The sequence below is a fragment of the Sorex araneus genome, chromosome 11 (genome assembly GCF_027595985.1).
Source record: "Sorex araneus isolate mSorAra2 chromosome 11, mSorAra2.pri, whole genome shotgun sequence".
In the NCBI taxonomy this organism is placed as follows: Eukaryota; Metazoa; Chordata; class Mammalia; order Eulipotyphla; family Soricidae; genus Sorex; species Sorex araneus.
In genome coordinates this window covers 15,741,068-15,813,156 of record NC_073312.1, presented here as the reverse complement: position 1 = coordinate 15,813,156, position 72,089 = coordinate 15,741,068, and positions in this window count along the sequence as shown.

Sequence of the window (72,089 nt, the reverse complement as noted above, 5' to 3'; positions counted from 1 at the left end):
CTCATTTGTGGTGTATAGAATAACATCACATGAGGCTGACACCCAAGGACAGTAGAGACAAGGGCCAGGAGGATTGCCCCATAGCTGGAAGACTGTTTCATGAGCAGAGGGAGAAAGCAGATGGAATAGAGAAGGGATCCCTAAGAAAATGATGGCTGGAGGAATCAGTTGGTATGGGAGATGCATACTGAAAGTAGATAATGGACCAAAAGTGATGATCTCTCAGTGTCTGTGTTGCAAGCTATAATGCCCAAAAGTAGAGAGAGAGAGTATGGTGAATATTGTCTGCCATGGAGGCAGGGGGAGGGTGGGAAAGGGGGGTTTATCCAGGATATTGGTGGTGGGGAATGTGCACTGATGGAGGGATGGGTGTTTGATCATTGTGAGATTGTAACCCAAACATGAAAGCTTGTAACTATCTCACGGTGATTCAATAAAATTTTATATATATATATATATATATATATATATACACACATATATATATTTGTAAAAAAAAGAATCTGGAAGAAGACCACCAAAAGTTCAAAATTCTTTTACCTTGACAACACCCAAGCTCCAGACTCTACCTAGAAATCCCAAGTCAGGAAGTTTTGGTAAAGCCTAAAAAAACAACCAAAAAAAAAAAAGAAAAGAAAAACAATTTTGCGAAAGTAAGTAGCACTCTCTCTTGAGGAGAAGTTCACATTTCAACTTGGGATGTGTAATTACTTCCTTTTACTTCAGAATTTCTGCTTCTTTCTCTTCTCTCAAATTTTCTAAATTAAATGATCTCACCTCATCAGTTCAGAGACATAATACTTTCAACTTAACTTCTTCAGTTGATCTTCTTTGTACCTCCATTGAGAGTCACTCTATGGTTTGATGGGGTTAGATTGCCATAAAACACCCATAATGAAGAAGATTTCATCTCATTTTGCTTCCTGTTTCTTTATCAAAGGAAACAGACAGGAAGCAAGGTTTCAGTTGAGACAGAAAGGGTGAGATGCTGACACAGAGTCATGTAGACTCATTGTGTGTGTGTGTGTGTGTGTGTGTGTGTGTGTGTGTGTGTGAGAGAGAGAGAGAGAGAGACAGAGAGACAGAGAGACAGAGAGACAGAGAGACAGAGAGACAGAGAGACAGAGAGAGAGCAGTCTCATGAAAAAAGCTTGATGGAATTGATAACTGTTGATAACTGATAACTTTCTAATGAGCAGTAGGTTAACTGTGGATGATAAATTTAGTTTGGTTCATTCAATCAGCAAAAGGATCAGCCTTGCTCTAAATTTTTCCTTCCAAGAGAAAAGACAAACCCAGGTGAATCAAGAAGGGCAGACTTATTTCACAGGTCAATGCAATTCCTTTTAGGCAGTTTATTAGATAAAGAAGATTCCCAGAAATAGGGCCCTCACTTTGGTAGACAAAGGAGGCAGCCACCTCAGAGGAACAGGGTGATTTGCTGCAGGACACACAACAGAGACAGAAAAGAGTTTTGCACTAAACTTCAGGATTCCGGAAGTGTGGTGCTTTTCTTCTGGCATTGTGGAGTTCTAGGAAACTCATTTGGCATATAAACAAAGTGGGATGGTGGAGCTACAAAGGATCCATATGTACTCATGAAGCTGTTTTCTTTTCAATAATTTCGGGGTTGCTGCAGAAGAGCTGGTAAATAAAGCTGTGGGAAATTGGAACTTTCTCACCTTGCATGATTATTATCACCATTAATCAAGTTAAAACTTTATTATACGCTGACAGTGCAGCAAGCAACTGTGCCAAACACCGACAGGAATGCAGTGTTCACTGTAAAATAAAAAGGAGACAGTAATCTTTAAAACAGCAGGAGAAGACAGATCACCGAAGAGAGGAATGGAGAGTTGGCTCTTGGTTTCGTTTTGTCTCTCTTTAAGATTCTCTCACATCTGAGAAGCAAGCACCCTAATTGCAGTGACTCCCAGCTCCTGTGATCTGCAGGAGTTCATCTTTTAAGAACATGATGTTTTTGCTTAAAAAAATTCATTCCAGATATAATCATATTCTTCCTATTTGGTGTCATCTCCCTATTAGATCAGGAATAAAACCAGTAGTCATGCTTTGCAAAACTTTCATTATAAGAACTGAGAAGAAAAGTAATAAAGGAGGGAATGCTCTCAAGAGAAGAACTTGGAAGAGAGCACAATCTATCAGCCAAAGAGGAGGAGGAATGCAAGGAAACTGCTTTGAGCTTACGACTGCAGTAGACATGGGAAAAAAAGAATAAGCCAGGTTGATTAAAACAACTTATCACCTTTAAAATAAATTCAACACGATGAGGTCTAAACTTATAAATTATACTTCCACACATCCAGCAAGAATAACGGACTGCCAGTCTGTTTGGATGAAATTCTCCAGGATATTGCTCTCACCTTCCTACCCATTTATCTCTTACCTTTTTCCTGTAGTTGATATTTGTTTACTTTGATAGAGTTCCCCACTCTCCTTTCTATATCCCCAGCCCTGAAAGCTGACCTTACAAATGGGTTTCCTAGGCTTCATCTAATGAGGAAACCATAGAAACCTCTGTTGTTGGTCTTAAGGTGAGAATCCTTCGTTACTTGGACACTACCAGTCATCATTGGTCATCTTGTTGATAGCTGTGTGCGAATGGAATTCTGATTTATAAACAGTCTTAGGCACTTACAAGGTGCTAGGCATCAGGAATGCTGTGATTAAAAAGGAATTGATTCCTGCCTTCACCTTCCTCATCACCTAGTGAGGAAAGCACTAGGCTAACAACAGCAAGTTTTCATAGGGCACATGGCTGGGTCCATGATAGGCAGTGGGTGGCTGGGGGCAGGGTTGCAGGATATAGGATCCCTTCCTGAGGACTGGAACCAAGTGGGGGGAGTCACTTTTTACCTGGGAAAGCGTCATTTCTGGACTGATGCTGAACCAAACAGAAAAAGGCCAGATGGGTGTGGTGAAAAGGCCTTTTGGGCAGAAGGAGAACAATGACAAAGCACATGGGTGGGCCGTATGGTGTTAATGGGAGGCAGAAGGTTGGCCTGTGAGGAATGGAAGCTGGTCAGGCAGGCAGTAGGGTGAGAAAAGGCAGCACCTCATCAAAGGGAACTGGGTTGTCATCTTCCAATAACTAGGCACCTTCTAGCCACTTAGGGATGGAATGGAATCTGTCTCTATGTTTCCCAACTTGATTATGAGTCTGCAGGTGGGAATGAGTTCCCAGCAGCAGAGCGTGCTGGCTGGTGGTGAGGATGCATTTGCCCCATTCTGCGAGGAGCAACCCAGGATCTGGGATATGACCAGCGTTGCGGTGGGCATGGGCCCCTTTCATTCCTAAGAGCACCAGAGCTATTTGCAATCCAGGCCAGAGTCCCCAGCAACCGTGCTCTTCATTCTGAACTCTTCTGCTGAGACGGTAGGGAACCACTGTGTCACCAACAGTGACTATGAAGCAATCTTGAATTTATGAGTGAATTTGATGAGGCCTTCAGGGGTTGAGTGACAGGGAGTGCCATCTCATTTTAAGGGAGAAAGTTTGTGTAATACCAAGCAAGTGACAACTTGAGGAGTACTTACAGCTCCATGGAAGATGATAGGAAATGTGAATCAGTGTGGATCAGTCACAAGATAGGGTTCTGGGTGAGCTGAGCCTTGTTTATAAGGAGTGGCAGCCCCCATTGGCTCCAGAAGCCACCAGCAGGCTGCTGTTACTGTTACCTTTTGTTTACTTGAACCTGCAGGAGTCTCATTTCTTCTTCTTCTTTTTTTTTGTCACACCTGTTGATGTTCAAGGTTTACTCCTGACTCCGTACTCAAGAGTCACTCCTAGCAGTGCTCAGGGGACCAAAAGCAGTTCCTGGGATAGACCTGGGTTTGGGCATGTTCTAGGGAAAAGACTTAAATTATGTACTATCTCTCTGACACAAGAATCTCACTTTTGTCACTACTTCCACTGTGTTTCCTTCTGCTCATTTAACCCTAACTGTGTTTAGGAAGAGAGAGAAGAAGAGAGGGAGAGAGAAGGGAAGAAACCCTCTTTTGCCCACACTCAGGTCATTCAGCAAGCTCTTCGTGGAGATATGGATTTTGACTCTCATCAAGTGCTGTTTCTACAGTGCTCTCTGTGTAGATTAATTTCAGATGAGGTGAGATATGAATACAGGAATGTGTATAGCCTTGTTGGGGGAAAAAGCTGCATCTTAAGAAAATGTGGTAATTCTCACAGCAGTCACTTGTTGAGTACCTGGTCGGTGCTAGATGCCTAACCATGTTTTTGTTAATTATTAACTGAGCACATGAAAAAGTTAATACTACTCTCACTCTGCTGATGAGGAAACTGAAGCACAAAGAATCGAAACTGATCCAAGGTCCATACAAGTTCCAGATTGGACAGAACAAGGAGCTGGTCTGATATGTGCTCACTGTTGAGACTCCAGAGTCGGGTCACATGGTAGGTGCTCAGTAAAAATTTGGTGAGTAAATGAGCAGGCAATGACAGAGCTAGAAAGGGATCTCTTACCACAATCCAATCTCTGTATAAAAACAATGGCAATAAAGGTCACAACCAGAACTGGTGTGGTATCAGCAAAGGGTGATGAAATCTAGAGACAGGATTTCCCATGGTCTCATTATAGTCAGAGGAGGGATCATAATGCTAGTGAAATGAGAACAGGCATTTTAGCTGGAGGGGAAGGGTTGGCTTGTCCCAGAGAATTTAGAGGGCAAAGTGACATCAGAATAAAGAACTGAGTGTCAGAGTCAGGCTTCAGAGCTGACTCCACCAGTAGGAGGCCATAGGATGCCGGGCAAACCTTGGTGCGTTATCATTATCTTCTATGCATGGAATTGTTCAAGAGGATCCTGATCAATGATTTGTCACATGGCCAGGGCCCGCAGGCACCAATCAGCTGCTGTGAGATCAGAGCTGTGAGCTCCTTTCAGATTAGTAGGGACCAGAGTTGGAAGTGAGGAGGCATTCTGAATGCTCTTCACCTGAAAAGTAGTATAAAGAAGCTGACATTTACTTTCATTTAAAATGTTTACCAACATAATCCTGGTTGTCAAGAACTAAATCAAGTCAAGAACTGATGGCTTGGTATTTTTTATTTTATCGTGAATTGAAAAGTTGGCTCCTTCTAAAAGTAACTTGAGTGATACAAGCTCCAGACTGACCTTGCTATTCTTCTTTTTTTTTTTTTTTTTGGCTTTATTTTGGGTCACACCCAGCAATGCACAGGGTTTACTCTTGGCTCATGCACTCAGAAATTACCCCTGGCAGTGCTCAGGGAATCGTATGGGATGTTGGGAATCAAACCCGGGTCGGCCGCGTGCAAGGCAAATGCCCTACCCGCTGTGCTATTGCTTCAGCCTGATTTTGCTATTCTTGGTCTTATGACCAGGAGTATATGATTTTTCTGGGGGACTTAGATCAGGACCTTTGATGAGGCCCAGTGAGTGAAGACTGCATTTCAAATACAAGCAAAATCCAACAGCCCAATAAAAGAACGCTAGACCGATCAATCAACCCAGGACCTAGAGAAAGATCAAGTCCTTGAAAGAATTTGAAAATGGAGAAAACCCTGCACTGAGCTCTGATGTTGTCACCATAACCATGGCACTGAGAGATGGTTGCAATATTCTCAGCCTCTTTGCACTTAATGCCTGAGAAAGACAATAATCGAGTTTGCAGATGTGAAATTTACTTAGAAGCTACCCTATTTGCTATGATTGGCTTGGGAGGCTAGCACTTGGGAAAATTTTGCAAGTGGATAAAGATGCCAGCCTTCATCCCGAAAGATAGACGAGCAGGGTATTATGATATTCAGTGGGTTTTCTTCTTCATTCATTTCTTTAGAGCATTTTATAAGATAGAGTCCCATTTTTTCCACTACATGTTGATATATCATGTTTAATTATTTCAGACCATTTATCTGTATTGTTCTGTCCATCTTTCCTCTATCACTCCTCTACTCCTTCCTTCAAAAGACTGAAACCCAGAAGATAATTGCCAGAATAAATTTATCCAGAAGTCTGCATGAGGCATCCCAAAGGCCACGCACTTGGCATGTTGTAGTGTTGAAAGGCATAAATTTGAAAAGCCCTGTTAGTCTTATTAAGACAATATTTTCCATTTAGGGCTCTACTGAGAAAGATGGAAAGGTTATGATGGTTCAGAATGAAATGGTAGTGAAAGAATGGAAACATATATAATGCAGAGGGAATGTTTAAAGAAGGTATGGGAATTTAAAGAAATGAGGAGAAACTTGAAAACAAAACTAGGCTGTGGAAAAGTTAATAACTCTAAGAGGTAAGATCAACGCAATCTCTGGTACTAGGCTGACAGTAGAGAGTGGTGGGAAGGTCTACCGGGTTTGGTGAAATCAGGAAGAGATGGGTTCTAATCTTGGATCTATCACATGTACCTAAAATATCTGCCATACTACAAAGTTCCATAGATCCTCAGTCTTATAATTTCTGAAGCATTGATTTTTGTAGAGCTGTACTGGAGACTGAGTGTTATAATGCATGTTTAGGACTATTCTTGGCATCGCCTACGTAATCAAAAATTTGTTACTAAATAGTTACTAATAGTGGGTGTGTATAAACTTCCTTCTCAAGAAAGCCTGGAGTGAGATAAAGCATCCTCTCTTCGTAACCTGCTAAGGGTAATATCTTGTTTGGAGGCAGACACACAGCTTGATAGAATCTGGAATTTGTGGGCGTGTGCTCAGGAAGCAAAACCATGAGTGTTATACTGAATTATCTCAGTAGTTCTCCGGAATCCAGGTCTGGGAAGAGAAAATTTGTTCTGAGGAAGGCACCTGGCAGGGAGTTGCCTTTAGTTTCTGTAGGGGCTATGAAGCCTAATAACCTTGGCCCAAACCTGAATGACCGTTGCCATGGAAACCAGCGTGTGTCCACAGAGGGAGTTCATTTCTCGGAGCTTCGGGCCCATGCCAGCGGATCCTGCTTCCAGAGGGGAGAGAAAGGTTCTTTCTTCTGGATGGCAGATCCTCCTGCTTTCTAGCCCGGGATTTGAATCAGCTCAGTCTGTGAAACGCCAAGAGCCTTGTTTCAGAGAGAAGCTGAGCCAAGAACCTCCCCACAACAGCATCGGCATGTGCTGAACGCAGCCTCACCAGGCGGACCAGAGCTAGCTGTAAAGAAGACCAGCATTTCTAAAAATAGCCAAGGGCATGCCTTCCCGCCCCCCCACACACACCCTGCATACCCTGATACCCTGCATTGGTTTGCCACTCAATCTTATTTTTTTTTTAGTCTTCATTTTCTTCTTTTCTAGGAACTGTCTATACTTCTTTGGGAACACCCTGATCTGTTGGTGCCTTTTGGCTCCTGTCTTCTTACAGAGGACCCGGGAGACCAGCAGAGCTCCTCTTGCAAAGAGAAAGTGCCTTTTCACTTTGCAATGTGATAAAAATTGCATGAAACTTGATTTTTTTTTACCCTTTCCACAAATGATTTTTAAAAAACTGTGTATATCTACACTTGGTCAAGTCTCATCTCCCTGGGCACTGGGTGTTTAGGTCACATTTTTTAACCTGGGGAATAGTTAGGAAGCTGAACCTTTACAGACTTCTGATAAGGAGGGAAGTGAAGTGAGAGAAATACTTTTGGCTAAAGTGCTTTCTGCTCAGGTTTGGCCTCTGCTGGACCAATGGCTGGCTAGATGGCAGGAATTGAATTCATTGAACCAATGAGAGGAGGGGGGAATAGTAGAAAGTTGAAAAAATTCTGGAGCTTGTGCTCAAGGAGGTTATGCTCTGTGGCTCATGCTCAAGGCTACTCCTAGCTTTGTACTCTGGGAATCACGCCTTGCAGGTCTCAGGGGAACACATGCCGGGAATCAAACTAGTGTTGGCTGCACCCAAAGACAAGTGCCTTAACCCTGCAGCATCTCTCTGGCCCTTAGAGAACTAAACTTTTGAATTAAAAATTTTGACTTCTTAGGCTATCCCGTGATAGGCTATCATTTCAGTGGTGCAGTCACAGAATAAAGCACATGTTCCCTCTCCGGGCTAATGCACAGACTCTATGATTCACTGAGAAACTTCTTTTTGGAAGACCTGAGACGGGTGACCTGAAAGTTGAAGTATTGACACTTTTTCTTTGACCAGTGAATGACCCTCTATTGCCTTTGTAGCAAGATGAAGGGCTAGAGAAGAGTTCACTCTAGACAATTCTGTTTATGATATCCTTCTAGTTTCAGACGAAACTGGCTCCCTTTATAGAGCCTCTGGTTCCAACATCAGGAGCCTGGAATTGGCAGGGACATGTGCTTCTTTGGTGGCTCTGGCTTTGTTCAAGGTTAGCTCAGTGTCCTCTGATGAGGAAGACTGGTCACAGTCAGTCACAGTCATCCTGTTGCTCATCGATTTGCTCGAGCGGGCACCACTAACAGTTTCATTGTGAGACTTATTGTTACTGTTTTGGGCATATCGAATACACCACGGGTAGCTTGCCAGGCTCTGCCATGCAGGCGCGATACTCTCGGTAGCTTGCTGGGCTCTCCGAGAGGGGCAGAGGAATCGAACACAGTAGGCCGCATGCAAGGCGAATGCCCTACTCTGTGCTATTGCTCCAGCCCAGGAAGACTTGTATAGATGGTTTTTCTAAGCCTTCTGCCCTGCCCTAGTTGTTCTGCAGCATCTGGAAGCCTCCCCCTCTGTAGGCCTGCTCTCTGTCCAAGACAGTGGGACCACCCTTTGAAAGGATCATCAGATCTCTGGAGGAAGAGCACATGTCCACAATGCAGATTTACGGGTCCAGAAGATTTAGGTGCAGTTGATCTGGGCTCTGCACTAGAACCATCCTAGGCACTCACCTATGCTCAGGGCTCGCTCCTGGCTCTGTGCTCAGGGATCACTCCTGATGGTGTTCAGGAGAGTGCCCTATGCCCCACCTCCCTGCCATACTATCTTTCCAGCTTGGATTTCATTTTTGAGCATCCCTGGCAAATCCAAGTTAAGACTAGTTGCTCCCTTATTATGTATCTTTAAGTTCACATATGAGAGAAATTGTTTTGTGTTTATCCTTTTTTTCCTCACTCAGCTGACACACTGAGGGTTTTAGGACATGTTTTGGGGTTTGGGGTTCAGCACTATTCCATGCTCTCTCATGTGGGGTCAGTTTGCATGCAGGAGCACGAGACAGTGGGGGAAGTTAACGAAGACAAAGAGACCTGTGCTGCCTCTTGGAGACCTCAGCCCTGTAGACTGTTGTGCATCAGAACAGAGAGGAAAACAGTCAGTGCTCACCCCAGCGTGCCCTACTCAGGTCGGTTTCTGGAAGAAGGGGCAGAGGAAGGAGAGGCGGGGAGGGAGGAAGAGAAGGAGGACAGAGAGAGCAAACCTCACAAAATAAAGACAGCATTGATGAATCTAATCTGCCTTGTCGCATCTAAGCCCAACTCAATCCAATACCTGTGATGACCAAGAGTGATGAATTGGAAATCTCCTAGAGTCAAAGATAATTGCATCTTGGGGCTGTTTAATGCATGTTTCACTGGATCAGGCTGGCTGAGTCCAGTGTCTGTGCCCTCCTGTCCCGGTTCTCCCAGGATCTTTGGGGTGAGTACCCCCTCTGCCTCCGGATGAGAGGCTTAGATCTCTGCTACAGTCTTTGGTTCAATGCACATGAATTGTTGTGTACTGGTCTGAGCCACGTTTGTGTTCAACCACCCATTCTGGCCAGCAAGTGCAAAGGTGTCACCAGGTGGAAGAGGAGCCCACATGAATGAGTCTCTGCTGTGAACAGGCACTTTATGAAATGCCATCCTGAAAGAGTGTCTGGCAGTCCACGTCCTTTCACTGAAGGACAGGTGTTTCTCCAGGTTAAGGGAGAGACTTGTAATGCTGAGCCGAATGATGCGATTCCAAATCTGAGGGCATCGTGTCTTTGCTGGACTTCATGGAGATGGGTGTGGAGGGGGTGGTGGGAATGGCTGTAGGTCACCTGGTCTCATTTGTACTCGAGATGAACGTGGGGTGCTCAGAGCCCACACTACTGCTGCTGGCCTGGGCTGTCAGATCAGGGTTCTGTCCCCAAGGAGCTCCCTTTCAATGGCCCCCTTCCCTCCCCTTTGCTACTGCTGTTGCTGCCCTGGCCAGTGGCTCCACTCTCCTGCCAGTGGTGATGCCCGAAGCTCATGCATCAGTTGTTGTACTTTCTGGGGATCACACTCAGCTGTGCTCCTGCACATTCTGGTGACAGAACTCAGACATAAGTGCTAGTTGCAGGGTTTGCTTACCAAGGGGTGCCTGTGTGTGTTGAGGGTCTTGAACACACCTTGGTTACACTGCAACAGGTATAGCATATTCTGTACAATGCCTGGGCTCCCAGACAGGAGATCTGCAGAGATAACAATGGATGCATGTGGGAGGACCAGGGATGGAACTCTGGGTCTCACACTTGTGAGGCAGGCTCTTATAGCTCCTCAGGTATCCCTGGGATCCAAGCTCAGATTCTAATGGTAGCACATAGCTTTTCAAATAAAGGGTTGAAAAGGACTTCTGATATTATGGTGACCCTTGAAATAGAACATCAGAATGCAACCATCACAGAAAGCATTATTTACCTGCAATGGGCTGTAGGATTTTCCATAGTGTGCAAATGAATGTTAGCTCTTTCACTTTGCACATCCTCTTATAAACCCCTGCCTGCCCCGGGTTGCTATGTGTCCCTGACAAACCAGATCCAGAATAAATAGATTCAGGGAAAAGGCAGCAGTAGATTTCTCCAGCAGGTGGAGTTCTGAAAAGTTAGAGGGAGTCTGTGAATCTGAGCCAAAAATATCTGAGTCTGGTAGAGAGAGGTCACTTAAGCTGCCACTCATTTGTTTATTTAGTACATATTTGTTTATTTAGTATGTATTTAGTATGTATGTGGGGCTCTGAATGATGCATGGGTCTGTGACTGATATCAGAACAGTAGCAATAATCACACATTGTTCAAGCCGAGGGGTTAGAAGACTGGAGCAATGACCCAAAGTTGTCAGCAGCAGAAGGAAGCAATGAACCAGATTGCTTCCTTCTGCTGGTGACAGTCACAGCCTTTCCCAGGCAGACCCATATGGCGTGGCCTCTAAGAATGTTTGAGTGGATGAAATTTCCCAGGTCCTCAGAGAAGGGTTAGGTCTCAAAAATGTGGAGTAGGGGTGATGGGGGAAAGATCATTTGAGTGAGCCATAGGAAGGGTCAGTGAGGAGGAAGGAGAATGAGAATCACGAGGTCTGATGGCATTACACATTCTAAGAAAAGTCAGGTTCCTTCCGGGATGAAAAGAAGAAAGTGTCAGTCAGTCTCACCCTTGCACTGGGCACTGGAGCAGAATGAGGTCTCTGGAGGTTGTCCAAGGTGGGCACACCTGGGCCAGAGGTGAGTTGGGAGTCCCTCAGTGCCCTTGTGCAGGGTCCTGGCTTAGCAACTGGGTACTGTTGGAGTAGTTCTGAGGCATTGGATAGCAATGTATACCATATCCCAGCAGCGATAGGAAGTCAGTGAGGCTCTCTGATCAGGCAGAGCTACGTAGAATATTGATTTTTTTATTAAGAATACTTGACACCATATTGATCTTTTATTCAGAATACTTGGGAGCTTTGTCTTGAACATTCCCCATTAGATACTCCCATTATGGGCTGGAGCAATAGCACAGTGGCCAGGGCATTTGCCTTGCACATAGTCAACCCGGGTTTGATTCCCAGCATTCCATATGGCCCCCTGAGCACCACCAGGGATGATTTCTGAGTACAGAGCCAGGAGTAACCCCTGTGTATCACTGGGTGTGACCCAAAAAGCAAAAAAACAAGATACTCCCACTAGATACTAAACCCATGCCATGCTGACCCTTGTTCCTGGGTCATGTAGATTTCTTCCCTTCTCTCTACTTTTTGCTGAGTAGCAGCCAAGGCTCTTCCTCACTCCAGGATTTTCCCTCAGAAGTTCACATATCTCTCACCTTTACTCCTCCCTCCTCCTCCTCCCTTCCTCCTCCGCCTTTTCCTCCTCCTCCTTCTCCTTCTCCTTCTCCTTCTCCTTCTCCTTCTCCTTCTCCTTCTCCTCCTCCTCCTCCTCCTCCTCCTCCTCCTCCTCCTCCTCCTCCTCCTCCTCCTTCTCCTTCTCCTTCTCCTTCTCCTTCTCCTTCTCCTTCTCCTCCTCCTCCTCCTCCTCCTCCTCCTCCTCCTCCTCCTCCTCCTCCTCCTCCTCCTCCTCCTCCTCCTCCTCCTCCTCCTCCTTCTTCTTCTTCTTCTTCTTCTTCTTCTTCTTCTTCTTCTTCTTCTTCTTCTTCTTCTTCTTCTTCTTCTTCTTCTTCTTCTTCTTCTTCTTCTTCCTTCTTTCTTCTCTCTCTCCCCCCCTTTATTTTTTAGGCAGTGTATCTTACAATACTCAATACTGTTACTAAAAGGGTATCATGCATACCACTTTTCCTCCTTTCAGCACCCAGTTCTTGTCCATAACAATCCTTTCCAACTATCATTGTCATAGCGGTCCCTTCTCTGTTCTAACTGACTTCTGCTACCCACTTATGGTAAGCGCCTTACCATACACGCACCAGTCCTCCTGTCAATCATTTTTATTGTCTTTGGGTATTATTCTAATACTATGGTTTTATTTTAGTGTCTTGAAAATAAGTGCAATCATTCGATATCCCTTTCTAACCAACTCTTTTCACTCAGCAGCATAATACTCTTCATGTCCATTCATGTATAAGCAAATTTAATGACTTTATTTTCCCTAATGGTTGCATAGTATTCCATTGCATGATGTACCATGGTGTCTTTATCCATTTATCTGTTCTCAGGGAACTTGGGTTGTTTCCAGATTCTGGCTATTGTTAATAGTGCTTCAATGGACATAGATGTGCAGATGCCTGCCGGGAACCAATGTCTGGGAACCGCCAGGAACCAATGCCTGGGAACCAGTATGTCAGTAAAACCTGACCTGTAACTAAGGAACAACAGCTTCTTGGGGAAAATATCAAAGTACCTTTTGAAGGTTGCAGAACAATGCCCAGGGTAACTGCCATCAGGGCCCACATCCAGCTTTGTTAAACTTTTGCATTCTTTGCTATTCCCCCATCCTGCCCACTTCCTCACAGAATCAACTATAAAAAAGTAACTTAGGAGAAATAAAATTGGAGCTTGCTCCCATTCTTTTGTGTCTGTCTGTGTCTGCCTCTTTCTTGTTGTGTCTGTCTCTTTTTCACTTGTGCACCCTCTCCCGGCTACCCACCTTGACCAAGTCCCACGGGACGGGACAGATGCCTATTCTGTATTGTGTTTTGGGACTCCTAGGGTATATTTCCAGGAACAGTATTGCTGGGATATGGAAACTCAATTTCTAGTTTTTTGAGGATTGTCCATATTGCTTGTCTAAAAGGTTGGAGCAGTCAGTATTCCCACCAACAATGAATAAGAGTTCCTTTCTCTCTGCATCCATGCCAGCACTGGTTTTTCTAGTACTTTTGAATGTGTCCTAGTCTCAGAGGGGGTCTTGAATCCCTTTGTGTCTGGAGCTTGCTTACCCTTAACCTTCAGTTTTACCCTTGATTCTCAGCAGTTTAACTAGATATTGCTTCAGAGTAAATGCAACATTTCCCCCTCAAATTTTGGCAAATAGAATATTTTCTCCTTTCTCTGTATAGTATATGCAGGAGTAAGGGTTATGTCTGATGTATATCATTGTAAAATCTTCAATTGGAAAATGTTCTCTGTTTCAGGACTTTTTTTTTAACTTCATCATGTAACTCCAGGGAAGACTTTATCTTGTATTAGAGTCCTTTGCTTTCTACTTAAAAATCTGTGGTCAGGGGCTGGAGGGACAGCTCAGGTGGGAAGTCATTTACTTTGCATAAAATCAACTTGGTTTGATTGCCAGCATTTCATATGGTCCCTTGAACACTGCTAGGGGTCATTCTTGTACACAGAGCCAGGAATAAAGAATCCCTGGTGGGGCTGGAGAGATAGCACAGCGGGTAGGGCGTTTGCCTTGCACGCAGCCGACCCGGGTTCGATTCCCAGCATCCCATATGGTCCCCTGAGCACCACCAGGGGTAATTCCTGAGTGCATGAGCCAAGAGTGACCCCTGTGCACCGCCGGATGTGACCCAAAAAGCCAAAAAAAAAATCCCTGACTATCTCTGGGTATGACCTCACCCTTGCTTTTCTCTCTCCACCGTAAAAACAAATTTTTGGTCATTCAGAAATGAGTTGATAGGGTATGGAAGTGAGTTTTTGCCTTGGGTATGAATAGTAATCCTTTTTGTGGAGCTCTATATGCTCCTGAACTGTCTATATTTGCTTGTTTTGTGGGGAAAGTGTAAGATAGCCTGTAGAAAAGTGGCCTGCTTGGCAGATGTGTGTGTGTGTGTTTGTGTTTGTATACAATCTTTTGCATGACTGGTATGCTAATCAGCTAGGATTTCTAGTCAGCAAGTTACTAAAAAAGCAAAGAGATGCTTGGATCTTACTTTGCAATCAGCAGGCAAAAATCCTTTTAGAAAAATCCTGGCCTTGTCGTCTGTCTGTATTGGAAACAACATTGATTCTGGCAAAATTCTGCTCTATCTGCAGAAGTGTTAGTTCAATAACCTACCTCCAAGATTCCTGCCAAAATCAGGAAGTTGAGTTTCACTACTATTTAATAGAGCTTCGAGATAGTATTAAAAAAAATTGCCTGCACTGGTGGATGAGACTGAAGTCTTGCTTATTCTTTATCTGCATTTATTTATTTATTTTATTTTTTCGCACATAGACACTGATTATAAAAAATAGCTGCAAGGTTGATAAAAACCAGCCTTCCTCAGCCTTCTTCAGCTTGCTCAGAGAGTTGCCCTTATTTCCAATTATCCAACTCACTGGCTGTTAAAGTATTGCTCCTTCAGTGCTACAGACAAGAGAAATTAGTTACAGAGGCAAATTGCTTTGTTGTGTTTCTTGTCTGAGCCATAATTCATGGGGAGGGGTGATGAGCATGGAGCTCAGATCCTTATTCAAAGTGCAAGTATATGTGGCAGCGGCTCCTTTCTGCCCCCTGAGTTCTGCTAGGTGAACTGTCCATGTCCATTTTTCACGCAGGCAAGAGGCAGCCCTTGAAGCACTCCTGCCACCCTCGTGCTCCATCGACCCTCCCATTTTGATGAACTACTGACACTTCTAATTATTCAATGTTCTAAATTGCACAATATGCCCAGTGCTTTGGGAGCTGGGAGCACTATAGAGGATGCCATGTCCCTGGAGATCAGAGCCCATTTTGCAACTGTAGTGATAGTGGACTGGAGCGATAGCATAGCGGGTAGGGCGTTTGCCTTGCACGCAGCCGACCCAGGTTTGATTCCTTTTTCCCTCTTGGAGAGCCCGGCAAGCTACTGAGAGTATCTGGTCCGCACGGCAGAGCCTGGCAAGCTACCTGTGGCGTATTGGATATGCCCAAAACAGTAACAACAAGCCTCACAATGGAGACATTACTGGGCCCGATCGAGTAAATCGATGAACAACAGGACGACAGTACTACACTGCTACAGTGATAGTGTGAAGAATGCTCCTTGCTGTCACTCAGCTTTGGGTTTGAGTTTTGCCTCTACCATCTCACAGTTATTTGGCATCTTCTTGTCCTTATTTGTGAGAGGGAAATGAGGCTTATCTTAGAGAGAATGCTAAACCAGGATAAAATAGCATCAGCCATGGCCTTTGTCCTGGTAACTCTTCAGTTGTTTTCTTCCTTGATTTGGGTGGACTCCACTCAATTTACCACTAATTGTCTGCTGTTGGTGAGATATTAGGGAACATTAGTAAGAAGTATCTCAGAGCCTAGGAGCTTTGAAGCACAGACCAAGCACAGTAGTACATGCAGTCAACTGTTTAAGGGATGACCGAGTGGAATTTGACTTTTTCCAGACTTATCTGGCCCTGCCATGGCTGGAGAAGCATGGAGCACTCTAAGGGGGTTCCTCTTGTGTACCTTCTAGTCTCCACTCTGTGGGAACTGGGATAACTCCATCTTCATGAATAGTTTCCAGAGTCTTGAGGACAGAAATTTCTGAGCTCTTCAAGACATGAGAGGAAATCCATCAGTCATCACAAAGGCTTAATTTTTAGTCTAAACTGATTTTGTAAAGTTTGGGTGCTAGTGTTTTCTCTAAATGTTGGACCTGTGGAAAGTTGGCAACTTCAAGAGGTATAATGAACCCTCCCCATCATTGTGTTTTACCCAAGGCTGTATGTCAGGTTCTGCCTGATGATGATACACGGCTACTTGGCATGTGTGTGCTTATCTATGATCTGAGACATGGATGGAAGGACAAATGGACCCATTGAGCTGTGGGCATCAAGAGGAACTCTTGAGCTGTGGGCATCCAATGGTGCAGTCAAAAGACATTGTGGAGCTCTGCGGGGCAGAGTGAGTGATGGAGACAGGAGGGAGGGAGTTTCGGGGGACTGATGTATGTGTGGGAGGGGGTTTGGCCTCGCTGTGAGCAGGAAGACTGTTGGGTACCCAGGGTCTCCTACCTGTATTTGCAGAACAAGCGACTTTTTCTTTAATTTTTTTTGGGGGTCACACAAATGCCAACTTCTGGGCTGGATGATTTGGTTAAAAGGAGGCTTCATTTCTTTTTTCTTCTTTTTCTTTTTCTTTTTTTGCTTTTTGGGTCACACCTGGTAATGTACAGGGGTTATTCCTGGCTCCGCACTCAGGAATTACTCCTGGTGGTGCTCAGGGGATCCATATGTGGAATTTCATATGTGGAATGCTGGGAATCAAACCCCGGTTGCCATCGTGCAAGGCAAACACTCTACCTACTGTGCTATCGTTTCATTCCCAGACCTTTCCTTCATTTTTAAAAATTTTTTATTAATGAATCACCGTGAGGTACAGTTACAAACTTACGAACTTTCATGTTTGCATTTCAATCTTACAGTGATCCTTTACATCCCTCCACCAATGCACATTCTCCTCCACCAATGTTCCAGTATCCCTCCCACCACCCCCACCCCAGCCCCCGCCACCCCATCCTGCCTCTGTGGCAGGGCATTCCCTTTTGTTCTCTCTCCTTTTGGGTGTTGTAGTTTGCAATAGAGGTATTGAGTGGTGATCATGTTCAATCTATAGTCTACTTTCGGCATGCATCTTTCAACTGGAATTTCTTTGGAGGCTGTTATACTGCTACTGGGGATTTCTTGCAAATAGTCTGGCGAGATGGTCCATAGTAGGAACATGCCAGGCATAACCCCAGCACTAAAATATACTGCTGAAGAGAGGCCTTCATTCATGGAACTGAGTCTGATGGGGGATCTGGAAGCCCTCCACCATTAGATTCTTCTTTAGTCTAGCTGATTTATATTCTTTATTGTTGACTACAGGGGTGGGAGCTAAAGTAGCTAGGCAGATAGGAGAGTTCACGTTTTCTTTTCTTTTCATTTTTTAATTAGTGAATCACTGTGAGGTACAGTTACAGACTTACAAACTTTCATGCTTGCGTTTCAGTCATACAATGATCGAATAACCATCCCTCCACCAGTGCCCATTTTCCACCACCAATGGTCCCAACATCCCTTCCACCACTCCCACCTTGTCCCCACCACTCCCTCCCACCTCTGTGGCGGGCATTCTCTTTTTCTCCCTCTCTCCTTTGGGGTTTTGTGGTTTGAAATAGAGGTATTGAGCAGCCATCATGTTTGGCCTATGGTCTACTTTTGGCACGCATCTTTCAGCCCCAATGGGTCCTCCCAACATCCTTTACTTGAAATTCATGTTTTCTATCTGAACTGGGGTAGTGCCGAGGAAGAAAGGAAGTGAGTTCTGAGAGCCACATCTGAAAGGAGAGAGAACCACAGAGGGGAAATACTGAGCCAGGCCTGTCTGCCTACACAGACTCCTTGAAAACAAACCATAAGAAACACCTGTGGGGACACTTAAGCTACTACTATCTGAAGTTTTTTCTACATGAGAGAACGGGGATGGAGGTAGAGCAATAGTACAGTGGGTAGGGCACTTGCTTCCCACATGGCTGACCTGGGTTTGATCCCCAGCATCCCATATGGTCCCTGAAGAACTGCCAAGAGTAATTCCTGGATGAAGAGCCAGGAGTACCCTGAGCATCACTGGGTGTGACTCAAAAACAGAAGGAGAAGGAGAATCTGAAGGAGAAGGAGAGGAAGCACTGGGGTGGACTCGGAAGAAGGAGGAGGAGAAGAGAGGAGGAGGAGAAGAAAAGAGAGAGGAGAGAAGAAGAAGAAGAAGAAGAAGAAGAAGAAGAAGAATAAGAAGAGAAGAAGAAGAAGATAGAAGAAGAAGAAGAAGAAGAAGAAGAAGAAGAAGAAGAAGAAGAAGAAGAAGAGAGAAGAAGAAGAAGAAGGAGAAGAGAAGAAGAAGAAGAAGAAGAAGAAGAAGAAGAAGAAGAAGAAGAAGAAAGAAGAAGAAGAAGAAGAAGAAGAAAGAAGAAGAAGAAGAAGAAGAAGAAGAGGAAGAAGAAGAAGAAGAAGGAGGAGGAGGAAGAGGAAGAGGAAGAAGAGGAAGAAGAAGAGGAAGAAGAAGAAGGAGGAGGAGGAGGAAGAGGAAGAGGAGGAGGAAGAGTAAGAGGAGAGGAGGAAGAGGAAGAAGAAGAAGAAGCTGAAGGAGAAGAAGAAGGAGAAGCTGAAGGAGAAGGAGGAGAAGAAGAAGAAGAAGAAGAAGAAGAAGAAGCTGAAAGAGGAGAAGAAGAAGAAGAAGAAGAAGAAGAAGAAGAAGAAGAAGAAGAAGAAGAAGAAGAAGAAGAAGAAGAAGAAGAAGAAGAAGAAGAAGAAGAAGAAGAAGAAGAAGAAGAAGAAGAAGAAGAAGAAGAAGAAGAAGAAGAAGAAGAGGAGGAGGAGCAGGAGAAGGAGAAGAGGAGGAGCAGGAGAAGGAGAAGAGGAGGAGCAGGAGATAGAGAAAGGAGCCAGGAATGCTATTATTCTTTAAGCAACTTGGATAAAGGATAACTGATGCCAGTAGCCTGGGTTTTTGACCTTGATGTTGGCACTCATTTGCTGTGTGAAGTTGAACTTTTCTTCCTGGATGACCACTAGAGTCTTGGTGCAAAGGAGCAGCTAACCATGCTAGGTACAAACACAGCCATGCATACCTTTGATGGAACACACAGGCCCACTCCAGATAGGAGCTTCTAGGAAGTGTGCCCCTTCTCTAGTTCTTTACTTTCCTTCTCCATATCTTCCCTTCTTCTCTCCCACTCTTTCAAAAGAAGCTTTGAGCTTTCTCCAGGCCCTTGACATGCACTCACATGGTCTCCCCTGAGAAAGAGATGGGTCTCAGATACCTGGAGTGGAAACATACTTGTGAAGATGCACTAAATTACCTGGAGGCCCTTCTCTGCCTTGCCCCATGTTCCTTTACAGGGCTACCCATTTTTTTTTGAAATTTACATATAATATATTTATTTATTTTTTTTTAATTTTATAGATTTACTGTGAGATAGTTACAAGCTTTATGTTTGGGTTACAGTCACACAATGATCAAAGACCTATCCCTACACCAGGGCACATTCCCCACCACCAATGTCCCCGGTATACCCCTCCTTTCCCACTCTTCCCCTGCCTTCAAGGCATACAATATTCCTCATACTCTCTCTCTCTACTTTTGGGCATTATGGCTTGCAGCACAGACACTGAGAGGTCATCATGTTTGTTCCATTATCTACTTTCAGCATGCATCTCCCATCCCGACTGATTTCTCCAGCCATCATTTTCTTAGTGATTCCTTCTCTATTCCGTCTGCCTTCTCTCTTCCGCTCATGAAGCAGGCTTCCTGCTATGGGGCAATCCTCCTGGCCCTTGTATCTAATGACCTTGGGTGTCAGTCTCATGTGATGTTATTCTATACTCCACAAATGAATGTAGTCCTTCTGTGTCTATTCCTCTCTTTCTGACTTATTTCACTTAGCATGATACTCTCCATGTCTATCCATTTATAAGCAAATTTCATGAATTTATCTCTTCCAACAGCTGTATAGTATTCCATTGTGTAGATATACCAATGTTTCTTTAACTAGTCATCTTACAGGGCTTCCTGAAATGTGCTTCCAATAACTGCTTGCTCCCGAATTCTTCTCTTGGTGGAAGCCAAGCTTAGGCTGCCCATCCTTGCCCAGGGTACAGCACATTGTCCCTACTCCCTGGCACTGTGATGGGGGCTTATGCCAGGGCCTTTATTAGTTTTGAGTTCTATTTTCGGGTAAATAATCACTTTCATCTTTGCAGAATTTGACATTTCCAAGCAAGTCTTCAAGACGGGGGTTGCTTTGGACCCTTTGTCTGATACGTATGGCACCGGTCTAGGTGCCCTGAGGTTTGAGGCTCTTGGGGACAGAGAACTTCAAGTTTTGCTGTGTCACACCAGATGCAGGATCTTGGATGTTTCTTCAATGACCTGTGCCTCATTTTCCTTTCTCTGAAGATATGAGTGTTGCCTGCCTAACATAGAGCTTGTGGAGGTGAAAATGAGAGCATGTTTGCAGTGCCCCATGCCCATGAGAAGGGCCCAGGAGGGAGCTGTCTCTCCAACTCTGTCTTGGTGGGAGGGTGGGAATTCCCATACTCTCGTTTGGCTCTCTCTGGACTATCCTGGAACAGAAAGGAGGCAGAGCACGAGAGGTTAGATTCCACTGTAAGTACTGGGGAAGGGGATCCCAGAGGAGATGACACCTGAGCTGAGTCTTAGTGATTAGTATTTCACCAGGACAAAGAAGAAGGAAGACGGTGGGTTGTTCTGGGTAGTTAAGCTCACCTGGCAAGGTCAGGCGTCTCCAGAAGCTTCTGCAAGCAGGAGTGGGTATCTGACCTCCAAGAACTGCCTGGCCCCAGGCTCCCTAGGGAGTTCAACCCAGCACTATCTCAGCCACCTCAGCTGATGGATTCCCGGTGCTTCATGGGGTGGGGGGGGGCAGACAGCACTGTGGGGGCGTCACCCGCATGCCCTCTCCCCACTTTTTTTTCATTCCTGAGTTCTGGAAAGAATAGGGAGTTTCCAATTTTAGCCTCCAGGACCTAGGGTCAAGATTGCAACTACTGATGCCTGTATTTCATGTAGAATTCTTGGGAAATAGAACCAGTAATTGAGACCTGGAAGTTGTCACTTGCGACTATGGATGTTTAGTGCCATCTGCACGCAGGGCTGTTCTGGTTCAGTTCAGTCCTTGTTCCTGTGTGTGGGAGGGAACACACAACAGGAGGAGTGGCAGGCCCCTGAGGTATGACCCACGTGGCCCTGCTGTGCCGTCTGTCCCTCTTTACAGGGGGTCAGACAAGCTCTTCTCTGTTCTCTGTCCCCACCTCCTTTCCTGTGCAAATGGTGCTGCTCATACAGTGAAAGAAATGTCAAGAGACCTGAAAATTGTCTTCTAGGATGTGTAGAAACATGCATTTCTTGTAAGAACCAATTGCTTTTGGCTCCTAAGGTACAAAACTTGTAAGCATGACAACTCCTGACAAATGAATTACTTCTCAGTTAAGCTCCCTCTGGGGAGGGTGTGAGGACACAGGGGTCTTTCGGTCACACAGCAGGAGACATTGTTTTGATCTATGAAGTGATGGCTTCACTGGTTGCCAGTTATCGGGTGACCTGACAAATTGAGGTGAAATGGATGGAGTGTTGGGGGGGGGAGGCACACTGACTATCCAAGTCAAACTAACAGGCAGAGTTGTGGGGGGCTGAGTGATGCTGCCTTTCCGCCACAAGAGGCCCCTCAGAAGGTGCCAGACCTCCCATGGATGTGCCAAAGGGAAATGGCTTCTGGGAACAGGGAGGAACTCTGTATTAAAAAGATTATAAATGATGGGCTTTAATAAATGATAACTTTCCCCCAAGTAGTTAGAAAGTGCTTAAGGATTTATGAGTCTGTTCTTGAAGCCATGACTCCTATACCACTCCACCGACAGGCTGACGAGCTGTTTTTCACACAACTGGGCATTTCTCTGGTCTCTGGGGGGCTATTGGGCAGTTTCCACCTCTTTGGAAGTTTCTATAAAGGGAGCAGTCATGTATGTAACTCCGGGGAGAGCTTGGGCCTCTTGGCGGAGGCCACAGCTGGAACCAGAAGCGGAGATAACCCAGGTGGGATCAACCTGGGGTAGGGCACAGCTCCCATCTGGGCTCAGAAGAAAGATCTTAGAGGCCCCCTCCCCCCCATTGCCACTCTGTTCCACTCCAACATTTGTGAGACCCCGAGGCAGGGCCCAGGATTCTGTGGCAGGCTTGCAGGCTTGCTCCTCTTCAGACTTTTGCAGAAACTCCGCTCGGCTTCTCAAAATTCACTTCATAAAAAAATTTTTTTTCAACTAGTTAGAAAAGTGCTTAAGGATTTATGAGTATGTCCTCAAAGCATGGAACTCAGCCCTGCCTCAACAGACAGGCTGATTATTTTGGATTTAGCACAATGGGATTATAAATTATTCAGTCCCAGTTGAGAACAGGAACTTGACTCCACATCTGGGGGCTGAAGGCAGCCTGCCAGTGGCTTGTACAATTTCTAGAAAAAAAAAAAAAGAGATTCACTTTTCATCAAGGTACAGAGGCTGCTACCTGCATTTCCTGTTTTGGCAGCTTCCCCTGCCTGGCTGAAGAGGTGTTAAGTAGGCTAAAGGTAGCTCCCCACCAATAGTCCTGTGGACTATTTGGACCCTTCCTACCTTTCCTACCCGCAGGCTCAGATCAGGAGCTCTCAGATGCTGGTGTGCAAATAATGACTCCTCTCAACTTATTGATAAGGAATGTTCTAGAAATTCTAATTCACTAGTTTCTGCATTTAAATCAGCGTCCATGGAGAGCCTCTGCTTTGTCACCCATGGCGGCCATGGTGGGACATCTAATTTTTCAATTTTATCTATTGGACATTCTGGGCCCAGTTCCTGGGGCCTAAAAGCTTTCCTGGGGCTGACAGGAATGTTTGAAACTTGAAAACTCATGTTGGTGCCAAAGTAAGAATAGACAACTATAAAATCAGAATTATCTACCACCTATAACATGCCAACTCAATTCATTATTAAATTTAAGGTTTATAAAAATTTTATTACACTTGGAATGATTTGTAGGCTATACTTCTTTTTGCTTTATAAGAATTCCCGAATACACATGATAAATCATTAAGAAATCTTAGTCTGGGCTGGGTGATAGCTCAAGTGATGAAGTCCAGGCCTAAAATGTTCGATGCCCTGAGTGGAAACCCTGACATGGTATGTACCCCCAAACTCCCCTCTCCAGTGCCACTGGGGTTGTTTCTGTGCATCAGGGAGTGGTACAAGATGGTTTCCTAGAAAACTCAGTAACATATTCCCAGCCCTTGGAGAAAGAAACCATTATCAATTGTGTAAAAGACCTGCCAGCAGGTTTCAAAGGAAAAATTAGAAAAATATCTTTAATATCTTGACAAAAACTTGTATGCACTTAGGCTTCTTATAGGCAGTAGATATAATTTCATAGGCTTGGGGACTTATTGGGATGGATCCTACTGAAGAGAAGATGTTTAGTATCCTGATGGTTACAAATGGGATTTTCTTGGTCTCCTGGCTACAGAGTCTGAGTATTTAGCCTGTGAAGCAGAGTGTTGGGAAGCCAATCTCACAAAAGAGGGAGTCAAGCATTTTCTCATTGACTCACATACTAACAAGTAGTAAAAAAACAGTCAGAATTCAGGTGGTGACATTTCAGCACTCACCACTGACCTTACCTTGATTCAGTGTCAGGAACCTTACTACTGAGACCCAATATTTGCTGCCTTGGGAATGGCAGATCTCAGCAATGCCTCCTGTAGTGGGGAACTCATTCTGTCAGTAAAAGGCCTTTCAGAGTAGACATGGATTTTATATTTTGGGTCAAAAGCAACGTATCAATAATAATCTTTATTTGTGACTGAATGGAATGGCTTTTTCAGGGTCAGGGGAATGAGACCCATCATTGTTACTGGTTTTGGCATACGAATACACCAGGGGGAGTTTGTGAGGCTCTCCCATGTGGGCAAGAAACTCTCAGTAGATTAGGGTCATTCCCCTGACCCTGAAAGAGCCTCCAATGTGGCACCATTGGAAAGGACGAGTAACAAGAGGCTTCTAAAATCTCAGGACTGGGACGAATGGAGACGTTACTGAGACCTTTCAAGAAATTTGATGATCAATGGGATGATGATGATGATGATGATGATGATGATGATGATGATGATGATGATGATGATGATGATGATTTGTGACTGAAGTCAGCCATCAGAAAGCTGACTTTGGAGTCATGATGGAACAACTATTAATGTTGAAGATAAGTTGGGGAGTGAGTCTGGGGACTTCTATAGATTTGCTTCTTGAGCACATTAAAATCCTCACACTCTTGAAGGGTTTTTCCAATAAATCCAGAATGTGAATCTTGTTTTCACAGTGCATTGGTACCTTGGGGACAAATGGACTAGCAGGCTGTGGGGAGGGGCTTGTGTTCTGATCCAATAGCAGACTCAGAGTGCACCCTTGGGGGGTCCCTGCTCATTCATTCTTCACACTGATCTCACCATTACTCTTCCTGAGAATTTATACACTTATAAGATGTGCTGGAGGAAAGGAAATTGGCCAGATTATTTTTCTTTGTCTGTAAACAAGAAATACATGTTTTACTACAGAAAAATGAGAGGAGACAGCTAAGCCCACAGGGAGAGAAACAAGTTTGAAATGCCACCACTGTCTACCTGCAATTAGGCTACCCTCTGGGAACTTCTAGGGCAATGCTCTTTCAAAGAATGCAAACTTCTAGGGCACACACCCACCCAATTAAGAAATTCTGGGGTAAGGACTAGCAGTCAGTGTTTTATTAGCCCTTAACATAAATCTGATGCATACTAAAGTTAGCAACTCACTGATATACATGATATATAATGTCCCTGTCATTATTCTATGCTAAGCTCAGGTCATCTCCAGTACCTCTTGGGTATTATGAGGATAATACCACATCTTCGATCCTTCACATTGAGTCACTGACCCAACATAGGGAATGGCCCTCTGGACTCTGGAACACCACTTGGGAAGCCTCTTCCAAAAGATATGAATGCGGTGTGGAGCAATAGTAAAGAGAGCAAAGTGCTCGCCTTGCACACAGCTGACTCAGGTTCAGTCTCTGGCATTCCGTATGGTCCCTCAAGCCCACGGGGAGTGATCACTGACCGGAGATCTAGTTGTAAGTCCTGAGCAGTACCAGTTGTGGTTCTAAAACCCAAACCAAATATATGTGAATTTCATATTAGTTAGAAATCATTTTTTATCAAGATAGGCCTCTTGCTAGTAAGTTGGAATAATTTTATGTAATAATCTATTTCCACTTCATGTTTTGTGAATGTTGCGACCTGTAAACATACACATCCAACGGTTTTGTTTGATACAGCCTTTATTGCATATCTGTACTATAATTTTACTGATGTCCTATTTGTAGAGGTTTTGCTGTTTCTAAATTTTTACAATTATCAAAAATGCTGTCCAACAACAGATGAATGAATTATAAAGATGGGGTATAAATACACAATGGAATTCTATGCAGCTGCAAAGAATGATAAAATCATGCAACTTGGTGCATTATGGTTGGAACTGGAATATATGGAGCATGAAATAAACCAGAAGAAGAAGGACAAACACTGGGTGATCTCACTTATCTGTGGAATATAGACTACTGGATGAGGAAATGTAGTAAAGCAGGGATGCTTAGATCATCCTTGATGCCAATGTTTAAGAGGAGACAGACAGAGAAGGAAGTAAATCAAGTGGGCACGAGAGAACAAGAAGTAATGAGTTAACAGGCTTCAGGGCTTCAGTTATATGAGTGGGGGGTAGAGCCATGCACCCAAAACACAGATCCAACAGAACTGAAAACATGAGATCTAAGTGGAAACTACTAAAACTTTGTAATCTGCCTGTCAAGTTGGCAGATGAGGGTACAGAGGGGGTTGGGACGGGGAGGGAATTTGGGAACACTGGTAGAGGGAAGTTGAAAGTGGTGGTGTAATTAGTGTTGAATTACTGTAAGCCTAAATTATATTGTATGCCTAAAATGAAACTATCAGTAACGTTGTAAAGAAAAATAATGGGGGGCTGGAGCGATAGCACAGCGGTTGGGCATTCGCCTTTCACGCGGCTGACCCGAGTTCAATTCCTCTGCCCCTCTTGGAGAGCCCAGCAAGCTACCGAGAGTATTGAGCCCGAGCGGCAGAGCCTGGCAAGCTACCCATGCGTATTGGATATGCCAAAAACAGTAACAATAAGTCTCTCAATGAGAGACGTTACTGGTACCCGCTCGAACAAATCAATGAGCAACGGGATGACAGTGACAGTGACAGTGATTCCTAAAACAAAACAAAACAAAACAGTTAATTAAAAAATAAATTAAAAATTAAAAAAATATTGTTACTTTAACATGGGGGAAAAAAGAATGCTTCAGTGAACAACACTTTGCTTGCACCTCACATCTTTCTTAAGATAGAATTGTTCAGTTCTTCTACAAGTTTGAGAGTCCAAATAAAAAAAATAGAGAACTTCCATAAGAAGTGACGGGGCTGGAGTGATAGCACAGCGAGTAGGGCATTTACCTTGCACGTGGCCGACACGGGTTCAATTCCCAGCATCCCATATGGTCCTCTGAGCACCGCCAGGAGTAATTTCTGAGTGCATGAGCCAGAAGTAACCCCTGAACATTGCCAGGTGTAACCCAAAAAGCTAAAAAAAAAAAAGGTAAGAAAGCGGGTGAAATTTTTCTCTGAATGTTCAGAAGAAAACTTCATCATGGCAGCAACTTCCCATAGTGGAGCTTCTGTGTCAAGAACAGAGAAATGTCTGATTTAGTACTCTGCCTGGTAAGGATGGTAAGGAGTTTGTCCCCTCCTGCCCACCCCCCCCCCCACCAGCAGTTCCTGGAGAATGGCAGAAGGTATAAGCCCTTCTGGGTCAGAAACAAAAGACAGATGATCGCTCACGAAAATGACAGTGGCTGAAGCATCAGCACCTTTCTGATCTCCCAGCCTCGCTTCCCACAGAGCCATGTGAAGAGGGCCAGGTGACACCTGCATAAACCATAGGGGAGCACTGCAGAAAGGAGCCCACCCATTAGAGAAGAGTAACAGTTATGTAACTGAACAGTACCACTACTGTACTGCTCTGATTTGGATGGAAACACTGTTTTTGTTTTCCAAGACTGTTCACTATAAAAATATCCTTGAAAAACAAAATAGTGGAAGACAAAGGCAGTCAGAGTCTCTGTTCATAAGGCTCACATATGTAAGAGACCCAGGGACTAATGGAGAATTGTCTTTGCTGGTAGGAAACTTACTACACTTTTGGTTCAAAATAAAAAAAAATTAACACATATATTCACACACATCCATGTCACTAAATCAACATTTATGTATAGTATACATATATCACTGTATCACTGTCATCCCGTTGTTCATTGATGTATTTGAGTAGGCGCCAGTAACATATCCATTTGTCCCAGGCCTGAGACTTTTAGCAGCCTCTCCTTACTCATCTTTCCCAATGATTGGAGGCTCTTTCAGGGTCAGGAGAATGAGACCTGCTATTGTTACTGCTTTTGGCATATCAAATACACCACGGGGAGCTTGCCAGGCTCTGCTGTGTGGACAGGATACTCTCAGTAGCTTGCCAGGCTCTATGATATATATATGTATATATATTTGTATATGTATGTATATGTATGTATATATACATATATATATTTCCCTCTATTATTTTATGGAAAATGGGTAGGGAGTGTCTTATAATGTGTCATGTGACCACTTTTGGCCTCGTGGTCTAGCAATATGTTCACTCATGCATGGGGCTTGGCCTGAGTGTGTGGAAAGCAGCCTGAAGGAGTGTGGCAGTGGTTGGGTAGTGGAGTTCTGCTGCTGGGGCTGGGTCCCTTGGGGCAGAGAGGGCTCTTACCCACCCCACTCTGGGGCACCCCAAGTGGAAACAGCCTGTTGTGGAAGCCGGTGGCATGGTTATGCGGGCCTCATTTTATGCTCCCCTCTAGGAGAAGAAGCCAGTGTGTTCTGGAGGTTGGTTGATGAGATTATCTGGTGCTGGCAGGAGGTAGCTTATGGGTGTGACCCCTGGGGGGCCGGAGACTGAGGGAAGCAGACAGAAGATCTCTACTCCTGGGTCCCGTTGAGCCCAGAGTCCAAGATCACAAAGTATACATAATATAATATGTACACTTACAATAATTCGCACAGCAGAGCGTGGCAGGCTCCCAGTGGTGTATTCAATACCCAAATATAGTAACAATAATGGTCTCATTCCCCTGACCCTGAAAGAGCCTCCAATGCAGCACCATTTGGAAGGACGAGTAAGGAGAAGATGCTAAAATCTCAGGGCTGGGATGAATAGAGACAATACTGGCTCCCACTCAAGCAAATTGATGAACAATGGGATGACCATGACAGTGACAGTAATATATATAATGGACTAAATGTTCCTCCAAAATGTACATGTTAATATGTTAGTATTAAGATTTGAGACCTTTGAAATTGATGCTGCAGTATTTGAGAATGGATTAGAACTCTTATTAAAGTTATTGCAGGGACTGGAGAGAGAGAAGAATGGGAAGTAATTTTGCCATGCTTGTGGCTGACCCCATTTTCATTTCCTGACACTCTATATGGTCCCCTGAGAATCACCAGGAATGATTCCTGAATGCAGAGCCAGTAGTAAATCCTAAACATAGCCACATATGGCTATGCTAAAAAATCCAAACAAAATTCTCCAAAAACAAACAAGCAAAGAAAAACTAAAACAAAGAGATTCCTATGTGCTTTACTGCCTCTTCTACCGTCCGAGGACACAGTGAATAGACCAGCCATCCATCATGGACCAGGAGGCAGGGCCTTACCAGACACTAACTATGCTGACACCTTCATCTTGAACTTCCCAGACTCCAAGACTGTAAGGAATAAATCTTTGTTTTTAAACATCACTCTAGGCATTTGTCATACCAGTAAGAATGTCTAAGGTATAGATCTTTTAGATTATTCAGTCTGCTGTAACAAAATCCCTATATCCATAAATACACAAATACATAGATACTGTTAATCTTTATTATGGTTCTGACATAGGGACTAATGGGTGGTGGCAATTAGAAATGCTTAAATTGATAACCTTATTCAGAGTTGATATTTAAAATGTTCCCCAAGGGGCTGGAGCAATGTCATAGGGATTTAGGCACTTGCTTTGCGGGCAGCAGACCCAGATTTGACTCTAGGCAGTGTATATGGCCCCCTTCGCATGACCCGGAGTGATCCTTGAGCACAGAGCCATGAGTATCTATGAGTACCACTGGGTATGGTACCAAACCAAAACAAGATCAGAAAAACAAACCAAAACAAAACAACCAAAGCTCCCTGAGAAGTTACCTAAGACAGTCTTCTGTCCCCTGCCTTCATCTAAAGTATCTTTCCATCTATTATTCTTTTACTAATGCTGGTTTATGAGGTGCTGTGCCAGGTGACACTTCTGCAATGATGAAAGAATGAGAACTAATCTTACTCTCCATTACACAATATCAGCACTGGGATCATCGTTAAGCTTGTCCAGCAGTAAAATATTGAGAAATTACTGTGCTTTTTGGAACATCATGAAAATATATTACTTTGTGACATATTGAACTTAATAGATCAGACATCTCTGAGCAGAGAAAAGTAGTAAAATATGTCTGTAGCTTATAAAAATGTATGGAATGAAGTTTTGAAATTGAGAAAATACCTTACATTAACTTAATCTTCTGTGACCTGGTACACTGCTATTATTTGCTTTTAGTAGTGAAAGTAACTCTAGACACTCATGTTTTATGAGCCCTAGTTGGAGAATCTGGTTCTGTGCTCACCTTCAGTCTAATTACTTCCTGTCTCTGTGTTGAAGTGTCCTCACCCAGAACAGGATGCAGCCAGGGACAGGGATCAGACCCACCTCCCAGTGTGGCGATTTAATTACCCTTAGCCTCCCCTAAAGAAATACCCAACCTCGGGCACTAGAGTGATAGTACAGCAAGCTAGGCACTTGGCTTGCACGCAGCCAACCTGGACTTGATCCCCTGTACACTCATGGTCCCCCTGAGTGCTGTGGCTCAAAAATGAGAGAGAGAGAGAGAGAGAGAGAGAGAAGGAGAGAAGGAGAGAGGGGGTGCGGGGAGGGAGGGAGGGAGAGGTAGGAGCGGGAGTGGGAGAGAGAGAGACCCAAATTCTCAATTCCCCTTCCTGATAAGGTTCATTCTAGGTGTCAATCACTTCTTAACTAAATATTTTCCTGCTCACTACTCAGAATTATAAGATAAACCCTTTATATCGAAGTACAAAAAAACGAAATTATAACAGAACTTTTTTAGTTCCTTTTAAAATATGCAGACCGGGGCGTGTATGTATCTGCATGGCTTCCCTCTCTCCTACCCTCTTTTCTTTGGTGATTTATCATTTGACAAGAGGTAGTCTTAATATAGGGATAAAAAATACGTTTTCCCTTTGCAGTTATTCCTTTAGAGTTTTCATTTTGTTGCGTGCCTCTGCCAGATGAGGCTTTGTTTCAGATCTATAGATTCTTTGGACTGCGTCCCGTAGTTCTCCAGGAGGATGATAATAAATGTTGCCGTTATAAACTTCTCAAGTGTGGCCTGTTCATTCCAACTTCATTTTTATCGCTGACTACACATTTGGAAATCGATGCTGCTGGGAGTTTTACAAGATGGCCACAAGTTCTTTGCATTCTCTCAAGAAGAGAGATGTTTGTGCCCCTTCTTCTCCAGCTTAGGTATGCTCAAGCTCTGTTTGGACTCAGAGAACGTTGGAGGTAAGACTTGGTTTCGGTAACTGACTGTGGGGGATGTTAGATTATGAATAACACTCCCAGGAGGCTGAGCTGTCATGGAAACTGACCCTGTCTTGCTGGAACACTCTACGCATTTCTAAGGGACTGTATGGGCTCAGTCTGTTCTCCATCACCCCAGCCAAACTCCAGTCAGGGGTCTGAAAATGTGCTTTGAGAATGGAGCCCTCCGAACCGCACTATTGTAACTTCAGCTCCGGAATCATCTCAGCTAATACCCAAGAACCTCTCTCTATCTCTCTCCATCTATCTATATATATAAAACATATTATATTGTGTAATATATTATTGTATAATCCATGTATGTATTATATAACATTATATTATATATAAGACATATATTTATATATATATCTACTTTTCTGCAGTGATAGCACAGTGGGTAGGGCGTTTGTCTTGCACGTGGCTGACGCGGGTTCTATTCCTCCACCCCTCTCGGAGGGCCTGGCAAGCTACCGGGAGTATCTCTCCCACATGGCAGAGTCTAGCAAGCTACCTGTGGCATATTTGATATGCCAAAAACAGTACCAAGTCTCACAATGGAGACATTACTGATGCTCACTCAAGAAAATCAATGAGCAAAGGGATGACAGTGATACAGTGATGCAGTGATACTTTTCTGCATATATATGATTTTGCACTACTCAATTTTGGCCTGTTAAACAAGAGTAGATAATTAGGACAAAAATGTATGAGTTGGAGTTTCTGCTGTAAAAAGCCAAGAACAGCTAAGACAAGTGACATTGGCCTTATGACTAAACAGTAGGGGACACTTGAGTATCTTGAGAAGATCATGAAGTCTCACAGACCTCAAGGAAGTGTTGTGAGGACTAAAGGAAAACGCAATTTTTTTATGACTAAAAATTTTTATTAAAGTTATATTTACAAAAAAGCTGTTATAATCAAGTTAAGCATTTATAGGCAAAAAATTCCCTAAATGGTAAGGAAAGACTTAGCCACTGTTAAAGAGCTAAGACTTCCATAATGACAATGTGAGGGAAATCAGGGCAAGGAGAGTCTTTTTAGGATGATGAAGAGTTGGTCAATACAGGAACCATGGTAATGTGGAAATTCAGAAGCAACTGAAAGGACTCATGATGACTAGAAAGCATCCTGGAGAGTTGGCTTCTTTGCTATGCTTCTAATCAAATGGGGTGGAGAAAGATGACTTAAAAAAATAAACTGGGAGCAGGGAGATAGTTCAGATGACTGGTGAACATACTTTGCATGTAGGATGCCCAGGGTCATTTCCCAGCACCTCATGGATCCTCAAGCACCACTGGGAATGACCTCTGAGCACCCCTCTGAGAGTAGTCCTCCAGCTCCCCACAATCTTGGATATGAGCCCCCCCCAATAAGAATAAACTGTTTAGTTTTTGAGTGGAATTTGGGGCAACCATAAAGATTCCTGGACAATCTTTCCACCCAGAAGAATGTTCTCTAACAGAGCCCCAGGGGGGGGAATTAAATCCAGGGCCCAATCAGGGAAATGTGATCTCAGGGTAAAGATGAAGCCAAGAACGACTGTACAATCTTCCCTTTTTTGGTAAGCCCTCAGGACGGTGTAAGATTATGCCTTATAGACACTTCAAATAGACAAAAATCATCTAAGGATCTTACGGATGTGACTCATAGACCCTACAAATATTAACAGCTTTATCCCCCAGTGACCTTACAGGGACACCAGGAAAAAAGAAAGGTATTTTTGAAGAGATGCATGCAGATGCAACTTTGGATATATCTTCTACATATTGGAGCAGATTTTAAATTAGTCATGAGACCTACACCATTTAATTTTTTTTTAAATTTTATAAAGTTGTTCACAATATTTGATTACGTTTAATATTCAAACACCAACCCCACTACCATTGCACCTTCCCACCACCAAATTTGGGATATTTCTATCCCAAGCCCTACTCCCTGTCCCGAAGCACAACCAAACTCTCCCAAAGAACAACTGACTGCGCCATTTTTTTTAAGGCAATGTATTGGATGGAAGGAAAGATAAAGCAACAAATGATGAGTCCTTTGAATGCCTTAAAGTTCTATTATGGGCTGGAGGCATGTGGAGAAAGTACTAGTCTACAGACATGGGCCACTTTAGTGGGCAGTAAGGATGGAGCAGAGGGCCCAGAAAATGAGAAGAATCATTTGCAAGGAGCCTACTCGAGTCTTTGAGTACTTGCTATGGACCAGTGACTGCTATGTGCCTCTAGTGTCTTTCCCCTTTGAAGCAGGAACTTTCTATAGACATTATTTTACATGTGTCCCATTGTTATATGTGTTCTGGAGGGGAATGGGTATTGATATACACACAGTCCATTTGTTAACAAATAAGCTGTAGGCAAGGTACTGAACTTGAAGTTCCACGCCCATTTGTACATGACCCTGATTTATTCTTTAGATTGACTTAATGTTGAAACTTTTTTTAAAATTATGCTTCTACTCTAAGTGAATATTTAAAAAATTTTTTAAAATTTTTTAATTTTATTGAATCACCATGAGATAGTTACAAGCTTTCATGTTTGGGTTACAATCTCACAATGATCAAACACCCGTCCCTCCACCAGTGCACATTCCCCACCACCAGTATCCTGGGTACACCCCCCTTTCCCACCCTCCCCCTGCTTCGAAAGCAGACAATATTTCCCATACTCTCTCTCTACTTTTGGGCATTATAGCTTGCAATACAGACACTGAGAGGTCATCATTTTTGTTCCATTATCTACTTTCGGCATGCATCTCCCATCCCAATTGGTTCCTCCAGCCAACATTTTCTTAGGGATCCCTTGTCTATTCCATCTGCTTTCTCCCCTATGCTCATGAAGCAGTCTTCCAGCTATGGGACAATGCTCCTGGCCCTTGTATTAGCCATCCTTGGATGTCAGCCTCATGTGATGCTACCCTACGCTCCACAAATGAGTGCAGTCCCTCTATGTCTGTCCCTCTCTTTCTGACTCATTTCACTTAGCATGTTTATCCATTTATAAGCAAATTTCATGACTTCATCTCTCCTAACAGCTGCATTGTATTCCATTGTGTAGATGTACCAAAGTTTCTTTAACCTGTCATCTGTTTTAGGGCACTCGAGTTGTTTCCAGATTCTGGCTATAGTGAACAGTGCTGTAATGAATATATAGGTACAGATGTCATTTCTACTGTGCTCTTTTGCATCCTCGGGATATATTCCTAGAAGTGATATTGTGGGGTCATATGGAAGCTCAATTTCTAGTGTTTGAAGGACTGTCCATATTGTTTTCCAGAATGGCTGGAACAGTTGGCATTCCCACCAACAGTGAAGGGGCATCCCTTTTCCCCCACATCCACGTCAGTACTGGCTGCTTTTGTACTTTTGAATGTGTGCCAGTCTCTGTGGTGTGAGATGATATTTCATTGTTGTTTTGATTTGCATCTCCCTGATGACTAGTGATGTGAAGCATTTTTTCATGTGCCTTTTGGCTATTTGTATTTCTTTTTTGAGGAAACTTCTGTTCATTTCTTCTCCCTGTTTTTTGATGGGGTTGGAGGTTTTTTTCTTATACAATTCTACAAGATATCTATTATATCCTGGATATTAATCCCTTATCAGATGGATATTGGGTAAATATTCTTTCCCAGTCTGTGGGCTCTTTCTATATTTTGGTCACTGTTTCTTTCGAAGTGCAGAAGCTTCTTAGTTTGATGTAGTCAAAGGTTGAAACTTTTAAGGGGTTTGTGGGGAGCTAAGTAAATTTTACCTCTGTGAAGATTATCAATGATTTGTAGCCAGTTCTACAACTGGGAAAATTTTAAACATGTTTGCAACTTCACACTGCTACCCTCAAGAGGTAATTACTTTATCTCCTGGGAATGTGACTTGTCTTATCTGGGTTGTTGAATATGACAGTGGCAGTGATGGTTTCTGAAACTAGATGGCAAAAGTTCTTGCAGATTCCTTGCTTTACTACTGCAAACATTTGCTCTTGGAGTTCTCAACTTCCACCTAAGACTTCCAGCTACCCTGAGCTGCTTAGCCATTTCAGCTTTCTGGGTCTCCTGCTATTCCAGACCAGAATCCAGAGGTATCTGGAGGGAGATACTTCTGTTTAGTTGTGGTCACAGAATCCACTGGCTATTGGAATCCAAGTGAGACGTTCCAAATTTATCAGACTACTTCTCTCTTCAGAAAAACCAAGCAAAATCATTCATCACTCCCCTGGAAATCTACCTCTTTTTATCCTCTGTAGCTATTTTTATTTATTTTATTATGTATATTGTTATTATTATTTATAATTTTATTGAATCACTGTGATCATAGTTACAAGCTTTCATGTTTGGGTTACAGTCACACAATGATCAAATACCCATCCCTCCACCAGTGTACATTCCCAACCACCAATATCCCAGGTATACCCCCCTTTCCCACCCTCCCCTGACTGCATGGCAAACAATATTCCCCATACTCTCTCACTACTTTGGGGCATTATGGTTTGCAATACAGATACTGAGAGGTTATCATGTTTGGCCTATTATCTACTTTCAGCACACATCTCCCATTCCGACCGATTCCTCCAACCATCATTTTCTTAGTGGTCCCTTCTCTATTCCTGCTGCCTTCTCCCCTCCGCTCACAAGGCAGTCTTCCAGCTATAGAGCAATCTTCCTGGCCCTTGTATCTACTGTCCTTGAGTGTCTGCCACATGTTATGTTATTTTATACTCCACAAATGAGTGCAGTCCTTCTATGTCTGTCCCTCTCTTTCTGACTCATTTTATTTAGCATGATACTCTCCATGTCTATCCATTTATAAGCAAATTTCATGACTTCATCTCTCCTAACAGCTGCATAGTATTCCATTGTGTAGATGTACCAAAGTTTCTTTAACTAGTCATCTGTTCTAGGGAACTTGGTTTGTTTCCAGATTTTGGCTATTGTGAACATGGCTTCAATGAACATATAGGTACAGATATCGTTTCTACTGTACTTTTTTGCATCCTCAGGATATATTCCCAGAAGTGGTATTGCGGGGTCATATGGAAGCTCAATTTCTAGTTTTTGAAGGACTGTCCATGTTGTTTTCCAGAAAGGCTGGACCAGTCGGCATACCCACCAACAGTGAAACAGCATCCCTTTTCCCCCACATCCACATCAACACTGGTGCTTTTGCTCTTTTGAATGTGTGCCAGTCTCTGTGGTGTGAGATAATATCTCATTGTTGCTTTGATTTGCATCTCCCTGATGGCTAGCGAGGTAGAGCATTTTTTAATGTGCCTTTTGGTCATTTGTATTTTTTTTGAGGAAGCTTCTGTTCATTTCTTCTCCCCATTTTTTAATGGGATTGGAGGTTTTTTCCCTTGTTCAATTCTACTAGTGTCTTGTATATTCTGGATATTAATCCCTTATCAGATGATATTGGGTAAATATTCTTTTCCATTCTGTGGACTCTTTCTATATTTCAGATCACTGTTTCTTTTGAAGTGCAGAAGCTTCTTAATTTGATATAGTCCCATTTGTTTATGTTTGCTTCCACTTCCATGGTCAGTGATGGAAAATGTACCTCTCTTTTTTAAAAAAATTATTTATTGAATCACTGTGAAAGCAGTTACAAAGTTTTCGGGTTTAAGTCTTGGTAATACAATGATAAAACACCTGTTCCTTCCCTAGTGCACATTTTCCACCACCCAAAAACCTGGAATACCCCCCCACCCCACACCCTCTCCCTACCTGTGTGTCAGATGATTTTTACATTGTTCTCTCTCTACTTTGATTACATTCAATATTTCAACACCAGACCCACCATTATTATTTGGGGTTTTACTCCAACACTCAGATCTGCTGACATTAGACAACATTAGACAATTTGTTTTCTTTTGCTGATTATGAATAGCATATGATGTCCGCGTGATTTTGGAATTCTGAAGTTTTAATAATTAAATCTGGAGGGATATCTGTCAAAAGCTGCTGGGTCCCGAGATTTGTTTCTGAGACCTGGGATCATGGCCGTTAAACAGCTTGCTCGGTTGCAAGAGGGCTCCTTCGTGGGCAGTGACTCGGGATCTTGTCAGGGCCAAATCTACCTCTTTTAGCCAACAAGCTAATTGCTCTTGGGACTTCTATCCCCGCCCTCCCCTGCCTCTGCCCAAAGTTCCAGCACCCACTACAGGACTCTATTACCCACTATGGGAAATACTGATTCAAGTTGAAGGCATAAACATCATGGTGCTGAGAAGAGCCCTTTTTTCCCTCTGGCCCTCTCTGAATTCCTGAATCATAGACTGACTGCCTTATGTGTCTGTTACTGTATACCGCTAGACTTGCTGTACCACTTAATTTCTTACCTCTCATTTCCAAAACATGGGATGTGATAAATGACCCCAAGGGTCTGACTTGGGAGATTTCTGGCCCCCAAGTATTCCTTGGACAAAGTTGAGATACAGCACTTTGTTTGACTTGTGAATAGTCAAACAGACTTAATCATTTAATGGAATTTGCCAACTACCCAAGTAGAGGAGAGTTTCCTATCTTATCATGGACAAAGTATAGGAAAATAGAGGCAGAGAATGGGGTGGGGTAGGGGTGGTTGGAGGGGTACTGGGAACATTAGTGGTGGAAAATGTATACTGATGGAAGGACGGGTTTTGATCATTGTATGACTTAAACTAAATCATGAAAGCTTTGTAACTGTATCTCACGGTGATTCAATAATTAAAAAAAAAGATGAGGAAAGACTAAGTGTATTTTCTCCTCCAGATTATAGAGTTACTGGAGGAGGGGAGAAAGAGTCTTTTTGGTGAGTGGAGGTCTTAAAGGGAAATTTTCTACTCTATTCACTGTATCATTGTATCACTGCCATCCCATTGATCATTGATTTGCTTGAGCGGGTGTCAATAACGTCTCCATTTGTCCTAGTCCTGAGATTTTAGCAGCATGTCTTTACTCGTCTTTCCCAATGGTGCCACATTGGAAGCTCTTTCAGGATCAGGGAAATGAGACCCATCATTGTTACTGTTTTTGGCATATCAAATATGCCATGGGGAGCTTGCCAGGCTCTGTCATGTGGGCAGGATGCTCTCGGTAGCTTGCTGGGTTCTCCGAGAGGGAGAACTACTCTATTAGTGAGATTAATTGATAATGGTAGAAGCATGGCACTAAGACTGATGGGGAATTAAGTGGTGTGAGTAAACGTTTTGATCTAGAACTAAAAGAAATCAAAGTTCATGTGAACAATAAGCCAAGACCTACCTTGAAAGGAGAAGTCCCAAATGAGCTTCCATCTTGAATATCTTTAAATTTTATCTTTAAAAACATTGTTTTTGTTATGGGGGCTGGGGAAGGGGATGTAGAGAGTTTGTGTATTTTGTTTTGTTTGGTTGTGCTAAGGATTGAACCCAGGGCCTCATGCAAGTAAAGCATGTGCTCTATCTCTGAGCTACAGTCTACGCCCCTCAATATTTTTTTTTTTGCTTTTTGGGTCACACCCAGTGATGCTCAGAGGTAACTCCTGGTTTTGCACTCAGGAATTACTTCTGGCGGTGCTTGGGGGACCATATGGGATGCCAAGGATCGAACCTGGGTCAGCCGCGTGCAAGGCAAACACCCTATCCACTGTGCTATTGCTCCGGCCCCTCAATATTCTTCTTAAGGGTTTGAGTTTGAGCATATCTTTTGGAAGTAGGCTTTCAGATCTAAAATTGTCCTCTTTTGAATTCTTCACTGTCACTATCACTGTCACCCCATTGCTCAACGATTTGCTCAAGCGGGCACCAGTAATGTCTCCATTGTGAGACTCGTCGTTATTGTTTTTGGCATATCGATTATGCCACGGGTAGCTTGCCAGGCTCTGCCTTGCGGGCAGGATACTCTCAGTAGCTTGCCGGGCTCTCCAAGAGGGACAGAGGAATCGAACCTGGGTTGGGTGCATGCAAGGCAAATGCCCTACCTGCTGTGCTATCGCTCCAGCCCATTTGAATTCTTAGTATATAAAATAGGAGCATATCAGTATATGATGTTTGATAATAAGCAATCATTCCTCTAAGAGAGTTGGAAGTGTTAAGCTTTTTCCTACTGCTGAAAGTTCCAGAAATCCTGTGGCTCCTTTCTGGCATGCCGAGTACTCAGAGGTTGGTCCTTGCATTATCTGATGAAATAATTTCTCTTTGAGCAGACATTTGATCTGATAGACTGTGATGCAGTCGGATCTATTCAATTGACCTGGCTCACATTCAACTAAGATTTTACTCTCTGCCAAGTGATGTGTCAGACTCCCCAATAAGCAGTAAAGATGTGAATTGACCCCAAGTTGCATATCTGATAAAAATTTAAATGCTCTAATGTTGGATTTACCTTCTGCTAGTAATTATGCTGCCTTTACAGATTTGTTGTGAGGGTTCACTGGAACTAAAGGAGAAGACATGAAAGGAGATTTCCAAAACACATTATTTAAGTAATCATGTCAAAGACGATATATTGCATTTAGTCACTGACAGATTTCCACAAATTTTGTCCTGTGACTACTTATAGCAGAAGCTCAATCAAGAAATAAATAGATGCATGCAAGAATAAGAGCTCTCATTCATAACTGCAATGTTTGGCTCCAGAGCCTTTCATCCTAACAAAACATCAGGGGTTAAAGGACCAGTGTCATTTTCTTGCTATTGTCACAGTGCTGAAGTCAGTGAGATGACTGGAGGTGGGGTGAGGTGTGGCATGAGATACTCCCCTGCAGTGAGAAAGGTGAGCACAGTGTTGGGTTGAAAATGTTCACTTGAGGAGATTTCTGTCTCTTTATGCTAGACAGGCCCCCTGGGGATCTAGTTCTTCTAAGCCTGTTGTGCTTTATTGGACCTCTTCTTGTCATCCTCTGCCAACCTGGGGAAACAAAGATAGGCAGAAGATGACCAATTGACCGAATTAACTCCTTATAGTCCTGTTTTGCTGGATCCAGGGTAGTTGATAGCAGGAGGGAGAAGAAAAAAAGGAGTGCAGGAGGTGGAAGAAAAGGAGCCAAATCTTGAGAAAAGTAAAAGAGGAGGTGAGGTTTTCTTTAAGAAATAAATGATTCAGATCATGTAGATGCTGGCTCCTGTTCTTTGCTCCTCTGAGATATAGATACCCTTTCTAAAAAGCCCAGCATGGCTCTGAATTTTCCTTTGACTTTCTGAAACCCCCAGACCTGATTCTCATTTTATGCTCATTTCCCTTTGCTGGGGCACATCTATGCCTAAGAACACAGACTCTGCCTAGTATACCATAGCATTAACACTGTAGCACTGTCATCCTGTTGTTCATTGATTTGCTCAAGTGGGCACCAGTAATGTCTCTATTGTGAGACTTGTTGTTACTGTTTTTGGCATATCAGATATGACATGGGTAGCTTGCCAGGCTCTGCCATGTGGGTGGGATACTCTGGGTAGCTTGCTGGGCTCTCCAAGAGGGACGGAGGAATTGAACTGGGTTGGCCTCGTGCAAGGCAAATGCCCTATCTGCTGTGCTATTGCTCCAGTCCATACCCAGTGAAAATTCAGTGGCATGCTACCAACCAGTCTTATGGCATACTCAGAATACTTCAAGGAGTACCATATAATGCATGATCCCAATGCCCTGTGACTTCATTCTCAGTGCTTGGTATCCTTGTCCCAAATTGTGAGCACTTGGAAGTCACCAAGTTTCTCTCTGCTCACTAACTACCCTGTCATGGGCAAGATGCTCCAGAAACATCTCTTATTTTAAAAAAAAGGACTCTGTCTGTGTTTCCCCAATTTCTCTTAGAAATCCGAGAAATGTAATGATCTCCATCACTGGGAGGAGAAACCAAGAGAGGTTTGATGTTGCTTTAAAGCAGCTTTAAGACAGTGACTCATGTCTTCCTCTTTTAATTTTGGAGTCTGGTTTGCTCCCTAGATATGGGAAATCCCCATCCTCATCATTTTGTTGAACACTCCTTTTGAATACCTGTCTGAGGAGAAGGAAGCTTGGTTCAAGTTAAGAATGCAGATCCAGGAAGCCTGTTCCAGACAGAACTAAACCAGATGGGCCCAGGAGGGCAAAGATTTTAACAAGAGCTTCGGCTTAGACCCAAAGGTCATTGTCATATCTTGGCCTACAATCTTGGCGAGACTCTGATAGACTGAAAAAACACACTCATTATATAATATTATATCATGCCCTTTCATCAGATGAAAAGCGTTTTCATGAAATGAAAGATATAAGCATTAGAAGCATGATCATGTTGTAGCTATGGTGTAACATGTCTTCATTTTCTGGGATCTGGAAACTCCTTCAAGCCAGAAAACAAGTGGCTTAGCTATCTCTTGTCACTAAAAGACCCGAGAAATGACAGGCTGGGTGATCAGAAACTTAAGAGGTGTCTCTGAAATCCTTGAGGCAAGTGATTGTTTTCTGTGATTAAATGGTCCTGTCTGGAGAGGAAGCAATGGCGAAGACAACCCTGGCCTGTATTTGTGAAATGAGATTTTTCAGGAATCTGTAGCACTATAGCACTGTTGTCTTGTTCGTTGATTTGCTCGAGCAGGCGCCAGTAACATCTCCATTGTGTGACTTGTTACTGTTTTGGCATATTGAATACACCACAAGTAGCTTGCCAGGCTCTGCGGTACGAGCGGGATACTCTCCAGGCTTGCCAGGTTCTCCAAGAGGGATGGATGAATCAAACCCGGGTCGGTGGCATGCAAGGCAAATGCTCTACTCGCAGTGCTATCGCTCTAGTCCATCCAGTGTGTGTTTCAGGAATCATGGAGGTATTAGAGCATCACAAATACTGAAATAACAGGCAAGTGGATATTCCCATGTATTAAGTTATTATCATGACAGTTTCATTAGAGACTTGGAACACACATGGAACGTTGTGGGCAGAAAAGTTAACTTGTGTTGCCTGGTTCTGGCTGGGAGACAGGGAAACCGTTGACCTTTAATGGCCATTCTATCCTGGCTGTCCTGTTCTTGCTGTCTTGGCCAATGGTTCCCCTGCTTGAGGTAATTTCTGCTTTAAATGGCTACTCTGCAACTTTGTTTCTCTGTTCCCTTTCCAAGTTACGCAAGCTGCAGGAATCCACCATTATAAAACCATTTATACACTTTTCCTTGTACATGCAAATAAAAAGTGCCTAATGGAAGAAGCAGGATAGTAAGTGACTTGGATGTGACTGGAAGAAGAACAAACAAAATCCTACAAGCTTGCACATTGACAGAATCATGGCTGTAATGAATTCTAAGGCACAGAGGCAGCTCTATTGCTACCCCTTATTTATATTTCCCAGGGATAGGACTTCTACCAGCAGTGTACAGACTTTCAGCTGTGTCCAAAAGGAGAGTGTTCTGGCGAACACTTCCCAAATCAAAAAGGACATAAAGCAAAAATTACCGTTAATTTATATATGGAAGGATTGAGTGTTCCCAGACCTAAAACACCTACCAAATCACATGATAACATGTGAAATAGGAATGAACATAATTACAGAATAAAATCATGCACTGGATCTAGCAGTTGCAGGGAAGGACCCTGGTGCAGCCTCTCTGCTCTGATATACGCTGACTTCACAGCTGCTGCTGCAAAACATACTCTGACTGCACTTTTTTGCTTCTTATCCTTTCTGTTGAAAACCTGATTTGGATTTTTTCCAATTAGCAAAAGCAGGTGCTAAAATAAGATCTTTCGTGAAAGCATAATGTGAACTTTAAAAATGCTGAAGAGAGAGAGAGAGAGAGAGAGAGAGAGTGAAAGAGTGAGGGGGAAGAATGCTGGGGGTAGCGGGGAAGGACTTGGGTGCTAGAAAATTACACTGGTTGAGGGATGGGTATTGGAACATTGTATAATTGAAACCCAATCATGAATAGCTTTGTAATGCTCTATCTCAATGGTGATTCAATAAAAATAAATAATTCATTCTAGGCTGGAGGGGGAGGCCAATGGTAACAACACTAGTGGGTTGGTCTGTAGAACTGAGCTTGACTAGAGAATGAAAAACATCACTGAGACTCTGGTGGAGGAAAGCAGACATTGGTATTGTAATGATGTATCCATGAAACTATCATGAGCAGTATTGTAAATCATGGTACCTCAATAAAAATTGGAAAGAAAAAATAAAAAAAATAATAAAATAAAAATGCTGGAGATATCTGAATCTCTTTCTGTGACCCCAGAGGAAAAACTGGCTAAGGAAAGTATGTCCTGATTCCTGAAGGAGAGAAGGAAAAAGTTTCTACTAAAATTCCTTCCGGATATGTGTCTGTCAGAGCTTGTAGGAATTTATAGCACCCAAGTCATCTTTTGGGAGATGACACTAGCCATGCCTTTTGTATTGTGGCAGTGATTGTCTCAGTTCCTGTAGCCTCAGAGTCTACCAGTCACAGCATCTGGGGGTTGTTGAATGCAAAGTTGATTGGAAGAAAGTAGAAGATGTTTGCTCCTTTGGATTGGAGAGAGAATGACCTGCTAAGAACTTTCATAACCTTCCCCCAAAAGGGTTATTTCAGTTGAAACTCACCAGATGCCTCTTACCAATATTTTGCTTTTGAGCAGATGTGGAACTGTGACCAATGGTATCAGTCTGTCTTCCTAGGAGATAATGTCAAACAAGGAGCATTTGTGATTTCTTTGAAGTACACATTCAAAGGCTTCATTAGTCATGGATATTTGAAGTTTACCATGTACAGTCTCAGAACTTAATTTGTTTCATTTGTGAGTTTACTACGTGCCAAGTGCTTTTCTAAGCATTTTCGTCACAATTGCCCATTTAATCCCTATCCTGTCTTAATGAGGTAGGGTCTAATGTTACCCTCAGTTATATCCAGGAAACTTAGAGAATTATTCCAGATGACAGGTTCTGTAAATGGCTTAATGGAGAGTTAAACCAATACATTTATGACATCTGAAAACCTAGGATGTGCTATTAAGTTGCAATGACAGACACTTAAGACATTCCCTTATGTGGCTATATAGACAAAGCCAAGATGGCAATAGACTGGAACAGAGAGGTATGTTACACCATCTGTGGACTTGAGAGTTCCTGTGTTCTAAAGGGACCATGCTAGCCATTTCTTAGTAATAAAGGTATAAATTAAAATGAGTTTTCTTCACTTTGGTTCAAAGGGGGAAACTTTATGAGGCAGATGAATCAAAATAGACATTTGAGAGGTATCATCAAATATGCATCTGATCACAAAAATAATGTAATATTAGGCCTGGAAGGGATACTTATCTGGTTCAGTGGTTTGCAGATGTTTTGGTAGGATAGACCAGTTTAAAAATATTTGTTTCAATGATCAAAATTTAGATAGAACCCACAAATGGAAAAGAATATTTACACAATACCCATATGATAAGGGATTAATATCTAAGATATACAAGACACTAGTAGAATTGTATAAAAAAAATATCTCCAACCCCATCAAAAAATGGGGAGAAGAAATGAACAGAACTTTCCTCAAAAAAGAAATACAGATGGCCAAAAGGCACATGAAAAAATGTTCCACATCATTGGTCATCAGAGAGATGCAAATCAAAACAACAATAAGATATCATCTCACACCACAGAGACTGGCACACATTCAAAAGAACAAAAGCAACCAGTGTTGGCATGGATGTGGAGAAAAAGGGATGCCCCTTCACTGTTGATGGGTATGCTGACTGGTCCATCCTTTCTGGAAAACAATATGGACAGTCCTTCGAAAACTAGAAATTGAGCTCCCATATGACCCCGCAATACCACTTCTGGGAATATATCTCGAGGATGCAAAAAATCACAGTAGAAATGACATCAGTACCTATATGTTCATTGAAGCACAGTTCACAATAGCCAAACTCTGGAAACAACCCAAGTGCCCAAGAGCACACGACTGGTTAAAGACACTTTGGTATGTCTACACAATGGAATACCATGCAGCTGTTAGGAGAGATGAAGTGATGACATTTGCTTATAAGTGGATAGACATGGAGAGTATCATGCTAAGTAAAATGAGTCAGAAAGAGAGGAACAGACATAGAAGGACTGCACTCATCTGTGGGGTGATAATATAACATGAGACTGACACCCAACGGTAGCAGATACAAGGGCCAGGAAGATTACTCCATAGTTGGAAGCCTACCTCATGAGCAGAGGGGAGAAGGCAGCTGAAATAGAGAAGGGATCACTAAGAAAATGATGGTTGGAGGAATCAGTCGGGATGGGGGATGTGTGCTGAAAGTATATAATGGACCAAACATGATAACCTCTAAGTATCTGTTTTGCATATCAATGCCCCAAAGTAGAGAGAGAGAGTATGGGGAATATTGTCTACCATGGAGGCTGTGGGAGTGTGGGAAAGGGGGGGAAAATGGGATATTGGTGGTGGGGAATGTGCACTGGTGGAGGGATGAGTGTTTGATCATTGTGTGATTGTAACTCAAACATGAAAGTTTGTGACTATATCTCACAGTGATTCAATAAAATTTTAAAAATAATCTGGCCTCACGTTCCGGGGAAAGGTCAACTCAGAGAAGCGATCACCAACTACATTGTAGTCGAAGGCCATGTGGGGGAAGGGAGTTGCGGGCTGAATGAGGGCTAGAGACTGAGCACAGCGGCCACTCAACACCTTTATTGCAAACCACAACAGCTAATTAGAGAGAGAAAGCAGAAGGGAATGCCTTGCCACAGTGGCAGGGTGGGGTGGGGGGGAGATGGGATTGGGGAGGGTGGGAGGGACACTGGGTTTACGGGTGGTGGAGAATGGGCACTGGTGAAGGGATGGGTTCCCAAACTTTGTATGAGGGAAGTGTGAGCACAGAAGTGTATAAATCTGTAACTGTACCCTCACGGTGATTCTCTAATTAAAAATAAATAAATTTAAAAAAAAAAAAAAAAAAAATAAATACATTATATAAAAAATTAAAAAAAAAAAAAAAAAAAAAAAAAAAAAAAAAAAGAATTTGTTTCTACTTGGTAGACTTTTACTTCGTTACTAAGAATCTTTTCATTTTTTTAAACAAAGCGGCCAAGTACTCCCACCAGATTTCTGAAATGGAAGGACACTTTAACATTAAACATTTTAGAAAGCATAGAGATTTCGAACAAAGCATAGTTTTGTCTGAGAAAACAGAATTTCTCATTTTGCTGGTATTTATTTATTTTTTTTTGTTCTGGAGCAATAGCACAGTGGGTAGGGTGTTTGCCTTGCACGCGGCCCACCTGGGTTTGATTCCTCCATCCCTCTCAGAGAGCCCGGCAAGCTATCAAGAGTATCCCTCCTGCATGGCAGAGCCTGGCAAGTTACCCGTGGCATGTTCGATATGCCAAAAACAGTTAACAAATCTCACAATGGAGACATTACTGGTGCCTGCTCGAGCAAATGGATGAACAACAGGATGACAGTGCAGTGCTCATTTATTTTTACATTTTATTTATTTTTTCATGAAGATGTTACTGGTGCCTGCTCGAGCAATCAATGAACAACAGGGTGACAATGGCTGTCACTGTCACTGTCATCCCGTTGTTCGTCAATTTACTAGAGCAGGCACCAGTAACATCTCTATTCCTCACAGCCCTGAGATTTTATCAGCCTCTCTTTACTCATCTTTCCCAAAGATTGGAGGCTCTTTCAGGGTCAGGGGAATGAGACCTATCGTTACTGTTTTTGGCATATTGAATATACCACGAGTAGCTTGCCAGGCTCTGCCCGTGCATGTGGTATACTCTCAACACCTTGCTGGGCTCTCCGAGAGGTATGTATGCATATATATTATATTACTCTCTATGATTCATTATATATATCTGAATATATCTGTATATATACATATATATTACTCTCTATGATTTGTTGTCTACTGATTGAACTCCATCAAATACGGTGTGGTAGTTATGGAAAATGGGTAGGAAGTGTCTTATAATGTGTTGTGCGGCTGCACTGTTCGCAAAGCTGCCTGGAGCGTGGCGGCTGTTGGGTAGTGGAGGTCAGCTGCCTGGGCTGGGTCCCTTGGGGCAAGGAGGGTTCTCACCTGTCCCCCTCTGGTGTGCCCCTACTGAAAACAGCCTGGCATGGAGTCCCGACAGTGATAGTGATTTATTTTTTATGCTTTTTAATTTTTTAATTAAATTTTTAAAAATTGAATCACTGTGAATACATTTACAAAGTTGTTCATGCAATGTTCCTACACACCTGTCCCTTCATCAGTGTACAATTCCCACCACCAATGTCCCCAGTTTCACTTCCGCCAGCCACCCCTCACCCCAAACCCCTTCACTGCCCAACCAGCCTCTATGGCAGGAACTTTTCTTATTTCTTTCACTCTGTTTCTCTTTCTTTTGGGGCATTATGGTTTGAAATACCAGTACTAAAAGATTACCATGTATATTTCTTTTTTTTTTATAGTTTATTTTTAATTAGTGAGTCAACGTGAGGGTACAGTTACAGATTTATACATTTTTGTGCTCATGTTTCTCCCTTACAAAGTTTGATAACCCATCCCTTCACCAGTGCCCATTCTCCACCACCAGTAAACCCAACATCCCACCCCCCCTTCCCAGTCCCGTCTCCCCCCACCCCACCCTGCCACTATGGCAGGGAATTCCCTTTTGTTCTCTCTCTCTGGTTAGGTGTTGTGGTTTGCAATAATGGTGTTGAGTGGCCATTGCGTTCAGTCTCTAGTCTATATTTGGCCCGCATCATCTTTCCCCCACATGACCAACAACCACATTTTACTTGCTGTTCCCTTCTCTGAGTTGCCCAGAATGAGAGAACAGCCTCCAAGCCATGGTGACAACCTCCTGGTACTTATTTCTACTATTCTTGGGTGTTCGTCTTATAGTCTATTATTCTATATTCCACAGATGAGTGCAATCTTTCTATGTCTGTCTCTCTCTTTCTGACTCATTTCACTTAGCATGATACTTTCCATGTAGATCCACTTATATGCAAACGTCATGACCTCATTTTTTCTAACAGCTGCATAGTATTCCATTGTATATATGTACCAGAGTTTCTTCAACCAGTCATCTGTTCTAGGGCACTCAGGTTTTTTCCAGATTCTGCCTATTGTAAACAGTGCTGCGGTGAACATATAAGTGCATATGTCACTTCGACTATACTTTTTGGCTTTTCTGGGATATATTCCCAGCAGTGGTATTGCTGGGTCAAATGGGAGCTCAACCTCAAGTTTTTTGAGAGTCGTCCATACTGTTTTCCAAAAGGGCTGAACTAGCCGGCATTCCCACCAGCAGTGTAGAAGGGTCCCTTTCTCCCCACATCCTCTCCAACAGCGGTTGCTTTTGTTCTTTTGGATGTGTGCTAGCCTCTGTGGTGTGAGGTGGTATCTCATGGTTGTTTTGATCTGCATCTCTCTGATGATTAGTGATGTAGAGCACTTTTTCATGTGTCTTTTGGCCATTCGTATCTCTTCCTTGGGAAAGTTTCTGTTCATTTCTTCGCCCCATTTTTTGATGGGGTTGGATGTTTTCTTCTTGTAGAGTTCAACCAGTGCTTTATATACCCTTGATATCAACCCCTTATCTGATGGGTATTGTGTAAATATCCTTTCCCATTCTGTAGATAGTCTTTGTATTCTGGTCGCTGTTTCTTTTGCGGTGCAGAAGCTTTTTAGTTTAATGTAGTCCCATTTGTTGATCTCTGTTTTTACTAGATTGCTTAGTTCTGTGTCATCTTTGAAGATACCTTTATCTTCAATATCCTGGAGGGTTTTGCCTACCTTGTCTTCAATGTACCTTATACCATGTATATTTCTTTATCTACTTTCAGCACTCAGTTCTTGTCCAGAGTGACCATTTCCAAGTATCTTTGTCATAGATACTTGGATATAGATACCCTTCTCTATCCTAACTGCCCTCTCCAATTCTCTTCTGGCAAGCTTCTAACAATGGAACAGTCCTCCTAGCCCTTGTTTCCACTGTCCTTGGTCATTAGTCTCATATTTTTTTTTGTATCTCACAAATGAATGCAATCATTCTATGTCTCTCTCCTGACTCATTTCACTCAGCATGATACTACTATCCATGTCCATACATTTATAAGCAAATTTCATTACTTCATTTTTTCCTGGTGACTGTGTAGTTTACATACTCTATAATGTAGATGTACCATAGTTTCTTTATCCCGTCATCTGTTCTCAGACACTTGGGATTGTTTCCAGATTCTGGCTATTGTGAATAGTGCTGCAATGAACATAGAAGTGCAAATGCTATTTCTGCTGTGTGTGTTTTGACCTCCAGAGTATATTCCCAGAAGTGGTATTGCTGTGTCATATGGAGGTTCAGTTTCTAGGTTTTTGAAAGATGCCCATAGTGTTTTCCAAAAACAACTCAGCATTCCCACCATCTTTTGGTGTTTAGAAGTAGATGATCAGTATTTCTTGAGTTCAAAAATGCCATCTGTAGTAAAGCAATCTTCAATTTAAATGATCTTGGGATTGCCTTCTGATTTCAGAGATAGTAAAGTGAAAAAAATGTATTTTTTTTTGCACTGGTTGGGGAAGAGAGCACAGAGAAGTGATAGATAAGCACAGAGGAATAAGAGTGACTCTGAAGCCCTATAATGGGTGTAACCCGATAAACCTAAGCTCCCTGTGGCAATGGAGAAAGGACAAACCAATGTTATTCTACAGGTATCCTTTTAGGGATCGCATTGAATCTGTATAATGCTTTGAGGATTATTGCCATTTTGACAATGTTAATTTTCCCAATCCGTGAGTAGGGGATATTTCCTCGTGTCCTCTTTTATTTTGTGAAGTAGCATTTTGTAGTTTTCTTTGTATAGGTCCTTTACCTCAGAGATTAATTTATTTGACTAAAGCAGTTTTATTAGCCTTGTTTATTTGAAAAATAAATTCTTCTAAGATTAAAAAAGGATATTTTATCTCTGTTATATCAGAGCATTTTATTCACAACTACTCTGGGTAGTCTTCTCAATTCTCTGGTGAGCGAGCCCATTTTAATAGAGAATAAATCTCTGGGAAGGAGATATAGTAGCTCTAAACTGAATTTAAGATTTGTATGCAGGATGCCTGGGATCAATTCCTGGCATGTCATGGTCCTTTGAGCACCTATGGGAGACTCCTGAGCACTCTAGGTGTGCCTCCCCATACCCCCCCAAAAAAGAATAAAACCCCAATGTTCTTTTTCATAGGTTTGGAAGAATGAAAAGTTTTTATTATTTTTCCTTTTTTGAGTCACACCCGGCAATGCATAGGGGTTACTCCCGGCTCATGCACTCAGGAATCACTCCTGGCGGTACTCGGGGGACCATACGGGATGCTGGGAATCAAATCCAGTTTGGCCGTGTGCAAGGCAAAAGCCCTACCGGCTATGCTATTGCTGCAGCTTCAATGAGAGGTTATTAAGGAAAATTTCCAACTCTGTACATATATGTCTAACTTTTTAAATTTTTCCAATCTTTGGGATGTTGGCTGTTTTTCTTTTTATGCCTTTACTTATGCTATTTTACTAGCTTGAACCCTTGCAAATCTTGGAGTGATTAGTGAGAATCCTTCAATTCTTTAATATTTAAAAGGAGTTTAAAATAAATAGCCTGTAAACTCTAACAGTGGATAAATATGCAAACTAAATTTTTTCTCTTTGCTTTTGGGTAAAATTATAGCAACTCTGTGTGGTAACACTTTGCTTTATGCTGATCAGATTGTTTAATTTGCAGTCAGATGTGTCTTTGATGAGCAAAACCCCAGTAAATAAATTGTTAATTATAATTGCAATATACTTGGAAGTCTAAACTCTTCAAAGTGTTCATGAAGAGGGGGAGAGAAAAGGAAGGGATCTTGTTGCAGAGAATATATTGGTCATGAGAGTGTTTATTTTGCTTCTGTCTATCTGGGGGCTACCGGGTGATAGAAAACATTCTTCCTCATGGCTTCTAGTGCCAGCACTTTGATTTTCAGTCTAAATTGAAATAATTTTTCTTTTAAAATGCAGTAGCAGTCTTGTACCTTAATCTAATGGACCTCCCCATTTCTGTGATCTATTAATCTGCCTTCCTGCTGTTTGCTTATTCTTCTGTGTGGCCAAGGGTGATGGATCTATTAATACATTAGGTGGATAGATTCCATCCTTTAAAACCAAGGGTAGCAGCGTTACTGATGAGGTCATGCACACTGACCATTGGCTAAGAGGGCACATTGACAGCTGGCCCAACCTTTAGGTGAATAACTCTTATTGGATTGAATAACAGCCGCCTCACAAAGGGCTCACATCCTCTTTCTGAGAATGAGCTCTGGACCAATATTGAGAAAGCGGTACTAGATTTTTCACTCTGATCTTGCTTTAAAAATACCTCTGAGACCATGGGAATAATTTGAAAACTCTCTAAATCTCCATTTCTTCTTTAATAAAATTAGACTAATACTTGATCTTATAATATCATCGACTAATTATGGAAATTAAATCAAGGTCACTATCACTGTCACTGTCATCCCTTTGTTCATCGATTTGCTTGAGTGGACACCAGTAACATCTCCATTGTGAGACTTGTTGTTACTGTTTTTTGGCATATCGAATATGCCAAGGGTAGCTTGCCAGGCTCTGCTGTGCGGGTGGGATACTCTTGATAGTTTGCTGGGCTCTTGTTATTAACTGTAAAGTGATACAAACTGATGCTGACGTTTAAACAAAAATTTTTCAAGACCTACTTCTCTGATTGGGGAATAACATCATCCCTCTTTTGGGGGAATTGTTTTTCCTTGTACCCTATGCTGTTCAATGGGGCTTGACCTCCCGGAAGATATACTTGTCTCTTTGTATTAAACATTTGACTCCCCAGAGAGCCATTTTTCTTGATCACTTACTTAGAGCTAAATTACATATCAAGCCCAAACATAGTGACTTGCTATAGCAAAAGTGTCATTTTCAAAAATTTGTGGTGGTTTTTGTGTTGGTCTCACATAGATTACTTCATATTGCTGAATTGTTAGCTGATGCTTTGAGTGTGGTGGAGGATCCAGACTGACCTCAGAATATATTAAGGTCTTGGGGCTGGAGCAATAGCACAGTGGGTAGGGCATTTGCCTTGCATGCAGTTGACCCAGGTTCGATTCCCAGCATCCCACATGGTCCCCTGAGCACTGCCAGGGGTAATTTCTGAGTGCAGACCCAGGAGTAACCCCTGTGCATCGCCAGATGTGACCCTAAAAGAAAAAAAAGAATATATTAAGGTCTTAATGATGGTCATTTTAGGGACTTCTCTCTCCATGTAAGTCCATCCTAGATTTCCTTTCATGACAAAAATATATGAAGGCAAAGATGGAAGCTCAAGTCCATCCCTGACATCAAATAAGGTTGCTCCTATATTTTCATCAAAGTGAAAATCATAGGACTAGACAAGATTGAAGACAAGTAGGAGTAGACTCCACCTCCTCATGAAAGGAACAACAAAATTGTATGTATTGAGGGATGAAAGGAATTGCACAGGGATATTTTCAACTCATTTGGTACATTACTGAAACAGGAAAATCTGGAGCTCAGATCCTTTAGCTGCTCTTGTTCTAGGCCTGTGGAAAGAATTAGCAGGAAGTACTTGAGATAGGATTGACTTTAGGAGAGGAGCAGAAATAAGACCTGAAAATTTCCGCAAGTGTCAGTGTCCATCGGGCTGCTCTGTATCCGTTGTTCTTGCAGTTTGGAAGAACTCAGACCTTCCCATTCTCCTAACTAGCTTAAGTTGGATTTCTTTCATATATTTTCTAGGATACCAGCTGATATTATATGCCAATTCATCAGTTTTCACTTCACCTGCCTCCTTTGGAGATATAGGAGTAAAGAACTGAGTTTAAATTAAAATTTAATTTTGTACAATTTAAAATTAATTATGTACAAGCTTACTGCAGTCCTCTCTCTATACCCAACCTTTGCCATCTGAAAATGGAGTAGTCTGACAATTCCCTTGCCATCATTAATCACTCTTATTCTGAGAATAAAATGACTGCAAGTTCCCAAAAAGCAGCATCCTGGCAAAATATACAGTCACTGCATTTTGAATGGCGTCCTCTAGAGCACATCAAATCAGGCCCTTCCAAGTTTTCCCAGCAATCATTTTAACTTCCAATGGCAATGTGGACACTAGACTTAATCACCATGGACTTTCAACAAAACACTTCCAGCTTCTCCTTCTGGGAGCATCATTTTGGCAACATGAGGGGTTGGTGGTCATTTTGAGATGCGGGCTTTAAAAGCTTGAAATCCCATGCTTCAGAAACAAAAAGAAAACTGCAGTGTAAATTATCACAAGAGGAGTTATTATTTGCTGCAATTGGTCACTTATTCTATCACACATGTATTTTCATCTTCAGAGTTTTCTCTCTCTCCCTCCCTTCCTCCCTGCATCCCTCCCTCTCTAGCATTTGCTCTGCTCCTTGGTTCTCTCTTTCTTTCCCCCTCTCCCCTCTGTTCTGCTCCTTGGTTCTCTCTCTTCCCCTTTATCTTTCTCTCTCTCTCACACATACTCAAAGGTCAATATATAATTATCCTGGCAAACTACTCCCCAAGAATTCAACCTTTTCAGTATTCTGTAATTATCTCTAATGTCATTACCACATTACCTTACCAAGGCCTTTCTTTGGTCCAGCTCATAAACAATAAATATTTCTAAACATAAGAACTTAATCTTTTTTTAAAATTATTTATTTGTTTGTTTGTTTGTTTGTTTATTTTATTGAATCACCACGTGGAAAGTTACAAAGCTTAATCTTGACTTTGGAAAATGCCCCTGTTATTTGGAACAGAGTTGTGAAGAGTGATTGTACGGTAAGGGTGATGATGCTGGGACCTCTTTTTTAATTGGTCTTTAGGGACCAATTCTTTCAGGAAAACAGAGGAAAAGAGTCAAGTAAGATTCTTTCAGAAAACAGAAGGGAATGCCCTGCCACAGAGGTGGGGGGATGTGGTAGAGGTGGTGGGAGGGATACTGGGATCATTAGCAGTGGAGAATGGGCACTGGTGGAAGGATGGGTACTTGATCATTGTATGACTGAAATGCAACCACAAAAGTTTGTAAGTATGTAACTGTACCTCATGGTGATTTACTAATAAAAAAAAGTAGTAGAAACAAAAAACAACAGTAGCACAAGAAGCTCAACTAGCATCCATCAGTTAAATAAACCTTCATATGATGACTTTAGTAACACTGTTTTGAGAAATAACAATTATCACACATCTTCTTCTATTGATCTATTTTTTGATATTCCATTTATAATTTTGTTTTAACAAGCAATATAAAATAATTAAAAATTTTTTTCTTTCCCCTTGAAACATGTTCTCCAAGCTGTTTTCAGTAGAATGGACAAAAAGTTATGAAAGATGGCTGGGAATATATGTAGTAGTGAAGGGTTTAAATGCATGGGTTAACCAAGTAAATATGACTTTAAATTCTAAATTTTACTTGTATTATTCATACAACAGTACATAAGTCACCTAGCTTCTGTAAGGTGGGCTAATAATGCCCCGTAGGATTATAGTTGAATTAAATGAGAGGATAATTATTTGACACTGTGCCAGAAAAATATAAAATTTTCAATAAGCATTGTCCATTAGTATTAGAATATTTAATTTATGGAATTTAATTAGATGCAATTGAATTTATCTAAGGAGCTTTGCATGGTGTCATGGGGCAGAAAAATCAGCCATGGTATTTAATATAATTCATGAATCTTGAAACATTCTCTACTTTTGCAGTGAGTGAGATCTAGTATGGAGTGGACTTGGTTCCTCACCCCAGTCAAGATGCCCAACCTGTAAATTCTTAGTGTTCTTAAACATATGACACTTTAAGGCAAAAATACTCTCCAGATTGTAACATTTTCTTTGGAGCAGACATCTCCCAAGGGGACGCTCCAGAGACATGGGGGCCCCCTCCCCTGAGGTTCAATGCATTCAGTGCAACAGCCAAGGAGGGACTGCTGTTTGGTCAGAGAGCCTCTTGGGCTACAGTCTACAAGGCTCAGAAGACCATGTAGTACCAGGGATAGAATCAAGGCATGCACTTTAACCTTCATCCTATCTCTCTGGTCCCTAGACTACAAATTCTTGATGACAGACGACACTTAGCAAGACAGAGCAGAAGTTCTAGACTTGGCAATTGGACAGGAAATAGAAAACTGCTCTTTGACATCCTTAAGGTTGTAGAGAGCAGTTCCTTCAGCTCCATATGGCTCTACAGACATTGATTTCTACAAAACACATACTTCCTGTTGCTTCTTGCACCAACCTTTGCAACTATATGCAACAAACTCCAAATAGTCATGTGTAGACCAATGGGCAATCCTGGAGCCAATTGCATTGTTCCCTGGCAACAGACAAGGAAGTTACTTGACTGGATGAATGCTTTTGAATTCCCAGCTGGAGAGTCTAACTCTGCCTCCTCTCCCATGCTCTGCCCCCTACCACACCCTCCCGCCCCCATACCCTGCCCTAGCACTCTCACTCCCAATCAGGTTTCCCTAGGGGAACCAGCCATGACTTGCTACCTGTGCCCAGACACAAGATCCAGCTCCCATCTTTGCACGAGTGACCTTCCATTATCAATAGTTTTTTTCTTGGAAAAAGAGTTTGGGTCTCTTATAAGTTTCTATTTTCTAAGACCCAATGAAGTTAGGATTTCTGTAGCATAAGCAGCAAGGTGACTTTCATAAATGCTTTTATTAGCAGTCCAATTTATTGAGAAACTGAAGACAATTGTTCTAATGTTGGACTTAAAACAGGGAGAAAAGTTCATCCATATTTCGTCAAGAGGAAGTAGCAATTGAGAAAGGCTCAGCCATTTCTTACTTTAAATGAAAATAGAGAAGGCTCTTTATAGGTTCTTGGATAAATACCACGTTATCTGAATCAGCCATAATGCTGGATAAATGTCCATATTCTTCAAATGACCATTTAAGAACAAATAAAACTTTATATTCTGAGGTAAGTGCCTGATAGGTTTCTACGGGGAGTATAGCACTTGCTTTGTGACTTTCTACATATGTTTTGAGAATATCTCTTAAAATAGCATGTTTTTCTGAACCAAATTGCATTAGCCCAAAGTAAATACTCTGTTGCATGCCCTAGAACTAAGCTGAACTTATCTCTTCATTTGCATAGAGCACATTTAATGAACATCACTGTCCCAACATCATCAGTAACATCACCCGCCCTCTTCCACTCTGGAAAGTGTGCTGGTTCAGATAATTAATTATATATTTTCTATATCAAAAATATGCTTTAATCTTCCTTTAAAATGTTTTAAATGCCTTTTCTACCCATAGACTACACTCACATTCTCAGTCCTTAGAGGTAACTTTATCATAGTGAAGTGGCATTTGTTATACCATTTTCTATGAAACTATGGGATACAAACAAGCCACCGGGGCTTCCATTTTTCCTGGGTGCAAAAAAACCCCTCAAAGCTAATCATTTAGAGGTTAATGGTAGCTCTCTCATAACCTTGGATTTTATTTTATTTTATTTTATTTTATTGCTTTTTGGGTCACACCCGGCGATGCACAGGGGTTACTCCTTGCTCTGCACTCAGGAATTACTCCTGGTGGTTCTCAGAGGACCATATGGGATGCTGGCAATCGAACCCGGGTCGACCGCGTGCAAGGCAAACACCCTACCCACTGTGCTCCAGCCCCTATAACCTTGGATTTTAAAAGTAATCATCCCCTTGTCATTATTACTTGGTTCTTGTTTTATTATTTATTGTGTTGGAGATTCTTTTTATAACTTTAGGTTGAAATCATGTTTAGAAATTAGTAGAATGTAAAGATGAAAGGTTGTGACTTTTATTTAATATTTAAAGTCATACAAATTCATATTATTGTCTAGGGCTGAAGTAAGCAAATAAAAGGAGTCTGTGTGGGACTGGAGCGATAGCACAGCAGGTAGGGCGTTTGTTTTGCACGCGGTCAATCGAGTTCGACTCCCAGCATCCCATATGGTCCCCCGAACACCGCCAGGTATAATTCCTGAGTGCAGAGCCAGGAGTGACCCCTGAGCATTGCCAGGTGTGGCACTCCTCCCCCAAAACAAAGGAGTCTGTGTGGATCTCTAGAGTGTCTGAATCTACCTGTCATTGCCACACAGGATGATGTAAAATAGTTTATTTTCACATGGTGGAAAGCTACGTCATTATCCTTATTGCTTCCTTAACCCTGGGTTCATGACTTTTTTTTTATTGAATATCTGTTAGCTTTACAGGGTTACCATACCCAAGTTAAAGTTCCAGCACTCCCTATGGACCCTGAGCCCACCAGGAGTGATCCCTGAGTGCAGCTCCAGTTTTGTTTTTTTTTTTTAAATTTTATTAGTTCACCATGTGGAAAGTTACAAAGCTTTCAGGTTTAAGTCTCAGTTATACAATGTTCAAACACTCGTCCCTTCACCAGTGCACATATTCCACCACCAAGAGGGTTCATGACTTTTGTCATATAATTTTGCAGTTCCTCCAAAGAGTTCAATTGTCCTGGCTTAATCCTAATCCTACTCTTGGGCTGATTCTCTAGGTAGGTATGCCATTCCCACAGGTGTTGAGGGTATCTCATTATTATTTTGATCTGCATATCCCTAATCACAAGTGATGAGGAGTACTCTTTCATATGCCTACTAGTATGCCTTCTTTGGAGAAATGTCTGTTCATCTCATCTCTCCATTTTTGAATGGGGTTGCTGGATTTTTTGTCGTTGAGCTTTGTGAGTGCTTTATATATTATGGATATTAGCTCTTTATCTGTTTTGTTGTGTGAAAATATTTTCTTTCATTCTGAAGGGTGTGGTTTTTATTATTTTAGTTTGAGTTTCTTCTGCTGTGCAAATTTTTTCCTTTGTTTTATATATTTTCATTTGTTTATTTTTATTTTATTGTTTTGCACCTATGCTCACTCAGGTCATTAAAAACACCTCTGAGGTCCATTTCCTGGGGAGTTCTGCTTGTATTTTCTTCAGTATGTTTTATTGATTCTGAAATATTGATTTTATCTCAAGACCTTAATCCACTTTGAATTTACTTTTGTGAATGGTGTGAGATGGAAAGCAATATGGAGACATCTCAAAAAAAGTAAGACTAGAACTCCTATATGGCTCAGCAGTAACACTTCTTGGCATTTACCCTCAACACACAAAAAATATTAATTCAAAAGGATAGACACACAGCTACATTCATTGCAGCAATTAGTACAATAGCCAAGACATGGAACAACTCAAATGCCCAACTTATGCGTGAATGGATCAAGAAGCTGTGGCATGTACAAATGATAAGATACTGTGAATATATCAAAAGGGACCAATATCATGCAAGTTGCTTGTATATGGATGGAACTGGAGGGTATCATGCTGAATGCTGTCAATGAGAAAGGAAAGGATGGATACAAAATATCTTGCTCATATGTGAGACTTGATACAAAGTACCTAAATAAATATTCAAAGGCACAGAAAAGAGTTGTAACATTGGAGTCTCTTTGTGGGAACTAAAGCAGTCAATACAGGAATGTCTACTACAGCTGGAGGCGGAGGTGGAGAGGCTTGGAGGAAACGGGCAAATCATTACTGCAGGGATCGATTTGTCACAGTGCTCTCTGGTGGCAACAAGAAGCCATACCAGTGAGGAATCAGGAAGACTTCATTTAGATGGAAACTGGGAAAGACCACCTTTGGACTACAGAATCTTTAAGAGAATCTTCAGGTCCTCAGCGGAAGATACACGTGCCCTCTATCCTACTAGTCATTCACTTGAGAGGTCGCATGATTAATTATGACAGTGAGATGTATGATGGTGTGCATGTCTCAACTGGAGAAAGATGAGGAAGTGAGCATGGCTGTACAACATGTACATCATGAATGGGACATAATTCCGTTTTATTAGAAAGTGCTTGGTGAATGGGGTGATTCCCCGGTTCAACTAAACTCAGAAGGAACATGATCTAGATCCAAGTAGTGCTACTTGAGATGCCAGCCCTGCAGTGCAGATTTGCTGGCTGGGTTGCAGTGGTGAGAACGGTTGCTCATACAAAGGGGGAGGGAGAAGCAATGGCAAGTTTGTCATGCAGGTGAGTTCAAGTTACATGGACTTGCAATCCAAATTCTAGATGAATAACCTTGTGTTGCAGAACAATTTTAAGCAAATTCCTTCTGTGGATGAATATATATATATATATTTATATATGTTCATATATATATATATATATAATTTTTTTCTACTTCCTTTTTGAATGAAACAGCAATATCCCCTAGAGGGCATTTTAGATTCTTGCTTCTTGTTTCACTTGCCTGGAAACAGAGACACAGAGAAAAAATTCCCTAGGAGGAAAATATAATTTGAGGGGTGATTGTTGTTTATTTGCTTCATTTAAGATTCAGCAAAACCAGAATTGACCCAGCTTGTCCCTATCCTCTAGCAAATTTGCTTTCCTCTTTCAGCTGCATCAATTTCCCTTTATTTTCCTTCAGAGCTGGAGGAAACAGTGATCTTGCTTTGTTTTGCTGTCTTAAGATTTGCACCGACATCAATCACTTGCCAGATAGAACATTTATTTTACCTTAGTTTTTCTCGGAGCTAAGCATCTCCCCCACGCTGTTAATAGCATCTGAAAAGCCCTTTTGAGTTTATCCACTCAGACAAGAACTGAACAGTGAAAAAGCTGCTCTTGAGCAATCTATTAAGATCAGCTTACATCTTTGCCCAATAACTAATTTCTTAAAAACATTTTTCTCCAGGGCTGGAGAGATAGTACAGCATTCAAGATGCTTACCTTGCATGTAGCTGACCCAGCTTCAATCTGTAGCACCACATATAGTCACCTGAATCCTGCCAGGAATGATCCCTGAGCCCAGAGCCAGTAGTGTGGACTCCTTCCCCCACCCCTGACCCGAGGGCTTCCCCCTGTCACAATCTTCATAGTCTGAATATCATTTCCAGGCCACTTGTAAAACATCTCTAACCACAATAATGACTTCAAAAGAAAACAAAGAGGACATACACATAAAGAGCACATGCATGCCTAAGTTTCCTTTCAACGATAGACATAGCTGTAACAGTAATTGTTGAACAGAATTGGTTTCAGTTAAGCCTGGTAAGAGACTTTTGGCATGCAGATGAATTTAAATTTTTCTTTTTTGGATTTTCTTTGTTTGGGGATCACACAAAGCAGTGTTTAGGGCAAACTCCTGGCTCTGCATTCAGGGGTCACTCCTGCGGGTGCAGGGGGATGGCACACTGTGCTGGTGATTGGACTAGTCAGCTACATGTAAGCTACCTTAGCCTCTGTACTATGTTGCTAGCCCTTGATTATTTTTTCAAACTATTTTAATGACTGTGGGCAAACTCCTTAGTCTTTCTTGTGCTCAATTAAAAGCATGGAGCTGCCAGCAGTGGCTCACATTTATGGGAACTTTGCTAAGTATCAGGCTGTGCACTTTTATTTGCTAATTGAATAATTCTGCTTTAAATAAGTGTTATACTCTATATTTTATCCGAGGAAAAAACAAGATCCTATAAAACTAACTCACTTATTTGAGGTCTGTGCTAAACCTTCACAAGGCTAGTAGGGATCCGTGGGTCAGCCATTCCTTAATGTGGAAGAAATGGAAACTGAGGTCCAGGTCTTTTGAAAAGATTTTTGTATAATTTTGTTTTCCGACCTGATTACTTTTAGGAAAATGACAAAAAAGTTTTAGTAATGTGATGCAACTGCCTTTTTTCATGCATATGTGTATGTTCATGTGTGTTTGTGTGTGCTTGCATGTGCGTGTGTGTGTGTGTGTGTGTGTGTGTATGTGTGTTTCAGATTACTGCATGAATTTGCTACTTACTTACAGGTATCTAACTTTCTGTCCCAGAGGCATGGAATTTTTTTCCATGTAAAGATGACTATTGCTATACTTAAATATTCCTGACCTGTATTTCTTCCAATATTGCTTCTAATGTCCCCAAAGACCCCCTCAGTTTCCATCATTCAGCCTATTTCTCTGAAGTTTACCTCCAGAAGAAGTTGTATCCTTTATTACCTTCATTTTTTATGGTCATGGTTTATTGATCTAAAGATAGCCTTTATCACTGTATCACTGTCATCCCATTGCTCACCAATTTGCTTGAGCAGGTGCCAGTAACGTCTCCATTCATCCCTGTCATGTTCAGGGTCAGAGGAATGAAGCCCATTACTGTTACTGGTTTTGGCATATAGAATACACCATGGGTAGCTTGCTAGACTCTGCCGTGTGAGATTCTGCAGTGCTCTCTTCCAGAAGCTTTGTTTAATAGTCTCTGGATCTTGGCTGTTGGTGAGATTACATGATGCCTGGGGCAGTTTGTGGGTGTGAATGCCAAGCTACTGGAAAACTGAGGATTTGGGTGAAGGAGGCCCAGTCCCTATCTGAGCAGGCTTGGAGATCTTGGAGATCTTGGAGATGAACAAAGCAGTGCTTGGTAGTTGGGATATCATGGTGAAAAAATTGGAGATTGTTGACTGCTATGCATTATATTAAGTGGAGATATCTTGTCTTAGGGGAAGAGGAAAAAATGAGCCATGCAGAAAGTAACATGATCAAGATGTTAAGAGACACATTTGGGCTGTTAAGGTTTCACTGCCCCCTGTCTCTCTTTTTTCTCTTGAGGAAACCAGTACTATATTTTACATAATTGAATGAAATGAAATACCACCTGTGAACAAAAGAATCATAATATTAGCAGAGTTTCTTATCATCTAAAGTGCTCCAGTTAGGTCAGATGCTAGAGTAGATTAATTTAGAAAAGTTTCCAGAGGAAATAGTATTGAAGTTATATAATATAACAGACATTCAGATAGCTCAGCATAGAAAATATTCTGAAGTTTTACAAAAAGGAGGGCCATAGACCTAACCCATTTTGCAGGGACTGAAGGCATCGCTAGAGGCTTCAGATGCCTTTGAATTTGTGAGTATGGATATTTAAAACAAATCTTTATTTCTTTGTATAAAGTTCCAGAGAGTCTCTTGCCCCCATGCCTGTCTGTCTTTTCAGGGACCCCTTGGAGAGGGTGGGCTTCAGTTTCCCTCCCTGCCCTGAGCAGAGCTCCCGTGGCTGAAGACCTCTGGATCCTAGCTACAGCCATGCTCAAGGTCCCTCTCCACACATTCAGATGAGTCTCATGCATGATGAAACCAGCAGAGGAACGCAGGTGTGTGGGACCCAGGGCTGAGACCTCCAAGGCTGCTCGGATTGAGACTGGGCTTCTTCCGCCCAGATTCCCCATTTTCCAGTAGCTAGGCAGTCACACCCAGGCACTGCCCTGGCACCAGGTAATCCAACCAATGGTAAACATCCAGAGATTATAAAACCAAGCTCCCAGACATCTTATAGCCTTGTTCTTTCTCTAGGAGAACCTGGCAAGCTACCAAGAGTTTCCTGCCCACATGGGAGAACATTGCAAACTCCTCATGGTGTATTTATATGCCAAAACCAGTAACAATGATGGGTCTCATTCCCCTGACCCTGAAAGAGCCTCTAATGCGGCACCATTGGAAAGGATGAGTAAGGAGACACTTTTAAAATCTCAGGGCTATGACAAACGGAGATGTTACTGAGACAGCTAGAGAAATTCGAGGATCAACATCATGATGATGATGATGATGATGATGATGATGATGATGATGATGATAAAATTCCAAAGGAAACCCTCTGGGTCTAGTTAAACAGTGTGGTCTTTCCTAGATGTATTGTATGTCAGTTGCTGTCACTCCTGAAATTAAGTCAAATACATAAGCACATACTCTTACCAAATTAGTACTGAACAAGGATAATGAATGTTTGAACAGTATTGCAATTTATCCCTGTACAAAGTAAAAATCTGATTTTGAACCCTCTCTGCTCATCTCTAGGTATTCAATATTGACATAGCTTGTTTAGATCATGGGTCTTACGAAATGAGATGACTGGGAGTCAGAACATTCAAGGATTTTTTTTTTCTCTAAAGCAATGTCAATTCAACTCTTCCACTAAATTCTCCCTTCATCCTAACTGGCATAGTGAACATACTCATCAATTCACTTTCTGACTCTTTCTGGGACATTTAAAAATCTACAAGCCAGTGTTTCTAGATGAGAGGGTCTCCTGAACTTTGCATATGAGGTTCATGGTTGGTTTACTTTTCGCCTCAGTTTGCCTGGTTCCCTAAGGCCCCAGAGCTTTCAATTTCTGGGTCAAGTCTAGGGCAAAGGAAGGTCTGTTGAATCTGAAAACCTATGCTCAAGGGGTCAATATATCACATAACAGTCCTTCTCTGAAATCTTATCAATCTCACTAGGCAACAGCACAAGCTCTTGGGATTCTTGTCCTCTGCCTAGTTTCCAGTCTGGGGAAAGCTTTTTTTGTTTGCTTGTTTTTGGGTCACACTTGGCGATGCACAGGGGTTACTCCTGGCTCTGCACTCAGGAATTACTTCTGGCGGTGCTCAGGGGACCATATGGGATGCTGGGAATCGAACCCGGGTTGGCCTCGTGCAAGGCAAACGCCCTACCGGCTATGCTGTCACTCAGCTCCAGTCTGGGGGAAGCTTTTCCCTCAGTTTTCTTGCTTATTGCTTTCTCCTCGCTATCTGGAATGCGTTTAGGTTTTTAAAAATGATACAACAGACTTTAAGCATATATACTTCTTCCTGCCCCAGCCCAGAACAAAACAGTCGAAGAAACAAACAGAAAATTCTTCCCAAATGGGAGAAGAATTTGAAATGTTAGGAAGATCAGGGTAGGTGACTTAAGGAGTGCAGACAGTAATTCATATCTTAAAATAACTACACATGTTTGTTATATAAACTAATTCTGAGACATAGCACACCAACTCTCAGTTAAAATCTCAATACAATTTTTTGACAGAACAGACCTTTAATAAATGGTGCTGAAATAATTAGTAATTATATGGAAAAATGGAAAAATGAACATTACTTTTTATTACATGCTATTTTAAAGTCGAAATGTAAATTGTGTCATAAATCTAAATTGCAGGCTAAAAAAATTGTAAACTTCAAGAAGAAAAATATTATGTTAGGTCAGACAAAGATTTCTTAAGTGTGATATTAAGAGTGAAAGTTGTAAAACAATAACAAAATTGGTTTAATCAAACTAAATATTCATTACTGTTGAATGGACTACTCAAAAACTAAAAACCCAAGCCACAGACTGGGAGAAAATATTTTAAAAATACATTTGCAGAAGTCCTTGTATCCAGAATATATAATTGTTTTTACTCAAAAAGGGAAAATAATAAGTACATGGGAAGATATTCAATAAAGGCAAATTAAATGTATGATTACATACTACACACTCTTACCATAAGAGCTATAGTATAAAAAATTTCTAATACAAAATGATGATAAAGTTTGAAGCTACTAGAATTTTCATACATTGTTATTACTTATGCAAAACTTAAATAGCTATCTTTGAAAAGGTTTTGATAATTCTTTAATAAAGTTAATAATATGCATTTATCATACAACCTCCCAATCTCATACCTAGGTGTTTACTCAAGATATAATGACAAAAATCGACACAAAGATCTTCAATTTACTTTTCATAGCAGCTTTGTTCAAAATTGTTAAAAACTGGGAAAGCCAACATGTGAATAAGTTATTAGATTGTGGTATATCCATAAAAATGAATGAAATGCTATTTAGTAATAAAAAAGCAAAATTTACATTCAACAATGTTTCTTTATTAAAAGTAGATTTATATGTAAAATAATCCAAGTTGATATGCTTCACAATTTTACCTGAATGTCTACAAAAGGCAAAACCTAGTTAATAAGAACAGATCAATGATGATTTGGGTTTATGACTGGCCAAAGAGAATTGATTATAAGTGGTTATGAAGGTGCTACTTATGATTCTGGGATTGTTTTATATCTGGACTCTCAAGGCAGTTTCACAATTCTAGAAAGTTGCTAAGCACTATGCATCTAAAATTACAAATAACTGGAAGTGAAGTACCTTAATAAACTTAATTAAAAATAATCATTAAATCGCTGAAGTACTACCTGGCTTGGGTTCCTCCCTGGTAGTAGTCATTTAATGATGAGGAAAGAACACTTGATGTTCTTTCTATGTTATATGAAAGTCACAGAATGAGCTGTGAGAAGTTGGAAATTGTGAAAATAAAGTCAAGAGTGAATTTAAGAATATTTTCATACTTTTAAAAATATTTATGAAACCAATTGATAATAACTGTGAACCAAAGAACATGATATTTTACATATCCTGGATGGATAATTAATTTGCTTTTCTTATCTTTATAATTTGTTTATTAGGAACATTTAAGATCGTCTCATGCAGTTTTGACAAGATATTTGTAAATTTATTAGTAACTGAAATATACCCTTTATGCTGTTTTTAATCACCTTTGCAGTATGTTTAGTGCTTATAGGTTTTATGGTATGGACTCACTAATTTCTATTTTTTAGGTTCTTTTTACAAAATTCAGTGGGGTCTCGAGCACGAAGTGATATGAATTTTTTCTTTATTAATTTTTTATCAAAAATTTCTTTAGAAAATTAACACTGCACTCTAGCATTAAATTAGTTTCCTATGTGAATCACTGATCACCAGTATGTATGTCTGTTATGTTAAGTTTAACACTGGAAGTTTAATTCTAGCCTTCTCTCTATATATTTTATTTTTGTCAGTATGTTCTCATCTATTTCTACTTCTTTTCTGGAAATTTCTAACTGTTCTAAGAGTTTACTTTGCTTTATTTAGTTCATTGTTTTTCTTTACATACCACATATAAGTACAGCCGCGTGTTTCTGTTATATCTTCATTGACTAATTTCATTTAGCATAACATCTAGGTCTATCCATACTATTGAACATGGCAGGATTTCATTTTTTTGATAAGTTTTATAGCTCTTGGTTACATATACCACATCTGTATCCACTGATTGTTGATGAACACTTATTCCTAGTTATGGTCTATTAAAATTATGCTGCGACAAACATGGGGTGCAAAAAAATCTCTCCAAATTAGTAATACTGTGTTTTAGATTAAATGTCCAGAAGTGGGATAATTAGATTGTATAAAATTTATTTTTAAAGAAGTTTATGTAATAGTTTTACCAATAAATATTTCCACAGGGTGTCTAAGCTTTCCTTCTCTAAACATTTTTTTCTAATTCTTATTTTTTCTGTAGTTTTTCTGTATTTCTTCCATTCTCACATGTGGAAGGTAATATTATTCTGATTTGCATTTCACGAATAGCTAGAGGCTATGAGCACCTTTTCGTGTACCTATTTCTCATATATATGTCTTCTTTGGAGAAGTGTCTAGTCATATCCCCTCCCATTTTTCAATTGGGCTGTTTTTGTTTTCAAATTTTGTTTTCAATTTTTAATTGTTGAGTTTTGTGAGTTATTTGTACATTTTTTTCTTATTAACTCCAGCAAGGTAAAAGTCTTATTAGGGTTAATATAAAAACATCACAATATATATGACATGAAAATATATTATTCCATTCAGTAGAATGTTCTTTTGATGCAAGTTTCTTTTGCTGTATGGAAATATTTTTAGTTTGATGTGGTCCCAATCATGATTTTTGTTTTTCTCTCCCTCACCTTTGGATAAATTCTGCAAAATCATCTCTAACCCCATGTCAAGTAGCATATTGCCCAAGTTTTCTTGTTTGTATTTTATGGCCTCAGGCATTGTATCCATTTTGTATAAATTTTTGGCTATAGTATTAGATTGTGATCTTGTTTTATTCTTTTGCATGATGATATTAAGTTTTTCCCAGTACCATTTAATGAGGAAATCTATTTTTTAAATCTAAACTCCTCATGCCTTTGTTGTAAATTTATTTTTCATATAAGTGTGATATTATTTCTGGTATTTGAATCTTGTTCTATTAACGTGTGCTTATTAGTTCCCTGGTGCCATACTATTTTGATTACAATTGCGTTTAAGATTAGTTTAAATTCAGGGAGTGTGATGCTTCCATTTTTGTTCTTCTCCCTCAGGGTAGTTTTTGATATCCTGGGTCTCTTTTAATCCCCCCAAAAATCAGAATATTTTTGGTTTTATTTCTATGAAGAATGCTGTTGGGCTTTTGTAGGACTTGTATTTAATCTGTATGTTGCTTGAGAGCATATGTCCATTTTAACAATGTTTATTTTTACGATGACTGAACACGAATTATCTTTTCATCTCTCTATTTCTTTTAATGATGTCTTCTAGCTTGTTTTTTGGAGGGACACTTTTTGTGTGCTCTAGGGATTATGCTGTGCCAGAGATCTAATCAGGGATTCCTGCATCAAAGCAGATGTTTTAGTCCTTTGAGTAATCTCCCAGTTCCCTACCTTCTAGTTTTTGATGTATAGGGCTATCACATTTTTGACTAAATTTACTCTAGGGTGTCTAATTACATTTGATGTGACTGTAAATGAGACAGAAATTCTCTTTCAGCAGTTTCACTATACAGAAACACAATTGATTTCTGCATATTAATTTTGTAGTCTTCCACTTTACTATGTTTATTATTTTAAATTGTCTTTTACTGGAGTCTGGGATTGTCTATTCACATCGTTCAAAAATAGTAATGTTCTTTCACTTTCCTTTTATATCCTTTCCATATATATTTGCCTTCGTGGAAGTCACATTGTAAGAATAAAATCAGACCTCTAATGATCACATATTTTGTGGGTAAAAATGACAAAACAGAAGCGAAAGTTGCTTTAAGATGAATAGCTACCTGTCTAGGGTTGCTATGAAATCCAGAGAGAGGATATTTTAGTTGAGATATAAAGTAGAAATAAGAGCATCTGGAAGTGTTTCAGGCAGAAAGAGCAGCAAGTGCAAAGATTTGAAAGATGGTGAAAACTTGATAGGATTAAAGGAATGAAGGGAGACTAGAGGAGAGGGGGGTAGAAAGCTGAGGATGGGAGGTGACTACACCATACAGTTCCTAACTGTATCTTGTAGTGACTTATACACCAAAGTATGACACATCGCTTTTATGTCAACATTATAGAATTTTTAATCAGGAAAATTTGTGTATTGACTTTTGCCTTTTGTATTTTTTAACTTTGTGTAAAATAGAGGCAAAAAATGGATATGGGGTTGTAGGATAACATTGGGTTTGTCCTTTCAGCCTTGCCACAGGGAACTTAGTTTGCCTTAGAGCAATAGCCTGTCTGTGTGGATACATGAAGACAGTTAATATTATGCTTTGTAACTTGGGAGCCGATTGACTGCAATAATATTTACTCCTGGGCATCTGCTTTCTCAACTCAGTTGCCCTTAGTTCCTGGCACCTCAAAAGCAGGGTCCCAACAAGGGACAGAATGAACCCAGGGCAAGCTGTGAGTTACCCTGACATCGAAATGAGCCAGGCCAAAGTACCACAATAATCAAATATAAGTTGAGAACATGGCCATAGACAAATACTGTCATGATCCAAAAGTAACGATGAGACTAGGACTGGGGTTAGGAAGAGTAACCTGACCTGAGGACTGTGGTCTGAAATATATAGTGAGTGTCCTCAGGAAAAACCAAACTTTAAGTCTGATATATCTCTTACTATGCTCATACAGAATGCAATTGCTAGAAATATTAGAAGTAGATTTTCTACAACTATCTAAGTGGATTACTAGTTGAGGAAAGAAGAAAGTGAAACACCCTGGATGGGATCCCACCCTTGAGCGGATCTCCTAGTAATCTGGAGTAATCTCCTTAGATGAGATTTTGTTAATATCCTGGAGAAATGGTCTTACCCTTCTTCGTTGATTTGTTAATGTTCAACCCACCTTTGTGTCACCACCCTATATGATTGCTATATAAACTAAGACTGTAAGAGAAGTAGAAAGAAGCAAGCAGAAAGACAGAGGCAAGATAGAAGGGCAGAGGTAAGACAGAAGCAAGGAGAAGAGACAGAAGCAGAGAGAGAAGATACAGAAGCAAGAGAGAAGACCAGAAGAAGAGACAGAGAGAGACCAGAAGAGACCAGAGGAGAGACTACAGAGACAGAGACAGAGATAGAGGGACAGAAGAGAGCACAGCGGCACACACAGAAGCAGAGCACAAGGAGGAGCCATCCAGATCCAGTCCATACACAGCGGCTCGAGAGCACCAAATCAAGAGAGAGAGAGCACTGCCCCCTGAGCCCTCGAATAATAACAGTACACAGCACACATCATCACCCCCTCCCGTGCGCATCTTTGTACTTTTTTACATGGGATGTCTTGGTCTTTAAGGAATTCCATGTTATCAGTGAAACCTCAGATTGTTGTTGTGATTGTCTTTTGTATTTAGACTAGAACTGCATCTGATAAAAATAGTATGTTTCAATTTCCCTGCAGATAGGGATAATAATATAACACAGATCTTGACTAGTGAGAGAGTCATTGAAATCCATTGAAGATTTCTGGTCAAGTTATAGATGCCATCTGTCCCATCTTTAGATCCCTCTTCTTTCTGCATGAAACATGAACCCAAGATGACAGGTAGAGCAAGCCTCGTATATCCATCATGCCACAGGCAGGAGAAATGTATTCCCTACTGAGGCACCCAGTGGGTATCTGGATGCTAACTTTGTAGAAGCTACTCCATTCCCCACAGTTTGCTCCTAGACATTTTGTGGATTGAGAAAGGTTTAAGTAACTCAGTTGGATTTCTGTGTCAGGCAATCAAATGGAGATTCAAGTATACTAAATTGAGCTCAAGTTATTTTGATGAAAACAAACAAACAAACAAACAAACGATAGTTTAGAGTAGAAAGGTACTAGCAGAAGAGAGAGAAGAAAATGGACTAAAAGCTTTGTAGAATGCAAAATCCACAAATGAACAACATTTTTGCTGCATTCCTTCATCACCTCACCTCAGGTGCTGGAAGGCAGGTTTGGACGACTTCATTCTCCCCCAGTTCATGACTCTCAGGGCTTTTGAGATCCCAAATTGTACACCTGCTGCACATCGCTTTGCTTTTGTTTTATTTTTCCCCAGCCTTTCAATTCTTTCTTTCCTAAGTATCTACAAAATGGATTTTCAGATACTGGTATAGTGGATCAATATTGGGGTCAGGCGACACAAGTGCAAGTGTTTTTAATGTTACTTACATAATAGAAGAATGGCTTTGACCAATTCTCTTAATTACTATGACATTAGATTCTCCTCAAAAAGTGGAACTTTGATTTTTAACTTGCAGGGTTGTATGTATGGGATGAAGTAACGACATTTTTAACAATATCTGGCTATGCTACACATTGATTAACTAAAATTCCCTGCAAGTGGGATCAGGGTTTCAGGTAGCCTTTTTACATTTGAAGACTGGGCAAAATAGAAGAAATGTTTTATAGACTAAACTATAACAGAAACAATCCCAATGTAGGTAATATTTTAGTATTTTATTGATTATATCCTATGTTATAAAATTACAATTTTTGGTTAGTGAGACACCTGCTCTTTGGAACTCCTATGTAATTGGGGGGAAATATCCTCAGACTGGCAGTGGTCAGTGGACCACAGGTTGAAGAACAAGATTTATAAAGGTTCGAGGTAAATTTCTCTTAACTGCCTACATGAGACCCAGAAACTCACAGGGGATTTGCTTCATGAGAGACTTTGTTTTAAGAACTTTAGAAATAATGTCATAGTCATTTTTGATGGGTAACACTCTGAACCTGAAACCCAAATACCACAAAACCTAAATGCCACAAAATTTTCATAAGTGACTCCACACGTACTTGAATTTTTTTTTGCTGAGACAGGAACTACCAAACTGCCACTTTCTTCTGCTTTTGACTATCAGAGGAATTTATTTTTTTTTTTGACCTTGAGCTCTCCCTTCTTTTCTTTGCACGAAGCTCTGTTCAGATAACTTTCAGGGAGAAACCATTTTCTTGCCAGTTCTCATGGGTCAGTTGCCAGGGTAACCTGAGGGCAAAAAGAGGATGTTGGGAGATGCATTGAGTTAATGGAAGCTTCAAAGATGGCTGCCGTGTCCTTGGGAGCCTTTCCAGCCATGTCCTTGGGGGTCATTCCGGCATTCTTCTAACTGTCTTTGCCTCTCCCAGAGCCTGTGGAGAACTTTCACAACGGTTCCCACAATTACATGGGCCTCCTGGGGACTTCTCTGTTCAAAGCCAAAACCCCAGGGGCGCTCCACCCAACAGCAAACCAACAGTGGCATCTGCTAACCACGGGCCTGCCCTTTGGGCTTCCACTTGGCCTCTCTCGAGGCCAGCATGTTCCTAGTGCAAATATTTTCATAGCTGCAGGCACAGAGACTGACCTTTCCCATATCACAGGACATCCTCATCGGAGTGATGTGACTGGTGATTCACTGCTTAAAATTGGTGGAAATGAGGAAGGAGGGTGGTTAGCTTGTTTTGTTGTTATTTGCTCTTTGTCTTATTGTGTTTTGGTCAGGTTGTCCATTTTGTTTTATTTGGCTTCATCAGGAAGCATTTCTAACCAACCCTAATGATGTTCCACCTCACTGCATAACCTTTTCTGGTCATACTTGGCAGTGGCCCTCTTTCTTGCAGAAATGCTAGAGGAGGACCACGGTGTGTTGTCTGGGGTCACTAGCATCAGAATAGCTGACACTATGAAAAGTTTGTTTAAAAAATGCCTCCTTGGGGGTATACTTCGGAATAACAGACAGAGAACTTGTGTGAGTGGAGTCCACGCTTGTGAATTTTTCAACTAGCACCGAGAATAATACAGCAGTGTGTAACTTTAGCACATTAGTTTACATTGTCTTTCATTGTTTTCTTTTTGGGAAAAGCTTACCATGCATGAGGCTATATGTATGTAAAGTTAGTTAGGTCTTGCTTGTTTTTCATACTATCCAACTGCCCCCCAACCCAGGAGATGCTTGCTGTGTGCTCTCTTGAGTTGACTATAATGAGTTGAGTTGACTACAGCTTTAGAAAAGAACATGCAACAGCTAGATTCCATTTGATGGCCTTGTGTTTGGAAAGTATCACTGTATCACTGTTATCCCCTTGTTCGTCGATTTACTCGGGTGGGTACCAGTAACGTCTCTATTACATTCAGCCCTGAGATTTTAGCAGCCTCTCTTTACTCGTCTTTCCCAACGATTGGAGGACTTTTCAAGTATAGGGCTAAGAAATATCTAGGGACACTTGCAATTTAAAGATGCCCAAAGCAAACTTTCCTTCTTAAAGGAGATTATTAAGAAAACTGATTAAGAACAGCAGGTATATTGGACCTGGAACTGTAGCCAAGATTTAACTTAGTTTTAGTTGAAATGGTTGAATTACTTCTCATAATTTTGTACTTTTTTGGGGGGGACATTTATCAA